The following is a 72,089-nucleotide window of genomic DNA, read 5'->3' on the forward strand; positions in this document are numbered from 1 at the left end:
CTGCTGAATCAGTCTGAAATTCATACCAGACGAAGATGTCAGTAGGGATGCCAGGCATATCAAAAGCTGACTAGGCGAAGATGTCAATGTTCGTCCATAGAAACTTGATTATTTTATCCTTCAAATCAGATCTAAGGTTTACATCGATCTGAATTATTTTTCCTGGGTCATCTCCCAAAAAAATAATTTTAAGCTTTTCTATCGGTTCACCTCAGACTTTTTCAAGCTCATCTAGCAGATCTGGTACATCAATTGGCATGTTCTTTATAGGCTGCTTCATCTTAGAGGTAATCATAAACACTATCGAGCTACTATCTGGTCACCATGCATTTCACCAATTCCTTCCTTTGTCGGGAATCACACCAAAAGATGATAAGCAGAGACAATAGCTCTAAGAGCATTAAGAACAGATTGGCCAAAGATAGCATTGTAAGCAGATAGGACTTTAACCACTAGAAAGGTGAGCTGTATTATCGATTGTTTCGAGTCTTGTCCTGCTGTGACTGGTAGAGTGATTTTTCCTTTAACAGCCATCAGATCTCCTAAAAATCTAATGAGCAGAGTGCCGACCTGCCTCAACCGAGTTGTCGATTCATTTTTGAGAATGTATCGTAGAACAACATATCGGTAGAGCTTCCATTATAAACTAAAATTCTTTTTACATTATACTTTGCTATTGTCATAGAAACGATAATAGCATCATTACGAGGGGTTTGAATCTCCTTTACATCATTTTCAGAAAATAAAATAATATCTTCAGTCTTTTATCTCTTGGGAGATGAGTCATCAGTGCCATATAGGACGCTAGATATCATGTTGATAACACCGATCGTTGGTCGGTTGTGGTCCTCAGAACTTCCTTCCTTTGGAGGTCGGTACTCCACGACTTTGGTCGGCTTGACATATTTATCGAGGTAGCCTCGACGCACCAAATCTTCTATTTCATCTCGTAGTCGCTTGCATTCCTCGGTATCATAGCAATGGTCTCAATGGAAGCGACAGTATTTTTGCTTGTCTTTCTTCTTTAGAGGAGTCTTCATAGGACCAGATGATAAGTCATATATTTTTATATTTATTTTAGATATTTTTGATAATTAATGGTGCTAACATCTTTTAGAAAATCTAATTTCATAAATAAATTAGATCTTTTTTATAAAAATAAATAAGTTTAAAAAAAATATGAAATTAGAATGTATTTATGAAAAATAGATGTCAAGCTAATTGAGTAATTTAAGTACCAAAATAATTAAAAAAATAATAAAAAATTTAATTCAAATTTTTTTCTATTTTTTAAGTATAAAATACAAACAAAAATCAAGAAAAAATACTAAAAAATTAATTTTAAAAAGCCTTCGGTATATGGTGGACCAGCCTATCGATCCACAAAGTCAGCCACATGGTCCACAGCATAGTATCTCCGATCTTTGTCGTGGCTCATGACGGGCGGCTGAGTTTTGCACGATCCGACGGTTGAGATTGCATTGAACACCCGATCAGACGAATAAGAATGCACTTTACCATATCAAGTGATGGTGGCCCACATCCTTTGCATGATCTGATGGTTCCAAGCGATCTTGAGCATGATCGGATGGCTGTGGTTGGTTGTCGGTGAGAAAACTAAATTAAGAAGGATTTTTTGAGTGCCATCCAATAGATGAAATCAAATCTGAAGCTCGATCCGACAGCTGACATTGAATCTGATTGAGAACTGAAGATCTTTTGCACTGATCAATGGCTAAAATTCAATCCATCATGCGATTTGACGGTCAATATTGATCCCAATTGTGATAAGGAGCTAAGCGGTGATTTTTGATGAAATCTAAATGGTCCAAACACAATCCGACAGCCAAAAATATTGTACGTCGGTTGGACACATTTTGAGAGGTTTTAGGACTCCATTTTCTATCAGAAAAAGATAAAAAATACATCTATAAATAAGAGAGTTCGAGAACAAGAGTAAACCAGAGAAAAATAGTAAAAAAAATTAAAAAAAAATTAAAAAAATTTAGAGATCCAAGTAGAAGAAGGAGAGAAGCTAGTTCACTCTATGGAGTATGAAGAAAGAAGGAGAGGTCATCAACCATCTTTTCGACGAGACTGCATCGATCAACTTCAAATCTTTATTATAATTTTATTTTATTTTATTATTTTTTTAAAATTTTTTATAATTTAATTATATTTTTAATTAATATAAAATTTATTTTTTTATACTTTAAATTTTTTGTTATTTATTTTTATTGTAAGTAGATGCTAAGATCTAGTTAGTAGATCTTAGTATCAATTTATTTTTATGTACTTTAATTCTTATTTTTTATTTTTATTGCAAGTAGTAACTAGGATCTAGATAGTAGATCTTAATATCTAATTTATTTTTTATACTTTTAATTTTTATTTTTTGATTTAAATTACTTTCCTCAAAATTTTATTTTTTTAATAAAATCATGAATTTGGAATCAAAACACTACCTTCTCTGTAGATTCGATCTGACTCACTACTTTCTATGTATTTTTAATTTTTATTGAAGTTGGATTTAATTTGATAATCATGATATTCTAACGATGATATTGCGAGCTATCAATTTTTGGCATCGTTGTCGGAAAAGGTATCAATTTTAATATTTAATTTCTTTGATTTTCTTATGAATATAGCTTATTAACTTTTTGATCTTTTATTTTTTATAAAAAAATTAAAAGAAAAGAGAAAAAAAAGGTGAAATGCTTCAAGTTGGTGAGATCAATCCTAACCCTAACCTTAAACTATTTTTTTTAGTATTAATTACTATTTTTTTTCAAATTAACCTAAAATTCACTCACATAAATCTAATAAAAATTATATGACATGAGTAGAAATTTAATTATTTAGAAGCATTCATCATCTTAGATTTATTTTTGGTGATCGCTGGAGACAAGATAAATTTTTAAGTTGGATTAATTTCATGCATATAATTTAGTTGCATAAAATTCTTTATTTGAAATTGATTGTGCATATTTATCTCAAATCAACTTAAGGGCAACATCCATTAACAAGATAAGATAGAGATTTCACCATCCTTTCTTAGTCCAAAAATAACCAATCTGCATTCTAGATAAAATCAAGCCTAATTAAAATTAAGTAGACGTTGGCCCCTAGGATCAATTGAGTTCAGTTTGAGTATTATGGTGAAGTCAAGTACTAAGTAAGTTTGGACTCACCTCTGAAACTAGTGTCTAAGGAAAGAGGTTACAAAGACTAAGCCTAAGTGGACTCATGGTTATTTAACTAGTTCCGTTAGCTTACCTGGCCTATCCAATTAGTGTCTAAGATAAGCAACGTGGGGACCCCCATGACCCCACCTCTTATCTGGCTAGTTGAAGGAAGTGAGAATAGACTCAACTTGCATCTAAGTTGAGCTACTCTGCATCGAATTGTTAGGTCTAAAAAATCTGTAGGTGTCTTAGATTTAATTGCTTGCTAACTTGATTGTAATTAACACTTAACTATAACTAATTTTTCTCATCTATCATCTCTAGGTCTAAGGTTTTTTTAAGATTCTCACCTTTAGAACTTCTCTCTTTCTTCCTCTTCTCTTTTCTTTCTCTCTCTTCTTAAAAAAAAAAATCTAAACCACACATATTAGGATTTGCACTGGTACATGTATGGTAGGAGATGTTTTTACCCTGACTTAGTTGAACCTAATCCTGAATTTGAATAGCTGATTCACGATAAATCTAAAAATCAAATAGCTAAAAATTTTGGAGAACCATTTAAACAGATGAAGGAATATTTTATTCCTTCCACCTATAACCCATCAACTTATATCCACATACCTAATATTCTTATAAGTCATTATGAGATTAAGTCGATCACAATCTAGATGCTCCCATCTTTCTATAGGAACACCAATGAAGATCCTTACAAGCATCTAGATGAGTTCTTAGAAATCTGTTCCATGGTGAAGATTTAAAATTTTACTGATGATGCACTTAGACTGACCCTATTCTCCTTCTCACTTAAAGATAAAGTCAAGTACTGGCTTGGCACAATAGGGAGACCAATCCAAACTTGGACTGAAATACAGTATGAGTTTCTTAAAAAATTTTATCCCATAGGTCGAACCAACACCATGAGGTGAGCCATCACTGGATTTACTCAGCTTTCAAGAGAACAAATTTATGAATCATAGGAAAGACTTAAGGAACTTTTTAGAAAATGCCCACATCATGGTTTATCTAAGTGACAAATTATTCAAGCCTTTTATAAGGGTTTAGGTGACCAGTATAGACAGATAGTTGATGCATCTTGTGGAGGTACATTCATGAGTAAGAATAAGGATGAAGCCTATACCTTGTTTGAAATCTTGAGTGAAAACTCGATCAACCATGCTTCATTATCTTCCTATAAAAGATCGATCCCTCATCAAAAGCCGATAGAAATTTTTGAGATCAAATAAACAGACTCTAGTTTTAAGGCTGACTTGAACCTAATAGCTCAAAAATTAGATAAAATCAACCTTCTTATCCGAAAGTTAGATTAGATCCTAACCATAGGTCAATAATCTCCTGCGTAATACATACCACCTCTGAATTATCAAGAGATTTATTCTATCTATATTAGCCTAACCCATCACGTAAGTGAATGTCCTACGACTGCACAGTTTTCACCTTTTATCCAAAAATAAGTTCAAGCTGCCCAAGATTACTCTAAGCCTGTCAATAACCCATTCTTAAATATATACAATTCAGGTTGGAAGAACCACCCTAATTTTTTTTTGGAGACCGCAGCAAACGCAGGCTTAGACCTAAATTTTTTTTTGTGTAAAACTTTCAAAATAGGCCCCAATACCAGAATTATACCTATAATAGAGGTCAGCTTAGTTAGCCTACCCAACTACCATATCACAATCAGCCATCATACCCACCTCCTCAACAGATCAATTTAGCCGATGATAGATTTAATCAACTCCAACAATTGATTATGACCTAACAGCCATCTATTGCTAAATTAGAAGCATAAATAGGACAGATAGCTGAGTCTACCATGAGGAGAGAATCAGATCAATTACTAAGCCAACCTATCACAAATCTCAGAAACAACCCACCCACTGTCCACCAACCACCTAGATCTAATCATTAATTCAATGTCTCCCCTAAGAATCCTTAATTTGAGAATGCCAATAGAATTACTGAACTTAGAAGTGGTAGAATTCTTAAGGATCCATATCAAGATCAGGTAAGAGAGGCTAGTACTAATGCTAGCCAAAATGAGAATATAAAGGTTAGTACTGAGACTAACCACATAGAAGAACCTGAGCTTGGAACTGATACTCATACTGATTCCAATTTAAGTAAGAAAGATAAATGAAAGAAGAGAGCAGATGAGTTATCTGAGATATATAAACCAAGAGTCCCATTCCCTATAGCCCTAGAAGCTAGTTCTTCTCACAAAAAGCAAGGAGCATGCAATGAGGAGTTAATAAAATTGTTTAAGCAAGTTCACATTAATCTATCCCTTCTCGATGTGATTCAGTATGTTCTGACTTATGCAAAATTTCTTAAAGAACTCTGCACACAAAAATGTAAGTTGAGAATAATAGAGAGAATTATGCTGTCTGAGGATGTAAGTATAGTCCTACTGAACCCATTGCCTCAAAAAATGAAAGATCCTGATGCTTCTTTGATTTTATGTGTTATAAGAGGTATCACCTTTGACTGAGCTCTGTTAGACTTAGGAGCTAGTGTCAACCTACTTCCAACCTCGATCTATAAAAAATTTGGGATAGGAGAATTGAAATCAACATCGATTATTTTGTAACTAGTTGATAGATCTGTAACGATGCCACGTGGTCTGATTGAGGATGTCTTAGTTAGAGTGAATCAATATTATTTTTCAATAGACTTCCTCCTACTTGATATGGAACCATTCCAAAAGTTAAATCAGAATCTCATAATTTGAGGTCTTCCATTCCTGACCACTGCCAATGCCAATATCAATTATAAAACAAGAGACATGGATATTTTTTTTGGAGATCAAAAGGTAAAAATTAATATTTTTAATGGCTCAAAGTGTACTCTGAAGGAGAAAAACTATTTGATAGTTGAATTAATAAATGAAATAGTTGAATCTGATTTCTCCTTAAAATTAATAAAAGATGATTTTCTGGATAAGCCCATTGAAGAAACTCAAGTCCAGGAGCTGAATGCCCTGCTTGATTCACCTTACCCATCTTATCCACTAGAATTTGTCAATCTAATATTTGGCATGGGGTAGGTGAGGTAGAATCTGTATTGGTCTGGCTGAAGACAGTAAACTTAGCACTTTTTGGGAGGCAACCCAGCTTCTGCTTTTTAATATATTTTGTATTTTATTTAGGTTGGTCGAGTCTTGCTTAGTGTCTTTTGTAGAGATTTGAAGACAATGTCGGTTAAGTTGGGGAGAAAAATAATTTTGAAAAGACTTTTAGATCAAGTGACATCTCTCCTTTTCTTTCTCTTTGTATGTTCCATTTATTTTTCTTACTCCATTAAGAATAATATCGATTAAGTTGGAGGGAGAGAATAATAATAATAATAATATTTTAAGTCTTCGAGTAAGTTAGTATTAAGCATTTTAGCACCTAATTACACTTAAGAATCGAGTTAAACCAAATATTTTTAAGAAAAAATTGATGCACAAAGTGGAGAGTTTGTGAGATATTGAGGGATCAAATATTAAGAAAATCAATAAAGAGTTAAATTTAAAATTTAAATAGTTTTTTTTTAGTATTTCTAAATTTTTCTACCAGCATCAAAGAAGAGTTTGCTTCCTATGGGCTTATGTAAGGTAACTATATGTTTCTTCATATATATAAAAAAAAGAGAGAGAAAAAAAATTTTCAAGTATTTTATGCTGAGTAATCGAGCCTCTTTGCCTAAGCAAGTATTGAGTTTCACATCAAAAGATATGAAGAATAAAGAAGCTCTATTGTGAAACTAGTTTTAACTTGTAGCCTGTTTGATTCAAAAAAATAAGTCCGAGGGATATTCTATACCTAGTACCTTAAAGCCATCTGATTCAGGAGTCATTGACTGAAAACTCACTACATGGGTCAGATAGAAAGCTTAAAAGATTAATATACTCAATAGTGGTACAATATTAAAAATAATAATAATAATAAATGAAGGATGGAAGTAACAATATACTTGCCCATATGATGGTTAATGATTTGAAGATAAAGGTAGGAGTAATTTAGAAAAAATTCAAAAAAAATTTAGTATTCTTAGCTTAACTTCCATATTGATTAATATTAATACCCCAATGACATACCTTACTCACATTTTACTGAACATCGATGGTCTTTTTAAAAATTACCTGATGAAATTCAAAACTCTAAGTTAAATGGTACTTAACTCAAGATTCTTTCTTTACTCGAGGATGAGCAAAGCTCAAGTTGAAAGATGTGATAAGTCATATATTTTTATATTTATTTTAGATATTTTTGATAATTAATGGTGCTAACATCTTCTAAAAAATCTAATTTCATAAATAAATTAAATTTTCTTACAAAAGTAAATAATTTTGAAAAAAATATAAAATTAGTGTATATTTATGAAAAATAGATGTCAAGCTAATTAAGTAATTTAAGCATCAAAATAATTAAAAAATTAATAAAAAAATTAATTCATATTTTTTTTCTATTTTTCAGGCACAAAATCCAAGTAAAAATCATGCAAAAATATCAAAAATCAATCTAAAAAAGCCTTCGGTGCATGGTGGACTGGCCGCTCGATCCACAGAGTAAGCCATGCAGTTCACAGCACAGTATCTCTGGTCCTTATCGTGGCTCATGGCGGGTGACTGAGTTTTGTGTGATCTGACTGCTGAGATTGCATTGAACACCAAATCGAATGGTTGAGGACGTGCTTTACCATATCAAGCATTTTGAAAAATATATCCTAAAGTCAATCGTTTGATGATTATTTTAATTATAAATAAATATGAATTGATAAATAATAAAAATTATTTGCTCTTTTTTATCATAAGATGATATCTTTTAATGAACTCCTATATTGTGATGAAGTTTTTAGGACTACTTTGATCGATAAAGGAGGATTTATCGCATAGTCCTTAAACTGATTCGTGACCAAACGATATGCTATTACTAGGATGATATCGATATTAAGTGTAGGTCGTTGTGTGCCATATGAGTTGGTTGTCCTCGTAGTCAAATGGTGTGAAGATACTGATATGGCATGCAAGTGAGATATAGGAGTACATCTCATTGAACGTGACCAATTACAAAGCACTCTACTGTCGAGGATAGCTCGCGAAGGGTATGGATATAAGTATCCTTCTGACCTGAGATCATCACAGTGACTTGCAAGCAACTCACTGTACTTTGGTATCGGACAACTGAGTTTTAAATTTAGTGACGGAGATTTTTGGGTGCAGTCAAGTACTTATTAAATCGGTGCATGAGTCAAGATGGGATTGACCCCTCTAAATTAGTAGGAGTTAATATATCAATGTATTTCAATTTAGCAAAACCTAGACCCAGATAATCCATGTGATAGATTTGAAAGATTAGAATACAATGTGGATGACTTATCTAGGATTGACAGTTAAATCCTAGGTCGTGCTCGGGCAGTAGGGTCAAAGAGATAAATTATATAGTAACCATATGCCCGTAGGTTCTTGAATGTTGCTTTGCCATCATTCGACCTATTCGAATGTCGAATCATTTTTGCTAGATTGTTACATCGATTGGTTCAACAATTTATTTCTATACTATCAGCTTAAGTTCGAACCTATGGGGTCATACTCAAAAGAAGTTTCTGACTGACCATGAGGTTGATCAACGATTGAGAATCATTCAAAGGCTTAATCGTCAATTCGATTAATAATTAACCTTATGTAAAAATTGTAATAAATTTATTCACCAAGTGTTAGTAAATTAATGAAAGATTAATTAGTAATTAGATTACTGATTAGCTCAATTTGATTGAGTAAAGAGGATTAAATAAAATCTAATTGAATTAGATTCAATTAGATTTGACCTGAGTAGGTTATGAGATGACCTACACCACTTCCTTTTATTCCATTATTTTGTGAGACAAAATAAGAGTTCTTCACTGTGAAAAATTAGATAGGATCTAGTTTCACCATGAAAAAATAAAAGAAGGGGCGTCACATATTTCTTTTGGATCATCGGAATTAAGAGGCGACAAAAGGCAAGGAAGAGTCCAAAAACCCTAGGACTCTTCACCTAACTCATTACATACCTAAATAAAAGGGGTTTTATTTTGGTTTTGTGTGTGTTAGAAAGAAGAGAGAGTGCTCTTCACGTTTGGGGTCTTGGGCATGAGTTCTTATCATGAAGAAAGGAGAGGAGGTCTTCTCTCTTGGGGTGTGTACAAAACTTAGTCTTCTAGGATTTTATTCCTATGGATTTGGTAAGAGAGAAAATAGTTTCTTCTCCATCTTTCTTTCACCTCTTCATCTCCTCCAAAAGTCCATATTCAATCTCTAAAAAGATTTTAGATATTTGAAGAAATGATCCAGATCAACCAAGAACAAGGTCTTCATGCGAGCTAACACTTTCGAGAAGATCGATCAGATCAGAGCTTCGAGTGGATCTTTCATAGAGACTAGACGTATGTGTGAATGCAAGCAACCAGCAAAGATCATCTTTACCATGTCTATCAGTAGTGGTGATAATCAACCTACACTCAGATATCGAGTTCTGAACTCAGATAGGTGTAGATTTGATCTACCGCTTACATCCATGCATGCAGATTTTATCATGTGATTATTTTAGATTTTATATGCAACATATCATGTCATAGATTCTAGAGTAGATTGATTTGATGATTAGATCATATTCATGTTAAGTTAATATAATTAATCTAATTATCTTCTGCTGTATTTTATTTCAAAAAATTTTGAAATATATGCATAAAATCATCTAAATTTTTCAACAGTAATATCAGAGCCTAGGTTCGTTATGATATATTATATGTGCATATTAAATCTAAATTTTAATTTTATTTAGATCTAATATGTGATATCTTAGATCTGAATTTAATTAATGATAGATCACACAAACTGATATAAGGTTGTCCAACCGTAGGATTTATCCCTTACAGTGAACAAGTTGTCCTAGTTTATGCTGATTATTGATAAAATCTGATTTTGTATCATACATGTGATGTTTATAATCTGATTTAGATATGATCTAAGGTTATAATCAAATCTGATGTAATTTAGATTAGATCTAAATTCATACATATATGATATATGATTAGATTAGATGATCCGATTAGCAAATACTTGGATTGAGTTGATCATCAGACCGTCCGGTCATAGGAGCAAGAAGGATTTGAAGACCTCTTTTCATTTGATGGAGTGCTCTTATGGCGTGTAGGGGTGCCATATGATTAAATTCCATAAATAAGTATAAGAAAGGAAGAACTTATTTTTCTACCTGATGCGTAGTCGTTGATAGCACCAAAAATAACTCTACTCACTACGTAGGTAGGATGAGTCGAGATCGTATCCTCAGGGACCTTGGGCTAAGTTGAGATTGCAAGATAAAAGAAAGAAGCGTTGTTTTTGATTTAGAAAATAAATTATCGTAAAATTGAGGTAATAAAAAGAGCTCGGGAGTTTTGAATTAATTTGCACTAGCAGAGTTGTATCTCTTTTTTTACTAAATAGATGTGATTAATCTTAGGAGAAATATCTGTCTTTCCTCGGCACGCTCCGTACCCGTAGATCACGGTGCGTCTCCGAAAAAACTAGGTATACAACTTTTCTTTCCTCGGCACGCCCCGTATCCGTAGATCACGACGCATCTCCGGAAAGTAAAAGTTGTTCCTAATATTAATCTAACAAGAAAGCATAAATAAAAGCATATGATAGGGAGCAAATAAAGAACTCATGACAATTTAAATAAAAAGCATAATCTTTATTGCATATAAAGAAATACAGAAAAGTTTAGAACAATAAACCATCTCTGTGTCGTTACAAAATTTCTTCTTCTCCACTCCCGAGACTGCTAGCCTAGCTGCTCATGAAGTAGTCCCTTTCTGTTCCTCTATGCAAGGCTTTAGAAGAATTTCTGGGCTCCCCCCTCTAATGGGAGTACAAAAGCCTTTTTATAGATATTAGGGGGGAGGAGTTTTACATGGTTTTCCGATGTGGGACTAAAAAAAAATACAAATCTTTCCACTTGAAATATTTCCAAATAAAATTTTTTTCTTTAATTTGCTCACCACTGTGTCTGCGATGCGCGCCTGCCCGCGTCCGTGCCGCGTCCCGCGTCCGTCCCCGCGTCCAAACCGCGTCCTGCATCCCGCATCCAAACCGCGTCCACACGCGCCTGGTTCTTCTTTTGAATTCACGCGCGCCATATTTTTTTCTTTTGAATTCATATCACGCGCGCCAGACTTCATGCGCCCAGCATTTATTCACGTGAACCTTTATTTGTATATTCCAAAAGGATACAAAAGTTCATTAATAATGACTTCTATATCCTTTTTAGATTCCTTGCATAGTATCTTCATTTTCTATAATACCAGATGTGTCTTTCTTTTATTTTAATTTTATTTTAAGTCCAATTTTCTTCAAACTTGAATCTTTTTGATCTATGAATCGGACTCTTTGTATCAGCGATCACCTTTCCTGTAAAACATCGAAAGAAACATCAAATTCTTAATAAATAAGATAAATTAAATATAATTTTTTAATTTAAAATACTTAAATTAAGTGTTTATCACACCCCCCAACTTGAATTTTGCTCGTCCTCGAGTAAAATATATATATCAACATTGTATACCGACTTGATTTTGAATAAAAAGTAGATTAGGCATCCCAAAAGGTAGATGTTACTTGGTCAGACCATTAAAGAGATATTTCATTGGATTATCAATTTGACCCAATTAGTGGCTGAGTTTTAACTAAAAAAAATTTCAGAGCTTTTCTTTCACCAACTCCCCACTTTACTCTTTAAATCCTCTAACTTAATGGAAAAGAGGTTTATTATCTTCTTGCAATTTAGTCTTCTTTTTTTTTATATATATATATATACATATAACATTGCCTACCTTTTTACGCGAACCACAACACTTACTTAGGCGAAAGGGCCCGGTTACTCAGTAGGAGACCAATGTTGTTTTTCTCTCTTTTCTTCTTTTTTTTTTTTTTTTAATTTTTTAATTTTTTAATTTTTTTTTTTTTGCATACCTCGATCTTTCCACCTAATTTTTCATGAAGCAGATTCTTTATTGAGATCAGTAAGAAGAGGGTTGTAGAATCACTCCTAAAATTTGGTCTAGTTCAAACCCTACCATTCATTGGGTTTTCTTAATAATTTATTCCTCAGTATCTCTAAAATTATCTTGACCGTTAATCATTCATTTATTAGGATGCCTAATTGACTCTTGATCAAAATAAAATTTGAATACACAAAACTAATTATTTCTGACCATACTCGAGGATTTGATTAATTCCCCCCCAACTTAATCTACATTGTCCTCAATGGAGTAGAAAAGCAAAGAAAATAAAAGGAGAGAGTGCACCTGAGATAATTTTGCTTCGGAAGTTGAAGATAGCTTCATTGATTAATAGGCTCTTGTTCTAAATTCCTGCAGCTGCGATAAAGTAAAAAAAATATGAAATCGTTGGGTTGCCTCCCAACAAGCGCTAAGTTTTATGTCTTCAGCCAGACGTCAAGTTTATTAACAGACTCTTCCATACAGAGTGGTCCTTTATTCTTTAAAAAAAATGATGATCAGTTAAAACAAAATAGACGAAATTTGGGTTGCCTCCCAAAAAGCGCTAAGTTTTACGTCTTCAGCCAGACGTCATATGCAATAAAACCAACAAAAGATGGGTAATGGCTCATACTTGATTGTCCATGGAGGAGTGTTTTTATCATGTGGTGTATCCAACAATATGTTAACTTCTTTCATATATCCCTTAAAGTCATACACTCCAAAGTGAGCCAAGCAAGTATCTAAGGGTTCAGGTGCTAGAATTGTGGGTGTTGCATCTTCTATAATATCTTCTAGTGTATCTACTTTGAAGCAACTATCCATTGATGGTCCTTGGGAAGCACCAAACACATTCAGTCTCAGTTTCTTATTCCTAAACGATACGTCCATGACTCCTGTCCTACAATTGATGCATGCATTCACCGTAGCTAGGAAAGGTCGTCCTAAGATAATGGGAATTTGTCTGGGGTTGCCACTTAATTCCATATCGAGAACCAGAAAATCAACTGGAAAGTAAAACTCATCTACCTTGACCAAGACATCCTCAAGCATTCCACGTGGTTCTTTAATTGATCTGTCGGCTAACTGTAATGTGACTGATGTGGGTTTCAGTTCTCCGAATCCAAAAAGTTCATACACCGAACTAGGTAAAAGATTCACACTTGCCCCTAAATCTAGAAGAGCTTTTTCAATGTGATAATCTCCTATAACACAGGAAATGATGGGGGCTCCTGGGTCTTTAAGCTTTGGAGGAGTGGCATGCTGGACGACAGAACTAGCCTGTTCAGTGAGACGTACTTTCTTTGGGATTTGTGATCTAGATTTACGTTTTTGGGTGCACAAATCCTTCAAAAATTTGGCATAAGCAGGGACCTGTTTGATTGCATCTAAAAGGGGAAGATTAATTTGGACTTGCTTAAATAATTCCAACATCTCATCGAGTTTTCCTCCCTTCTTATCTGCAGGAATAGGGGCTTTCAGGGCATCCGGAAATGGGGCTTTAGGCAAGTAAGATGATTTCGGTGCAGTTGGTTCCTTCTCTATTTTCAGGTCCTCCTTATTCTTGGGTGATTTGGATTCGGTTAGAGGTTTAGGGTCAGTCTCATTGGTTTTACTAGTGTGTTCAATGACCTTCCCATTTCTCAGAGTAATGATTGATTTGGCATGTTCAGAAAAAGCTTCTGGGGTATTATAACTCTCAATCACAAATTGCCCTCTTGGGTTGCTCTCGGGTTGGCTAGGTAATTTTCCTTCTTCCCTCCTACTGAATGCAGTCGCTAGTTGACCTATTTGGGTCTCTAGCTTAGCAATGGATTGTGTGTGGGAGTTAAGGATTTGAGTGTTGACTTCTAATCTTTCTAGTGCTTTCAGGACTTTTTCCTCAAAAGCTGAGCTGTGACCAGTAGTAGACGGTTGAGGAACATTTTGGAATTGATGGTATGGTCCATGCCTATATGTTGGGTCTTGATATTGAGGTCGAGGTGTGGCAGGACCAACCACTGGTTGTGGTCTCCAGGAAAAATTTGGATGGTTTCTCCAGCCGGGGTTATAAGTGTTCGAATATGGATCGTTTCCTGGTCTGCGAGCTTGTTGGACTTGCTGAACCTGTTCGTGCACAAACTCAGGAAATTGGGGTGCGGCTGGGCATTCACTAACAAAATGGTTTGGACTTGCACACAATGCACAAACTTCTTGGATTGGATTAGGTGGAATCGGAGATTGTCCAGTGTTTAGAAGACGATCTAATTTTTGGGACAGTTCATCTACCTTTTGATGGATATCTATGGCATTTCCTACTTCATATATTCCACCTCTTTTTGAGTTTAACATGGGTTTATCTCTAATGGAAGCAGACATATGATGTAATGAATTTTCACTTAAAATTTCAAGCAGTTGCCATGCCTCATCCTCACTTTTCAGCATAAATGTCCCACCGCATGATGCATCGACCATTTGTCGATGTCTTTCAGAGAGCCCATCATAAAAATATTGGATTAACTGCCACTTGGGTACAGCATGGTGGGGACATTTTCTAATAAGGTCTTTTAATCTCTCCCATATTTTATGAAACATTTCTCCATCTAATTGGGAAAAACTAGTTATGGCTTTCCTTATTTGATTAGTTTTTCCTATGGGAAAATATTTCTTGAGAAACTCTCCTTGCAGCTGGTCCCAGGTTGATATAGTCATGAAATCCAAAGTATGTAGCCAGTATTTGGCTTTATCCTTAAGTGAGAAAGGGAATAATTTCAACCTAAGAGCATCATCGGAGAAGTTGTGAATTTTGACAGTTGAGCATATCTCAAGAAATTCTTCAAGATGTTTATAAGGGTCTTCATTACTAAGTCCATAAAATGAAGGTAACATTTGGATTATACTGGACTTAATTTCATATTGAGTGGCCTCCACAGGGGGTACTTGAATACAAGGAGAGTAAGTATATGTGGAAGGAGTAAAGTACTCCTTCAATCGCTTGGGTGGATCATTCTCCTGATTTCGGTCCATCTTTTTATGTCTGTTGGCTCTAAAAGTTCTTTCTATTTCTGGATCAAAAGGTTGAATTTCTGGTCATAACGATCTACGGCCAAGCATACACCTTACAATTATACTGTAGAGCACACACAGAAATTTTTTTTTTTTTTATATATATATTTATAATAAAGTGAGAAAAGAATGAAGAAAATCTAAAGAGAAGAACCTAAGAATCTTAAATCTATGAAAAGGGAAAAATTAATTAATGTTTAGATGTTAATTGCAATCAACTTAAACAATCATAGACTCTCTATCCTACGGTTAACTTAGATCTAGACAGCTCCTAACTTTCAAGATTGCTTTTGAGCACTCCAAGCTCAAGACTGACTAACTGACTCGGCCAGGTAAGCGTAAGATGTGGGAGGTTCCCTGCTCGTTGCTTTCCTTAGACACCAACTAAGTTGGCCAGGTCAGTCAACGGAACCAATTGAAAACCACTTTCTTTAACCACTTGCCTTAGACACCGAGCAATTAACCAATCCGCACTCGGTTCAACTCTAGAGCTTTCTTATCCTATTGAGCTCGAAATTCCGAGGGCTGACGTCTAGTTGATTTTAAATTAAGGTCTAGGTTATGCAAATGCAAGGGAGTGATTTGTGGGCCAAGGAAGGGTGATCAAATCCCCACCTTATCTGGTTAATGGGTTATTGCCCTTAAGATTAATTATGGAGATGCAATGCAAAGAAACAAGGTGTCCAATCAGGTTAGAAATTTTTATATTTGAGGTTACGCTATTTTAGTTAAGTGTTATGAAATGTCAGTGGTTTTTTTTTTTTTATATAATTTTATCTTGTTGTATATTTTTTTTTTAATTTTTTTTTTTAGTTTTGCAAGAAAATAAATTTAAGTGATTAAGTCTAAAAAGCAATAAATTACTGGGCTATGAAAAGTAGCAAATTATTCTAAGCAGCAAAATTCTAAATAGTAAATTAGTTATGCAAGGTAATTCTGTAATTATGCAAATAAGATTATTTAGCTAGAAAGCACTGAAAAAAAAATTTAAAACGAGAAATAAAAACTGAAAAGTATTTTTTTTTTTAAAAAAAATTTAAAAAAAAAAAATTTTCAAATTTTTTTTTTTAATTCAACCGTGCCAAAATCTCCGGCAATGGCGCCAAAATTTGATGCGTAGTCGTTGATAGCACCAAAAATAACTCTACTCACTACGTAGGTAGGATGAGTCGAGATCGTATCCTCAGGGACCTTGGGCTAAGTTGAGATTGCAAGATAAAAGAAAGAAGCGTTGTTTTTGATTTAGAAAATAAATTATCGTAAAATTGAGGTAATAAAAAGAGCTCGGGAGTTTTGAATTAATTTGCACTAGCAGAGTTGTATCTCTTTTTTTACTAAATAGATGTGATTAATCTTAGGAGAAATATCTGTCTTTCCTCGGCACGCTCCGTACCCGTAGATCACGGTGCGTCTCCGGAAAGACTAGGTACACCACTTTTCTTTCCTCGGCATGCCCCGTATCCGTAGATCACGACGCGTCTCCGGAAAGTAAAAGTTGTTCCTAATATTAATCTAACAAGAAAGCATAAATAAAAGCATATGATAGGGAGCAAATAAAGAACTCATGACAATTTAAATAAAAAGCATAATCTTTATTGCATATAAAGAAATACAGAAAAGTTTAGAACAATAAACCATCTCTGTGTCGTTACAAAATTTCTTCTTCTCCACTCCCGAGACTGCTAGCCTAGCTGCTCATGAAGTAGTCCCTTTCTGTTCCTCTATGCAAGGCTTTAGAAGAATTTCTGGGCTCCCCCCTCTAATGGGAGTACAAAAGCCTTTTTATAGATATTAGGGGGGAGGAGTTTTACATGGTTTTTCGATGTGGGACTAAAAAAAATACAAATCTTTCCACTTGAAATATTTCCAAATAAAATTTTTTTCTTTAATTTGCTCACCACTGTGTCTGCGGTGCGCGCCTGCCCGCGTCCTGCCCGCGTCCGTGCCGCGTCCCGCGTCCGTCCCCGCGTCCAAACCACGTCCTGCGTCCCGCGTCCAAACCGCGTCCACGCGCGCCTGGTTCTTCTTTTGAATTCACGCGCGCCATATTTTTTTCTTTTGAATTCATATCACGCGCGCCAGACTTCATGTGCCCAGCATTTATTCACGTGAACCTTTATTTGTATATTCCAAAAGGATACAAAAGTTCATTAATAATGACTTCTATATCCTTTTTAGATTCCTTGCATAGTATCTTCATTTTCTATAATACCAGATGTGTCTTTCTTTTATTTTAATTTTATTTTAAGTCCAATTTTCTTCAAACTTGAATCTTTTTGATCTATGAATCGGACTCTTTGTATCAGCGATCACCTTTCCTGTAAAACATCGAAAGAAACATCAAATTCTTAATAAATAAGATAAATTAAATATAATTTCTTAATTTAAAATACTTAAATTAAGTGTTTATCACTACCAAACCTTAGGTCTTGAAATCCTAGGTTTGTTGTATATGATACAAAGTTATATGAAAAATAAAATATCTAATCTATATGATTAAAATTATTTTAATTATGAAAAAATAAAATCTTGAATTATAAAAAATTTAGATATGATCTAAAAGGGTGTTTATGATTGATTTTATTTTAGGATTATGTAAAATTTTTAGATTCGAAACTCCTTGAATCGTGCTAGCACAATTACTGAGCCGACCTAGTTTTGAACTGAGTTGATTCAGTCTCCTTGTATAGTCGGCTCAATATTGATTGAGTCGACCTAGTTTTAGAATAAAAAATTTTTGCATAATATTTGTTGTAAATTATTTACAAAATAAAAAATTAAAATTATTTCAAATCTAATCCTAAACCCATGTTGATGCTGAACTTAATTATAAATTAAGTATAGAATCGATTAGATCTAGAATTATAATTTAAGATCTAATGACATTGCATAAAACATGAGGGATGGATTAGCTCAAATCAAATCCTCTTAATTAGGTTAGATCTAAGGTTAAAATCAAAGAATTAATTGACCATATAGAGAAATTGATTAAATCTAATTAAATGTTGCATTAGATTAATCAGGATTTTTTTAATACAATAGTTATAGATGGTAAAGTCCATATCTTTGATTAGACTAAATGGATCTTGATTGTGACTCAGTGGTTGAATCTAAATCATTAAGTTGGTCAAATTGAAACTAATTAACCAATTGATAACTAAGATAAGTTCAGCATTTCGATTGATGATTTTTAATTAGGAGCGACTTACCTGGCTATTTTGATGGTGTCTAAGGCAAGCTTAGTAGATCTTTCCATCGATTTTACTTATCTGACCAATTTGATGAATTAGATTTTGATTAGATTGCTCAGTGATTTGAGTTAATCCATGCATTAAGGTTGATCAGTGTAACTGATATAGGTGCCATTTCAATCAGCATGATCCTAATCCGATTCAATGACTTAGTGAAGTCAGTCGAAGGATTGTAGTCTACTGATTGATTTTTTTTTTCTAAATTAATTAAATTTTCTAAATTATTAAATCTTTAAAATGAGCTGGTTATGGTGATAACTAGATCATAGCCTTCCATTAAGGTGAATGGTAATGGGTCCATTATTTCTGATTAACATTGCAGGCACCATCTGTCTGGTGTACTCTTTAAATGATGGAGTTATCATTGATCATATGATGACTCTGTTGTACTATCTGATGAATGATTGGATTGATCGAGCCATCCTTGGGCCTAATCATTCTTTGACTAGAATCACTGAGTAAGTTTATGTTAATAGTTTGACCTAATCGAGACTTTCAGTGGAGGTCCATCATCTACTGAAATGAAACCTGGGGCAAAATTAATTACTAAAAATTATTTGAAGAAATAATTGGTTGAGAACCTATCCATATATGCATATAGGTTGATCGAGCTATCCTTGGGCTTGTATGCAGTCTATGTAGATTCTAGTACCCACTAAAAAATTAAGATAATTTTTCAGATTGGAGGTAGAGGCTATCAATTCGATTAAAATAGTGAGAGAACCTTTAGATGAAAGTTCAAGTCTTTAGGCTCAATCAATTCATAAATATAGAGGTCTTGTGTTTTTCTTTCAGTTATGGCTAGATGTACATTGCTCTATTCACTGTTTGATAGTGATTGATTTATAGGATCTAACTTCGATAGATGGTATTGAAAGTTGCAAATAGTTTTAGAGCATGAATGGATCCTAAATATGATTATGGATCTAGCACCTTAAGTTTTCTCATCCAACACATATAATGCGATCAAAGGCACTTATCAGAAGTGGCCAAATGATCATATCACCATGTGGTGTTTTTGAGAGCAGCGAAGAACATGAATTTAGTTGTAAATTCGATGATGCTCAGTGAGAGAAAATTTTTCAAATATTGAAGGAATTCTTTTGCACTTCTGAAACTGTCTTCAGTAGGGTAATAATTTTTTGAGAAAGAAAAGAGAAAAAAAGTATAAAAGAGTCGTGCTTGGGCTAAGAAGCCCGAACTGACAAAAGAGTCTAAAATTAACTTAGTCTATCAGAGTCCCTTGACCCGAACAAGCTAAGAAAGAGAAATCAGTAAAGGATTGCTGGATAAGGTACTTATATGATAATACCTTGAGTTTTTTCTATCTGTGACACTACTACCTAGGTATTAGATATCGAAAGTCCATACAATTTTTTATAGGGACTTCAGGTTAGTAGAAAGTTTGAAAACAGTAAGAGGTTCCTGAACGTTGGAGATAGAAGTTATGTTTCAATTCTAATTTTAAAAATCATCGAGCTTATTTTTAATTCTAATAATATTATTTTAATAATTATCACTATTATCTAATGATTTTTGTGATATCATTATAAATGATGTCAAAATCATGATGAACAACTAAAGAAATGACATTTATATAGCCTGTTAGTGTAATGTACACAACCAAACAAATCCTAAAGTAGATAATGTCATGGAAGCCTATCTTTGGCAATTAAGGCTCGATTATATAAACAAAAATAGGATCAATAGAAGATAATTTTTGAAGTTAATGATTGTGAATCATTGTCAACCTGTCAATCCTATCTCTTTAGTAAGATGATCGAATTATCTTTTGCTAGAAAAAATGAATAAGCCAATGATGTTCTGAGTCTGATACATATTGATGTATTGAATCTACGAATATGTTTACCATAAATTTAGATTATTTAAAATATTTAAATAATTTTTTAATAAGATAGAGAAATAAATTGGAAAGAACATTGAAACTCTTCGATTTGACCAAGAAAGAAAATGCCTTTCAGTGAGTTTTTTAACATATCTAAAAGAGAATAAGATTCTCTCTTATTGGAATCAACTTTATTAGATATAGTTCAATCCATAATAGAGTTCACAAGTCTGCCAGTCTTTTTTTAGGATTATGCTCTTGAGACTATTTGTCATGTTCTGAACTAGATTCTGAATTAATCAGTGCAAAGACTCCATATGAGATATGGATAAGGCATAAGCCGATACTCTCTTATCTTAAGGTTTGGCAATGTTTATTTTATATCAAGCATTTGCAGACTGATTAGCTTCAATCTCAATCCTATATGTATTATTTTGTAGGATAATTCCAAAGAATCTAGGAGATATAACTTCTACCTTGCTAAAGAACAAGAGTCGTTCGGTATTTCTTTCAGAAAAGGAGTACCTTGGTGAAAGAACTGATACTTTTAATATGAAACTTATAAAGTTTGACAGATAGAAGAACCGATATAATCTAGTAAACCCATAGAATCAGATTTGATTAGATCAAATTTGAAACCTATTATAAAAGCACCATTAAGGAGATCCGATAAAGTACCGAATCCATCAGATAGATACTTTGATTTCTAGTTCCGGGATGTGATCCTGTTGAACTCGATAAGAACAATAAGGATCTGATCATCTACCTAGATGCCATGCAGAGGTCCAACTCTGATTAGTGGCTTGGAGTCATTGAGTCCAAAATGGAGTCCATGAAAGTCAACAATGTATGGACACTCATTGATCCACTCGAAGAGGTAAAATCTATAGGGTAAGTGGATCTTCAATAGGATCAAAGAGCGCAAATGAGAAGGTGGAGACCTACAAAACTCATCTGATTGCCTAAGAATATCGTCAACATTATGGTATTGATCATAACGAGATATTTTCTTCTAAGATAATGTTGAAATATTTCGGAGTTGGAACATGTATTTTGAGAAGTAATCAAAATGTATGGCTTCATTGAGAACGCAGAAAAACTCTACAAATACAAATGGGTTAATAGTTCTATGAGTGTATTTCTTGTTTTGTATGAGAATAAAATTCTCTTAATCAAAAATAACATTCTTTATATTCAGAAAATAAAGATTTTACTGTTATCATTATTCTCCATAAAGGACTTGAAAAAAGTATTCCTTATCCTAGGGATGAAGATCCATAGAGATAGATCTAAGTGCCTGCTTGGGTTATCCTAGTCTATGTACATAGAGTGTTTATAAGTAGAATTTGTTCTATAATGTACATCATGTACGAGATCGGATACAGTATACTCACTACGGGTAGTGAGTTAGATATCTACAAGATCTGGATGAGAATCACTGGAAGATCATCCTTAAGTATTTGAGAAATACTAAGGATCAGTGACTCAGTTACGGAGAATCTGACTTAAAACTTGTGAAATTTGACTTTCATTTTTAGTTGGACATAATAATAGCAAGAATGTGTACCTTAAATAATGGAGCAATCTGCTAAAAAAATTTCAAGCAGAATAATATAGCCAGATAAATTTACGAGGCTGAATGTATTGCAGCATCCGATGTTTGCAAGAAAGCTATGTGATTGTATAGGTTCATTGGTAAACTAGGAGTGACACCCTCCAATGATGGTCCTACTATATTGTACAGCACTAAAGCCATAGCTCATGCTAAGGAGCTGAAGTCCCATTAGCTTATCAAGCATCTTGCATCGCTACCACCTTATTCAAAAAATCAGATCAAGGTGACATCAATCTTTAAAAGATCGATGGAAAGAAAAATCTGATCAACCCATTTACTAAAGCTTCGGTATGTAGGAGTTCTGAGATGATAAATCAAAGATGGATATATGATACTATACTGATTGACTTTAGTCCAAGTGAAAATTATTGAGAAATGTGTCCTAAAGCTAATCGTTTGACGATTGTGCTAATTGTAAATGAATATGAATGGATAAATAATAAAAGTTATTTGATCTTTTTCATCATAAGGTGACATCTTTTAACGAGCTTCTATATTATAATGAAGTCCTTAGGACTACTTTGATTGATAAAGAAAGATTTATCGTATAGTCCTTAAACTAGTTTGCGACCAAATGAATACACTATTACAACGACGATAGCAATATCAAGTGTAGGTCGTTGTGTGCCATATGCGTTGGTTGTCCTCATAATCAAATAATATGGAGATACTAGTATGACATGCAAGTGAGATGTAGAAGTACATCTCATTAAACGTGACCAACTGTGGAGCATTCTGCTATCAAGAGTAGCTTACGAAGGGTATGGGTATAGTATCCCTTTGACCTGAGATCACTACGATGACTTGCAAGCAACTCACTATACTTTGGTGCTGGATTAATTGAGTTTTCAATTTAGTGATGAAAGATTTTTGGATACATTTAGGTACTTGTTAAGTTGGTGTATGAGTCAAGATGAGATTGATCCCTCTGAATTGATAGGAGTTAATGTATCAATGTATTTTAATTTAAAAAAATCTGGACCCAGATAATCTATATGATGGATTTGAAAGATTGGAATACAATGTTGATGACTTATCTAGAATTGAAAGTTAAATCCTAGATCATCTTCGAGCATTAGAATCAAAGTGATGAATTATACGGTAACCATACACCAGTAGGTTCTTGAATATTGCTTCATCATCATTCGACCTATCCGAACGTCAGGTCACCATTGCTAGATGGTTACATCGATTGGTTCAAAAATTTATTTTTATTGCTACTGACTTAGATTCAAACTTATGGGGTCATACTCAAAAGAAATATCTGACTGGTCATGTGGTTGATCAATGATTGAGAATCGTTCAAAGACTTAATCATTAATTTGATTGATAATTAATCTTATGCAAAAATTATGATAAATTTATTCACCAAGTGTTAATGGATTAATGAAGAATTAATTAATAATTAAATTATTGATTAGATTAATTTAATTGAGTAAAAAAAATTAAATAAAATCTAATTGAATTAGATTCAATTAGGTTTGATCCGATTAAGTTATGGGATGACTTAATCGCTAAGAAAGAATTATCCCTGAATTGATCAGAATTTTATTTCAATCAATTCTTAATTTGATTAAAAATTGATTAAAAATTTATGAGTTTAATTAGATTGAGTTTCATCTATTTTATTTGGGCTAAACTAGATGAGATTTGGTTAAGATTCAAATAAGAAAATTAAGAGCCCATATTGGAATGGACTCTTCTGCCTTATGCCACCAATTTTCAATGCCCACCTTTCTCCATGCCATAAAGCTTTTGCATGAGATATTTTCATGCCAAAGAGTCCTTTCACTTCTCTATCTCACATCCAAATTTGGCTAAAATCTAGTTTTAAATGGTATATTTAAATCTGATTTGAAATAGGATACCTTGTAGATAATGTTTGACATTATCTACAACCTCTCCACGCCACTTCCTTTTATTCCATTATTTTATGTGATAAAATAAGAGTTCTTCACTATGGGAAATTAGATAGGATCTGGTTTCACTGTGGAAAAATAAAAGAAGGGGCATCACATATTTTTTTTGGGTGTGGGAATTGAGAGGAGGCGACAAAAGGCAAGTAAGAGTCCAAAAACCCTAGGACTCTTCACCTAACTCATTACATGCCTAAATAAAAGGGGTTTTATTTTGGTTTTGTGTGTGTAAGAAAGAAGAGAGATTGCTCTTCACATTTTTTTGGGCGTGAGTTCTTAGCATGAAAAAAGGAGAGGAGAGTCCTCTCTTTTGGGGTGTGTGCAAAACCTAGTCTTCTAGGATTTTATTCCTATGGATTTGGGAAGCGAGAAAAATAAGAGAAAAAATAGTTTATTCTCCATATTTTTTCTACCTCTCCATCTCCTCTAGAAGTCAATCTTCAACCTTTGAAAAGATTTTAAAAATTTGAAAAAAGAATCCAGATTAGCCAAGAAGAAGGTCTTCGTGTGGCTAGCACTCTCGAGGAGATCGATCAGATCGGAGCTTCAAATAGATTTTTCGTAGAGACCGGACATATATGCGGCTGCAAGCAACCAACAAGGATCATCTTTACCATATTTATCAATAGTAGCGACCATCGACCCACACTCAAGTATTGAGTTCTGAACTCAGATAGGTGTAGATTTAATCTATCGCTTACATCCATGCATGTAAATTTTATCATGTAATTATTTTAGATTTTATATACAATATATCTTGTTATAGATATTAGAGTAAGTTGATTTGATAATTAGATCATATATATGTTAGGTTAATATGATTAATCTAATTATCTTTCACTATATTTTATTTTAAAAAAATTTAAAATATATGCATAAAATCGCCTATGTTTTCCAACAAAGTGGTGGTAGCCCATATCCTTTGCGTGATCCGATGGTTCCAAGTGATCCTGAGTACGATCGGATGGCTGTGATTGGTTGCCGATGGGAAAACTAAATAGAGAAGAATTTTTTGAGCACCATCCAACAGTTGAAATCAAATCTGAAGCCCAATCTGATGGCTGATATTGAATCTGACTGAGAACTGAAGATCTTTTACACTGACCAATGGCTAAAATTCAATCCATCATGTGGTCCAACAGTCAGTATCGATCCCGACTGTGATAAGGAGATAAGTGATGATTTTTTATGAAATCTGGGTGGTCCAAACACAATCCAATAGTCAGAAATATTGTATGCAAGTTGGATATGTTTTGAGGGATTTTATGTTGGGAAATATGTCCCAAAAGTCAATCGTCAAGCTGTTGACAGTTGAGCAACTAAGTATTGTAATTGATTTATTAATAAATAAAATATATTTGATATTTTTATCATAAGCTTTCATCTTCTAATGAATTCCATTGTTATGATGAAGTCCTTAGGACTATTCAGATTCGATAAAGAGAGGATTTATCGATTAGTCCTTAAAACTGTTCACGATCAAATGATAGGCTTGATGGTCACTTCAATTGGTATAAAAATTTATTTCTATGCTACCGGCTTAGATTCGAACCTATGAGGTCATACACATTAGAGTTCATGATTGATTGGATGGTTGATCAATGATTAAGAATCGTTCTAGGGTTAAATGATCAATACGATTGATATTTAACCTAGTGCAAGTGTTGTAGGAGGATCGATTAGCAATGCGATTGCTAATTGGCTTAATTTGATTAAGTCAATAGACTGAGATTAAGTCTAATTGAATATGATTTAATTAGATTTAGTTTGGGCTTGATTGGATCAAGTTCAATTGATTTATTGGATAAGCCAAGTGCAAGAAAAAAACTAGTCCTAGTTCAATTAGGACTTGGATCAACCTAATATCTAATTTGATTAAAAAATTAAATCAGATTTAAATCTAATTTAATTGGATTAAATTAAGTTTTTAATTGAGTTAAGATCTATTTTAATTAGATTAATCTAATTTTGGTTTGATTTTATTTGAAAAATCAAATTAAAACAAGTCATAAGATAGAATCCTAGTAAGACTAGGATTCCACCTTGTGCCACATAAGCCCCCCCCCACACCCTCTCTCTTATTCCATACCAATCCCCTCTTATTTTGTGCGACAAAAGCCCTCTCTCAGGTCCCTCCCACATCCAAAAGATTTTCTCTCTTCTTTCATACATGAAAAGTGGTTGTGGATCAAATCAAAGTAGGAATAAGTTTGGATTTCAAATTCTATGAGATAGAGTTTTAGAAATCCAAAACTCTTTTCTTTTTGCACCAAATTTATTCAAATTTTTTTTAAGATTTTCATGGATTTTAGGGCACATATTGTGCACCCTTTGCTAGTGGTCCATGTTAGATGTGTGCCCTAGATGCTAGATCGGCTGACACATTTCTGTACAGATCTAAGGATAAATTTTTAATTTTGACTATAAATGAATAAAAGGGTTATTCTTCTATCACATTATGTACATTGTGTCTGTGATACATCCTTTGAATTAGTAGGAATGTAAATTCATGTTTTCAAGACTTAAAAATTTAAGGTATGAATTTACATAACTAACTCATAAACAGCTCCTAACCATAGGATCATCACGAGGATGGTGATCGATCTGGAAGGTTGGTGTACGATCGCTTTCTTAAGATTGATGTGTCTTGAGTCTATAGTGTGGAGACACCAGAGTGAGAGTACAGATATTTGTTGAGAATGAGAGTACTGAGCGTGACCACTTCGGGCAGTCATAAGGAAGTCTACCTTCTCGTCAATGACTAGCTCGATGCTGCAGTTGTGTGTCTAGTTCTTTGACCTAAGATGCATCGACAGTTCACTTTGAGTATGTTATAGTTTGACTACACTATAACTCGATCTCCTAGCCATTCAAAACCCTGAGGTGTATGTTGGCTGTAGCATATTCATTGTAGGAACTAGGTCGCACCAAGATGGGATCTATCAACCTCGGTAGATGAGAGAAGTAGTCCTATGATAATTGAAAGATCAAGTCCTTAAGCCCATGGCCATGGCAGAGTGAAATAATAGAAAAGAGTTTTTCATTAAGGTTTCACATCAAACTCGGATCGATCGATTAACTCATATGACTGATGTTGGGTTTGACAAGTTCACCTTAATCCTAATTCAGTCGGGACTCATGATAGAGGAACTCAATTACAAAGGTAGTTGCACCGAGAGATTCATCTTCAGTTCTGATGGGTTGCCACCACATACTGCTAAATGTCACTGGTGGATTTTGGGAGCATTTAGAATGATATTGATGATCGATCATTCTAATTGTCTGAATCAGAAGAGTTCAGGTCCATCGAAAGGAGTTTCGATGATGTCGATGATGAGATTATGACATGTCTTATTACCATACAGAATTGAACCTAACTGGGTCACACAAATAAAGGTTAAGATCTGGATGTCATCAATTAGGCTAACCCAATTGATTTGGATAAGATCCAATTAGGTTCAAGGAAATCATGCTAGCACATGATTGAGCCTAACTTTTTCCTTGTGTAATCTTTTCTATCTTTACTGAGCCAAATATGATTTGACTCATCTAGAGAATCTTAGAAAGATTTTTTTCAGTCTAAATGAAGCTTGTCCAGCTCAAAAAAGACTTGTCTTAATTTATGAGATGAATTTAAGATAACATCTGCTAATTCCTAGCACCTGCCAATTTCATTTTAGGACATCTGTCAAAAGTTAACATATGGGTCTTAAACTGAAGAGGGCTCATTGGAGAATTTTTGTGAAATGTCCACAAGCCAAGCCACATCAAATTGGGTGCCATAATCAGATTATGGTGTGAGCCCAATTGGATTAAAGTGGGCGCCCCAAGTGGATAAGGATTGGAGAGTCTTGATCAATTTAAACTCTTGGGCACCACCTCTATTTGTGCTTATCCAATGTTGGTGCCATCTTTTGGAGATAAGGTGGGATTCTCATCTGATATGATCAGATGACATCACTCTACCAATCAAAATTTTTCTAAAATTTATTAGAATTTTTTGATTGGTTGAATGATGTGGCACTGTGCAGCATACAGGGTCTATATAAACCCTGCTGCGCTTAGGGTTTCGAAGTAGAAGTTGTTTTATGCACAAAATCCAATAGCTGCCACCCTCTCCCCTCTTCTCTATATCCTCCCTGCTCTCCTTCCTCCCCTCTTCATGTCCAAAGAGTTGGACATCCATCTGGCAAAGATCCAAGGTGTGGTGACACCTGGAACAGAAGGCTGCAGGACTTCTTCGACAGACTGCTGCTCCAACTTCAGGAAGACTTTTGAAGATCTTTCTAATCATATTTAGATTTGACTTTTGGAGCATAGATTTGTGAGGAGAAGATATTCCAGGTCGTACCTGAGTGGATACTGGTAGAGGCCAGACGCTTGTGTGGCTACATCAGAACCTCGGGCTGTGTAGAGATCATCTACAGGGTAATCAGATTACCCTTGAGGTATTACTTGTTTTCAAATCTCTTTAGATTTATTTTAGATTTAATATCAGATATGAAGATTAGATCTAGAGATCTAGATCTGAAATATATGTAGGATAATTTTTTTTTTAAATTATTCCACCTCAGATTTGATAAAATCTGGAAGATCCTATGAGAAAAAATGATTTTCCTCCTTCAACTGGTATCAGAGCCAGGTTGTTGGCTCTATTTCAGATCTAATTTAGATCTGATTTTAATTTTTATTTATTTGATATTAAAAATTTTAAATATCACATCAGATATGATAGGATCTAAAATTAAAATATTTAAAAATTAAATCTAAGAAGATCTAACATGCATAAGATGCATGACTAGACTAGGATTAGTTGAATCTATGAACTATCTTAAGTCTTATGTTTTAATGAGATTAAAATATAAATTAAATTCAATTTATTTTTAATTTTTTAATATTATAAGTATTATAATTAGATCAGATAATAGAAAATAAAATTTTAGTTTTTTAATAAAATTGATCTGCTGTATGCCTAGACTAATTGTAGAATTATTCTAGTAACTTGTCTAGAATAGATTTAATTTTGAATAGTTCAATTTAAATCTTATTTTTTAGATATTACATATGATGTATCAGATCTGAAAGCATATTAATTAGATTAATTTTTGATACATGAGATGTATGCAAAGCATGTATTAGTTAGATCTTAAATTGTATATGTGATATGTTAATTTAGATCTAACTAGTTTTGTAGTTAAATTTATATTTCTGATTAAGGTGTTCCTCATGGCCGTCTGATCATAAGAATGAAGTAAGATTTTAAAACCCTCTCTTTTCATTCAATGGGGTGTTCATATGACGTGTAGGGGTGCCGTGCGTTCATCCTTAATCAGAAATCAAAACTTACTTTTCTGCAAAACTCTAGATCCTGAAATCCTAAAATTTATTTTACATGCTTTATTTATGAACCCAAACTTAATTAATGAATGAAGCTTATGAAATTAAGTTAGGTCTAAAAATAAGAATTTCAGATCTAAGATATTTTCATAAAATTGGGTTCGGGCTTGGGTAGCTCAATTAGGTCTAGCGGTTGATCAAACCAAATCAAGAGTTGGTTAGGTGGGGTCATTAAAGCTAATAATTGACCAGTCTAATAGGATTAAGTTTGGGTCAAGGTTGAATCACATTTAGATGTGACTCGATCAAGTTAAGACCTAATTTGGCTCAGTGGTTAGAGCCTGGATTGTAGACTAACCCAATTAGTTCTGGTTCGATAATTTGGTGTCTAAGGTAAGTTGGGCAGATGCGACTGACTGATTTTTAATTGGGAGCTACTCGACTCGAATGCATTCTTGTCGAGTTAATGGCATATCCCTCCCATCGATCTCACTTATCTGGCCATATGTATCGACTCAGTTCTGATTAGAGGTGGCTAACAATTCGAGCTAACCCATGCCACTAGGTTAGTCATAATTGTTATGACTATGTTAAGTCAAGTTTAATGAGACCTAAATCAAATCTTTCTAAGAAAATATTAAGTCTAGGTCTTCCACCATTGTGGATGTGTGGGCCCTTCCCGGGGTTGATTGTTCTCGATTGGTTACAGTGGCTCAGTTGCATCGGAAAGATGCAACCATGTCCATTAGGCATTGGATGCTATGAATTAGAGGATGGGTTGGGCTCAATATTTCGGATATGGTGAGGGACCCAATCAGAAATCTAGTTCGTGCAAATGGTGGGTCTGGCTTAACTAAGGATTGGAGCAATATCTCAGACATGATGAGCTTCATAAATTAGAGACCAAATTTTGGGTGCACCATGATTAGAGAATCATTGGATAATAGTTATCCACTCATCGGTTGACCCATCATCAATAATTATTAGGTGAGGTGGTGAGCCAGTCGGTGAGACCGCACTGCCCATAAAAATCACTGATCACGAAGATTTTCACATCTCTACCAAGGGATTAAAGGGATCTGAGAAAATAGTGGGAGCCTAATTTATTTTAAAAATGAAACCTCTAAATAAATTGGTTAAGTCTGATTATAAAATCTAACTAGAAACTTTTGACTCTCTACAGAAAACATGTCTGCCTCAAACCTCCTGACCAAAATACTAGACACCCACAGATTGACTGAACCCAATTTCAAGGACTGGTTGAGAAACTACAGAATTATTTTAGGTTTCAAAAAATTGACTCATGTCTTGGACTAAGATCCACCTGCCATGCCAGCATGTCCGACTGCTGAACAAAGAGTGTCTCTGAAAAAATGGATGTTTGATGATAACAAAGCAAGGTACTACGTATTGGGTGCAATGTCTGATGACTTGCAGCGCCAACATGAGAATATTTTGACTACCCACCAAATGTTGGCTCACCGATAAGAGTTGTTTGGTGAACAAAGTCGTACAACCAAGTATCAAGTCTGTCAAAAGCTTTTTAAGGCCAAGATGCGTGATGGGCAGTCAGTCCAAGATCATTGTTTGACAATGATCAAGGATCTTGAGGAGATTGAGAAGCTTGATATCATCTTAGATAAAAATTTTCAGATTGATGTGATTCTTCAGTCCTTGTCCGACGCATATGGTCAGTTCATCATGAACTTTCATATGCATAAGATGTAATGTACTTTGACTGAGTTAATGAACATACTGGTTACGGCTGAGCTTTCTATGAAGGGTTCAAAAGGCTCAGTTCTTACTGTGGAGCAGACTTCTTCCAAGAGAAAGTCTTTTGGAAAGAAAAAGAAGTCTGCGAAGAAGTAGAAGGTGGATGGCAAGAAGAAGAAGACAGAACCGAAGAAGAAGGCTGCTGATAAGAAAAAATATTTTCACTGCCAATCAGACGGCCATTGAAAGTGGAACTATCCTCAGTACCTGGCCACCCTAAAGAACAAGAAGGATGGTCCTTCTAGAGGTATGCTCATTTTAGAGTCTAATCTTACAGTTTCTTCTGCATCTAGTTGGGTACTTGACTCTAGTTCTAGTGCTCATGTGTGCACTTCTATGCAGGATCTTGAGGAGAGCAGAAGGTTGAGGGATGGGGAGATGATCCAACGTGTCGGAAATGGAGCAAGAGTTGCTACTGTGGCCGTGAGAACCTACCCTCTGCGATTACTGTTAGGATTAGATTTATTTCTTAGAGATTGTTATTATGTGCCTACAGCAAGTAGGAATTTGATTTCTATTTCATGTTTAGTACAAGAAGGCTATGTGATTAGCTTTCACAAGGATCATTATAATATTTTTTTATGAAAATAATAAAGTTGCAGATGGTTTTCTTATTAACGGTCTCTATCAGCTACATATTGATGTATCTGTATTTAATATTGAGCAAAATGTGAATGCCATAGGAATTAAAAGGCCTAGAGATAGTCTAAATGATAAGTATCTGTGGTACCTAAGGCTAGGTCATATAGCGGAAGATAGGGTTAACAAATTGGAGAAATCTGGGCTATTGAGTCTATTGACTTTCGAGTCATATCCAGTTTGTGAATCATACCTTCAAGGCAAAATGACCAAGCTTCCTTTTGTGGGACATGGGGAAAGGGCTACAGACCTACTTGCCCTAGTACATACAGATGTGTGCGACCCATTTGATGTGCCGACAAGAGGCAACTACATCTACTTCATTACCTTTACCGATGATATATCTAGATACGGATATGTGTTTCTAATGAAACACAAGTCTGAAGCTTTTGAAAGGTTCAAAGAATTCAGACATGAGGTAGAAAAACAAACAGGAAAGCCCATTAAGGTTCTTCGATCAAATCGAGGAGGTGAATACCTTAGTCGAAAGTTTCTAGACTATCTTAAGGACAATGACATAGTCTCTCAATGGACTCCACCTGGAACGTCTCAACTCAATAGAGTTTCAGAACGGAGAAATCGGACCCTATTAGATATGGTCCATTCCATGATGAGCTTCACGGACCTTCCCGAATTTCTTTGGGGGCATTGTATCATGACAGTAATTTATGTATTGAATAGGGTTTCCTCTAAAATCATTCCTACCACACCATATGAGATATAGCATGGTAAGAAGTCAAGTCTGAATCATCTCAGAATTTGGGGTTGTCCGGCTCATGTCAAGAGATAGCAGGCGGACAAGTTAGAGTTCAGGTCTTTTAGAGCTCGATTCATAGGATATCCTAAAGAGTCATTAAGATACTATTTCTATATTCTGAAAGACTACAATGTGATTGTGAGTCGAAATGCTATTTTTCTTGAAAAATAGTTTATTCAAGATGGTGGCATCGGAAGAATAATTAAGCTCAAGGAGAATGTCTCCCAAGAGCAACAAGCTTAAGAACCTGAGGAACTTAATCAATCAGAACCAGTCTTAACACAACCTCTTCCATCTCGTAGATCGATATAAGAGGATGTAGAAGATGTATTCCTCACGGGAAATGGGGCTCATGGTGATGACCCCAAGACCTATGACAAGGCGATATCAGATATCGACTCTGAGAAATGGTTAGAGACAATGAGATCAGAAATTGACTCGATGCACTCAAACCAAGTCTGGACCTTGGTAGATCCACCTGAAGGTATTGTACCTATTGGATATAAATGGATCTTCAAGAAAAAGATAGGTGCAGATGAGAATGTAGAGACATTCAAGGCTAGGCTCCTAGCAAAAGGTTATAGTTAGCGCGAAGGCATTGACTATCAGGATGCCTTCTCGTCCGTAGCCATGCTAAAATCCATCCATACATTGCTTGCTGTTGTAGCCTATTTCGATTATGAAATATGACAGATGGATGTGAAAATGATGTTCTTAAATAGATATTTTGAGGAAGACATCTATATGGAACAGTCGTTTGGTTTCACATCCAGTGATGATGAACTCAAGATCTACAAGCTGCAAAGGTCCATTTATGGACTTAAGCAAGCATCTCGGAGTTGGAATACTCATTTCAATGATGTGATCAAAATATTTGGTTTCATCAAGAATGAGGAGGAACCATGTATGTTCAAAAAGGTCAGTGGGAGCGCAGTTGTCTTCCTCGTATTGTACGTAGATGATATTCTCCTAATTGGAAATGACATTCCCATGTTGACCTCAGTCAAAGTATGGTTGTCTAAGGAGTTCTTTATGAAAGATCTAAGAGAGGCATCCTTTATACTGGGTATTAAGGTCTATAGAGATAGACCAAATAGGATGTTGGGACTTTCACAGAAGATGTACATAGAGAAGGTGCTAAAGAGGTTTAGCATGAAAAACTTCAAAAGAGATTTATTGCCTTTTAGACATGGCATTCATCTCTCCAAGAAGATGTGCCCTAGCACACCTGAGGAGATTGAACGCATGAGCAAGATCCCTTATGCTTCGGCAATAGGGAGCCTCATATATGTCATGCTATATACACGATCTGATATAGCCCATGCTGTGAGTGTCACACGCAGATATCAGTCGAATCCAGGCGAAGAGCACTGGACTTCTGTGAAATGTATCCTTAAGTACTTGAGAAGGACTAAGGATATGTTTCTAGTCTTTGGGAATGGAGAACTCCAGATTCAGAGATATATAGACTCAGACTTTATGTCTGATATAGATGATCAAAAGTTGACATCTAAAAGTTTGTTTAATTGCAATGGTGGTGCAGTTAGCTGGAAGAGTTTCAAGCAGACGGTGATTGCTGATTCCACCATGGAGGCAGAGTACATTGCTACATCAAAAGCTGCGAAAAAGATATTCTGGTATAAAAAGTTTGCCGCAGAGCTTGGAGTGATGTCATCGGATGCCATACCTTTTTACTGCGATAATAATGGTGCCATAGCCCTAGCTAAGGAGCCAAAGTCTCACCAGAAGTCCAAGCACATCGAGCGATGATTCTCTTTGATCCGTGATTACCTCGAAAAGGATTATGTCGAGGTCAAGAGAGTCGACTCCACAGATAATGTGACAGATCCGCTGACTAAGCCATTGGGCCAACAGAAGATCGAAGCCCACCTTGAGAAGATGGGACTTAGATATGTAGCCAATTGGCATTAGGTCAAGTGGGAGTTTGTTAGATGTGTGCCCTAGATGCCAGATTGGCTGACACATTCCTGTACATATCTAAGGACAAATTTATAATTTTGACTATAAATGAATAAAAGGGTTATTGTTCTATCACATTGTGTACATTGTGTCTGTGATACATCTTTTGAGTTAATAGGAATGTAAATTCATATTTTCAAGAGTTAAAAATTTAAGGCATGAATTTACATAACTAACTCATAAATAGCTCCTGACCATAGGATCATCACGAGGATGGTGATCGATCCAAAAGATTGGTGTATGATCACTTCCTTAGGATAGATGTGTCTTGAGTCTATGGTGTGGAGACACCGGAGCGAGAGTACAGGTATTCATTGAGAATGAGAGCACTGAGCGTGACTACTTCAAGCAATCATAAGGAAGTTTACCTTCTTGTCAATGACTAGCTCGATGCTGCAGTTGTGTGTCTAATTCTTTGATCTGAGGTGCATTGACAGTTCACCTTGAGTGTATTATAGTTTGACTACACCATAACTCGATCTCCTAGTCATTCAAAATCCTGAGGTGTATGTTGGCTGTAGCATATTCATTGTAGGAACTAGGTCGCACCAAAATGGGATCTATCAATCTCGGTAGATGAGAGGAGTAGTCCTATGATAATTGAAAGATTGAGTTCTTAAGCCCATGGCCATGGCAGAGTGAAATAATGAAAAAGAGTTTTCCATTAAGGTTTCATATCAGACTCGAATCGATCGATTAACTCATATGACTGATGTTGGGTTTGACGAGTTCACCTTAATCCTAATTCAGTCGAGACTCATGATAGAGAAACTCAATCACACAGTTAGCTGCACTGAGAGGTTCATCTTCAGTTCTGATGGGTTGCCACCACATACTGCTAGATGTCACTGGTAGATTTTGAGAGAAATTAGAATGATATTGATGATTGATCATTCTAATTATCTGAATCAGAAGAGTTTTGGTCCATCGAAAAGAGTTTCGATGATGTCGATAATAAGATCACGACATATCTCATTACCATACAGAATTAAACCTAACTGGATCACACAAACAAGGGTTAGGATCTGAATGTCATCAATTGGGCTAACCCAATTGATTTGGATAAGATCCAATTAGATTCAAGGAAATCGTGCTAGCACACGATTGAGCTTAACTTTCTCCTCGTGTAATCTTTTCTGTCTCTACTGAGTCAAATGTGATTTGACTCATCTAAAGAACCTTAGAAAGATTTTTCTCAATCTAAATGAAGCTTGTCTAGTTCAAAAAAGGCTTGTCTTAATTTATGAGATGAATTTAAGACAACACCTGCTAATTCCTAGCACCTGCCAATTTTATTTTAGGACATCTGTCAAAAGTTGACATATGGGTCTTAAATTGAAGAGGGCTCATTGAAAGATTTTTGTGGAGTGTCCATAAGCCAAGCCACATCAAATTGGGTGCCATAATCAGATTATGATGTGAGCCCAATTGGATTAAAGTGGGCACCCCAAGTGGATAAGGATTGGAGAGTCTTGATCAATTTAAACTCTTGGGCACCACCTCTATTTGTGCTTATCCAATGTTGGCACCATCTTTTGGAGATAAGGTGGGGTTCTTATCTGATATGATCAGATGATATCACTCCACCAATTTTTTCAGAATTTATTGAAATTTTTTTATTAGTTGAATGATGTGGCACTGCGCAGCATACAGGGTCTATATAAACCTTGCTGCACCTAGGGTTTCGAGGTAGAAGTTATTTTATGCACAAAACCTAATAGCTGCTGCCCCATACCCTCTTCTCAATGTCCTCCCTACTCTCCTTCCTCCCCTCTTCACATCTAAAGAGTTGGACATCCATCTGGTAAAGATCCAAGGCGTGGTGATGCCAGGAATGGAAGGCTGTAGGACTTCTTCGACAGGCTGCTGCTCCAACTTTAGGAAGACTTTTGAAGATCTTCCTAATCAGATTTAGATCTGATTTTTGGAGCATAAATTATGAGAAGAAGACATTCTAGATCCTACCCAAGTGGATACCAGTAGAGGCCAGGCACTTGCGTGGCTACATCAGAACCTCGAGCTGTACAGAGATCATCTACAGGGTAATCAGATTACCCTTGAGGTATTACTTATTTTCTCATCCCTTTAGATTTATTTTAGATTTAATATTAGATATGAAGATTAGATTTAAAGACTTAGATCTAAAATATATGTAGAATAAATTTTTTTTTAAATTATTCCATCTCAAATTTGATGAAATCTGAAAGATCCTACGAGGAAAAGCGGTTTTCCTCCTTCAACTTGTATCAGAGTCAAGTTGTTGGCTCTATTTCAGATCTAAGATTTGATTTTAATTTTTATTTATCTGATATTAAAGATTTTAGATATCATATCAAATATGATAGGATCTAAAATCAAAATATTTAAAAATTAAATCTAAGAAGATCTAACATGCATAAGATGCATGACTAGACTAGGATTAGTTGAATCCATGAATAGACTTAAGTCTTATATTTTAATGAGATTAAAATATGAATTAAATCTAATTTATTTTTTATTTTTTTAATATTATAAGTGTTATAATCAAATCAAAAAATTTAAAAAAAAAATAGTTTTTTCATAAAATTGATCTGCTGCATGCCTAGACTAGTTGCAGAATTGTTCTAGTAACTTGTCTAGAATAGATTTAATTTTGAATAGTTTAATTTAAATCTTACTTTTTAGATATTACATATGATGTATCAGATCTGAAAGTATGTTAATTAGATTGATTTTTGATACATGAGATGTATGCAAAGCATGTATTAGTTAGATCTTAAATTGTATATGTGATATGTTAATTTAGATCTAACTAATTTTGTAGTTAAATTTATATTTTTGATTAAGGTGTTCTTCATGGCCATCCGGTCATAAGAACGAAGTAGGATTTTAAGACTCTCTCTTTCCATTCAATGGGGTGTTCATATAATGTGTAGGGGTGCCGCGCGTTCATCTTTAATCAGAAATCAAAACTTATTTTTCTGTAAAATTCTAGATCCTGAAACCCTAGAATTCATTTTACATGCTTTGTTTATGAACCCAAACTTAATTAATGAATTAAGCTTATAAAATTAAGTTAGGTCTAAAATTGAGAATTTCAGATCTAAGATATTTTCATAAAATTGGGTTCAGGCTTGGGTAGCTCAATTAGGTCTAGCAGTTGATCAAACTGAATCAAGAGTTGGTTAGGTGGGATCATGAAAGCTAATAATTGACCGGCCTAATAGGATTAAGTCTAGGTCAAGGTTGAATCACATTTAGATATGACTCGATCAAGTTTAGACCTAATTTGGCTCAATGATTAGAGCCTGGATTGTAGGTTAACCTAATTAGTTCTGATTTGACAATTTGGTGTCTAAGGTAAGTTGGGCGATGCGACCGACTGATTTTTAATTGGATGCTACTCGACTCAAATACGTTCTTGTCGAGTTAATGGCATATCCCTCCCACCGGTCTCACTTACCTGGCCATATGTGTCGACTCAGTTCTGATTAGAGGTGGCTAACAATTCGAGCTAACCCATGCCATTAGGTTAGTCATAATTATTATGACTATGTTAAGTCAAGTTTAATGAGACCTAAATCAAATCTTCCTAAGAAAATATTAAGTCTAGATCTTCCACCATTGTCGATGTGCGGGCCCTTTCCGGGGTTGATTATTCTCGACTGGTTACAGTGGCTCAGTTGCATCGGGAAGATGCAACCATGTCCATTAGGCATTGGATGCTACGAATTAGAGGATGGGTTGGGCTCAATATTTCAGATACGGTGAGGGACCCAATCAGAAATCTAGTTCGTGCAAATGGTGGGTTTGACTTAACTAAGAATTGGAGAAATATCCCAGACATGGTGAGCTTCATGAATTAGAGATCAAGTTTTGGGTGCATCATGATTAGAGAACCATTGGACAAGAGTTGTCCACTCATTGGTTGACCCATCACCAATAACTGTTAGGTGAGGTGGTGAGCCAGTAGGTGAGACCGCACCATCCACTAGAATCACTGATCATGAAGATTTTCAAATCTCTACCAAGGAAGTGTAGGGATCTGAAAAAATAGTGGGAGCCTAATTTGTTTAAAAATAAAAATCCTAAATAAATTGGTTGACTCTGATTACAAAATCTAACTAAAAACTTTTGACTCTCTACAGGAAACATGTCTGCCTCAAACCCCTGACCAAAATTCTAGACACCCATAGACTGACTGGATCCAATTTCAAGGACTGGTTGAGGAACTACAGAATTATTTTGGGTTTCAAAAAATTGACTCATGTCTTAGACCAGGATCCACCTGCCATGCCAGCACGTCCGACTGCTGAACAGAGAGCGCCTCTAAAAAAGTAGACAGATGATGATAACAAAGCAAAGTACTACATGTTGGGTGCAATATCTGATGACTTACAGTGACAACATGAGAATATTTTGACTACCCGCCAAATGTTGGCTCACCTGCAAGAGTTGTTTGGTGAACAGAGTCGCACGACCAAGTATCAAGTCTGTCAAAGACTTTTTAAGGCCAAGATGCGTGATGGGCAGTCAGTCCAAGATCATTGTTTGACAATGATCAAGAATCTTGAGGAACTTGAGAAGCTCGGTATCATCTTAGATAAAGATTTTCAGATTGATGTGATCCTTCAGTCCTTGCCCGATGCATATGATTAGTTCATCATGAACTTTCATATGCATAAGATGCAATATACCTTGGCCGAGTTAATGAACATGCTGGTTATGGCTGAGCTTTCTATAAAGGGTTCAAAAAGCTTAGTTCTTACTGTGGAGCGAACTTCTTCCAAGAGAAAATCTTTTGGAAAGAAAAAGAAGTCTGTGAAGAAGTAGAAGGTGGATAGCAAGAAGAAGAAGATAGAACTGAAGAAGAAGGCTGCTAATAAGGAAAAATATTTTCATGGTCAATCAGACGGCCATTGAAAGCGGAACTATCCTCAGTACCTGGCCACCCTGAAGAACAAGAAGGATGGTCCTTCTGAAGGTATGCTCATTTTAGAATCTAATCTTATGGTTTCTTCTGCATCCAATTGGGTGCTTGACTCTGGTTCTAGTGCTCATCTGTGCACTTCTATGCAGGATCTTGAGGAGAGCAGGAGGCTAAGAGATGGAGAGATGATCCTACGCATCGAAAATGGAATAAGAGTTGCTGCTGTGGCCGTGGGAACCTATCCTCTGTGATTACCGTTAGGATTAGATTTATTTCTTAGAGATTGTTATTATGTGCCTGCAGCAAGCAAAAATTTGATTTCTGTTTCATGTTTAGCACAAGAAGGCGATGTGATTAGCTTTCATAAGGACCATTGTAACATTTTTTATAAAAATAATAAAGTTGCAGATGGTTTTCTTATTAACGATCTTTATCAGCTACATATTGACGTATATGTATTTAATATTGAGCAAAATGTGAATGTTATAAGAATTAAAAGACCTAGAGATAGTCTAAATGATAAGTATCTGTGGCGCCTGAGGCTAGGTCATATAGCGGAAGACAAAGTTAACAAATTAGAGAAATTCAGGCTATTGAGTCTGTTGACTTTCGAGTCATATCCAGTTTGTGAATCATACCTTTAAGGCAAAATGACCAAGCTTCCTTTTGTGGGACATAGGGAAAGGGCCACAGACCTACTTGCTCTAGTACATACGGATGTGTGCGGCCCATTTGATGTACCGGCTAGAGGCAACTACATCTACTTCATTATCTTTATCGATGATATGTCTAGGTACGGGTATGTATTTCTAATGAAACATAAGTCTGAAGCTTTTGAAAGGTTCAAAGAATTCAAACATGAGGTAGAAAAACAAACAGGAAAGCCCATTAAGGTTCTTCGATCAGATCGAAGAGGTGAATACCTTAGTCGAGAGTTCCTAGACTATCTTAAGGATAATGACATAGTCTCTCAATGGACTCCACCTGGAACGTCTCAGCTCAATAGAGTTTCAGAATGGAGAAATCGGATCCTATTAGATATGGTCCGTTCCATGATGAGCTTCACGGACCTCTCCGAATTTCTTTGGAGATATTGTATCTTGACAGCAATTTATGTATTAAATAGGGTTTCCTCTAAAATCATTCCTACCACACCATATGAGATATGGCATGGTAAGAAGCCAAGTCTGAATCATCTCAGAATTTAGGGTTGTATGGCTCATGTCAAGAGATAGCAGGCGGACAAGTTAGAGTTCAGATCTTTTAGAGCTCGATTCATAGGATATCCTAAAGAGTCATTAAGATACTATTTCTATATTCTGGAAAATCACAATGTGATTGTGAGTCGAAATGCTATTTTTCTTGAAAAATAGTTTATTCAAGATGGTGGCATCGGAAGAATAATTAAGCTCAAGGAGAATGTCTCCCAAGAGCAATGAGCTAAAGAACCTAAGGAACCTAATCAATCAGAACCAATTTTAACACAACCTCTTCCACCTCGTAGATCGACTAGGGTTTCTCATCCTCCTGAAAGGTACTTAGGTACCATACAAGAGGATGTAGAGGAAATATTTCTCACGTAAAATGGAGCTCATGGTGATGACCCCAAGACCTATGACGAGGCAATATCAGATATCGACTTCGAGAAATGGTTAGAGGCAATGAGATCAGAAATTGATTCGATGCACTCAAACCAAGTCTGGACCTTGTTAGATCCACCTGAAGGTATTGTACCTATTGGATGTAAATGGATCTTCAAGAAAAAGATAGGTGCAGATAGGAATGTAGAGATATTCAAGGCTAGGCTCGTAGCAAAAGGTTATAGTTAACGCGAAGGCATTGACTATTAGGATGCTTTCTCGCCCGTAGCCATGCTAAAATCCATTCGCACATTGCTTGCTGTTGCAGCCTATTTCGATTATGAAATATGGCAGATGAACGTGAAAATGATGTTCTTAAATGGACATCTTGAGAAAAATATCTATATGGAACAGTCACTTAATTTCACATCCAGTGATGATGATCACAAGATCTGCAAGCTGCAAAGGTCCATTTATGGACTTAAGCAAGCATCTCGTAGTTGGAATTCTCGTTTCAATGATGTGATCAAAATATTTGGTTTCATCAAGAACGAGGAGGAATCTTGTGTGTTCAAAAAGGTCAGTGGGAGCACAGTTATCTTCCTCGTATTGTACGTAGATGACATCCTCCTAATTGGGAATAACATTCCCATGTTGACCTCAGTCAAAGTATGGTTGTCTAAGGAGTTCTCTATGAAAGATCTAGGAGAGGCATCCTTTATACTGGGTATTAAGGTCTATAGAGATAGACCAAATAGGATGCTGGAACTTTCATAGAAGATATACATAGAGGAGGTGCTAAAGAGGTTTAGCATGGAAAACTCCAAAAGAGGTTTATTGCCTTTTAGACATGGCATTCATCTCTCCAAGAAGATGTGCCCTAGCACACTTGAGGAGATTGAACGCATGAGCAAGATCCCTTATGCTTCGGCAATAGGGAGCCTCATATATGCCATACTATGTACACAACCTGATATAGCCCATGCTGTGAGTGTCACAAGCAGATATCAGTCGAATCGAGGTGAAGAGCACTGGACTTCTGTGAAATATATCCTTAAGTACTTGAAAAGGACTAAGGATATGTTTCTAGTCTTTGAAAATGGAGAACTCCAGATTCAGGGATATACAGACTCCTAGTAAGTTCTTAATTAAGTTAAGATCTATTTTAATTGGTTTAATCTAATTTTGGTTTGATTTGGTTTGAGAAACCAAATTAATACAAGTCATAAGATAGAATCCTAGTAAGACTAGGATTCCACCTTGTGCCACATAAGCCCCCCCCCCCACCCTCTCTCTTATTCCACGCCAATCCTCTCTTATTTTGTGCGACAAAAGCCCTCTCCCAGGTCCCTCCTACATCCAAAAGATTTCCTCTCTTCTTTCATACAAGGAAAGTGGTTGTGGATCAAATCAAAGTAGGAATAAGTTTGGATTTCAAATTCTATGAGATAGAGTTTTAGAAATCCAAAACTCTTTCTTTTTTGCATCGAATTTATTCAGATTTCTTCTAAGATTTTCATGACTTTTAGGGCACATATTGTGCACCCTTTTCTGGTGTTCCATGCATGAAAATAAGGAGGAGGTGCCCAAGAGTTGGGCGCCCCTTATCTTGCCATGTTTGGATAAGTCTTGACTAGGTATTTGATCTAGACAAGGATTACCATATCTCTTTCTATAAAACGAGTTTCTTCATAAAATTTTTGGAGAATATATAGATTTGAGAGACCTTTGGAGCATCCAAAAATCAAAAAGAAATACCTTTGGGTCATGAGATATGATAGACACAAGACAGGGTGTCTAGGAGAGAGTAAAGAGAAGAAGAAGAGGATCTTCTTCTAGGGTTGTTAGTTTCATCTCTTTCCTTCCACAATCTTGAGTTTTCTGAGAGTGTCTCAGATTTGAAACTCTTCCTTCTACTTCTTATTTTTAAAAAAATCTAAATCAAGAAGAAGGAGGCATTTGATCACCATCGAAGAAGGATCAGCACAGTACTAGCATACTGTATTGATTTTTTGAAGTAGGACTTCTGATCGAGATTCGTGAGCTCATGTGGATGACTCCTAGAGACCGGATGTATGTGTGGCTTGCAACATCATCCTCAAGCCCGGATCAGCAAGGTTAGAACATATAACTTGCAAGAGAATAGATCTGATCTATTGTTTAATGCATACATTAGATGTAGTATAGAAACATGTTGATATAATCAACATGTAGTTCATGCTCTATATATTTTAATTTTTGATTTAATGCTATGTAATAATTATATAATAGGATCTTAGATCTAAGAATTTTCTAATTTTAAAAAATAAATTTTAATTTATTTTAGTCTTCCGCTGTCTGATCTTGAAAAAATTTCAAGATCTAACCCTGAAACCCTAGATCTGGTTCCCTTCAATTGGTATCAGAGCCTAGGTTGTTTATTACATGATTATTTATACATGCTTATGTTATCTTTTAAATTAGATCTAATTTATAATCTAATTATTAAATCTAAAATTAAAATTTTAGATCAATCACGAACTGTAAGGTTGTCCTGCTGTAAGTTTTACCCCTTATAGTACAAAGGTTGTCCTAGTTCGTATAGATCTATCTTTAATCATAAATTTATTAGATATGATCTAAATTAAATTTATAATTTATTAGATTTAAAAGTGTTTAAATCTGAAATAAAATCTTTTTGTTAATAATTTTTATGCAAAAAAATTATTTAAAGTTGAAATTATTTCAATTACATGAACCTGTTTAGATTAGATCTAAAGTAGTTTCATGTTTATTTTATTTGCATCTTGATTATGAATTAAACATGCAATATGATTGGTAAAACTATATTATAAAATTATTTTATAAATATAAAAATTATTTTTGAAAAGTCGAACCCAACCCTCAGCCCAAAACTCAATTAAGAATTAAGAAGTTATTTGATTAGGTTCTAGGATTGTGAATTGAAGAACCTAAGATACAAACCATAACACATTGGGTTAATGAGTTAGTAGAAATTAGGTCCATTAATTGGGTTAGACCTATGGTTAGATTAAAGATGGACTTAATTAGAGAATTGACTAAATCTAATCAATTGTTGTCTTAGATTAGATCAAGGATTCTCTAGATCAATTACAATAGTTGTAGTTGGTCAAGTCCGTGTCTTTAACGAGAACCAAATGGACTTGATTCTTGGCTAAGCGGTCTAGCACGAACTGTTAGGTTGATCTAATCGAAACTAATTAAACCAGTTGGTGTCTAAGGTAAACCAGATCGGTGGTTTTTAATTGGGAGCCCGCTTACCTGACAATTTTTTATGGTGTCTAAGGCAAGCTTTGACCGACCCTCCTACTGATCGAACTTACCTAGCCTCTTGGTGAAATTATGTTTTGATCGGATCACTTGACTATTCGAGCTGACCCATGTCAGCTAGGTAAATCAGTGTGACTAATTTAGGTGCTCCTAGACCAACCCTTTTAATGGTCTCCCTTAAGCTGACTTGGTGAAGCCAGTGGACGGATCATGATAAGTTAGTTCATCTGACCTCATCCTCTAAATCATTTAAATTCTCTAAAATTATTAGGTCCTTAAAATGATAAAGTTATGGAGAGTCATAGCCTCCCATTAAGGTATTTGATAATGAGTCCATTAACTCAATAATCATTGCAGACCCAAAGGCCTGGTGCTTGTTGACTAATAGAATTATCACTCATCATATGATGACTTGAAAGTGTCTCTCTAATGGTGGTTAGGTGAACCAACCAAAGTTGGGCATAATCATTCGTTGGTTAGATGCACCAAGTATGGTCATGTTAATGGTTGGACCTAACCGGATCCTTACAGTGGAGGCCAAAGCCTACTGATTAGGTTTCTGGGATAAAATTAAAATTACTAAAAATTATTTAGAAAAATAATTGGTTATGAACCTACCCTTAGATATACATGGGTTGGCCAACTAAAGTTGGGCTTGTGTGCAGTCTAAGTAGATTCTAGTATCCACTAAGAAATTAGGATAATTCCTCGAATTGGAGGTAGAGGCTATCAATTCGAATAAAATAGTGAGAGAAACCTTTTGATTAAAGTCCAAATCTTTAGGTTTAATGAATCAATTACTAATTAGGTTATGATTTTTCTTGGAGCAGATATGGCCACTTCCTTATCACTTCGATCATTGTTGGACAATGATAAATTGGTGGGACCTAACTTCGGTAGCTGGTACCGAAAGTTGAAGATAGTCCTGGAGCATGAACGGATCCTATATGTGATAATGGATCCTGCACCTGAGGCGTCAGCTGCCAATGCATATGGAACAATCAGAGATACTTACCAGAAGTGGCTCAGTATCGGACCATGGTGCGCTGTATCATGCTGGCTGCCATGAGCGATGAGTTCAGTCGCAGATTCGAGACGGCTCAGCCAAAAGATATGCTTCAAGTGTTGGAGGATGCCTTTGGCACACCTGATGATGTGGAGGGGCACAAGACTAGTTGTGCCATCTTCAACGCCAAAATGTGGGATGGTGCCTCTGTCACTGATCATGTATTATACATGATCGAGCTGATGGAACGATTAAGCAAGCTCGACTTTTCCTTACATAAGCAGCTTGGGAAAGATGCAATACTAAACTTGCTACCCAAGTCTTATCTCCCATTCCTCACTCATTATAGAATGACAAAGCCTGAAGTGAACTACCACGGGTGACTGGGGTTGCTTCAGAACTTTAAGAAAAATCACCAACTCCACAAGCAGTCGATGAACTTAGTGGGAGGTTCGTCTTCTGGTTCTCGATCTTTTAAAAACAGAAAAAAGAACAAGAAGAAGAAAGTAAAAAAGGTGCAAGTTCAGGCTGGGACATCAGTGTAGGGCTAGACCAAAAAGATCAAGCCCGATAAGAGTCAAGCTGAATGCTTCTTTTGCAAGAAGCAGGGGCACTGGAAGAGGAACTGTCCTCAATACATTGCCTCTCTGGACCCGAATAGGCAGAGAAAGCAGCAAGTTATTGCTGGGCAAGGTATTTATATGATAACTCTTTGTAATTTCTCTATTTGTGATATAACTGACTGAGTATTGGATACCGGTAGCCCTTACCATATTTATAATTCATTGCAGGGGTTGCAGGTCAGTAAGAGATTCGAGCAAGGCGAGAGGTTCCTGAACGTTGGAGATGGAAGACCAGTTCCAGTTCTAGCATTAGGAATCTTGAAACTTGTATTTGAATCTCATATCGTTGTTCTTAATGATTGTCATTTCTGTCTCAGTTTCTTTTTAAATATCATTTCTGTAGGCCTTCTGACCAAAAATGATTATGAAATTTCAATAAAAAAATAAGTTGGTAATATCATTATGAATGGTATTACTATTTTTTATGGATATTTGAACAATGGTGTGTATATGTTATCACAACCTGTTAATGTAGTCTATTCAACTGGCAAGCACCCTAGATTAGATAGTGTGTCAGATATCTACTTATGGCATTGTAGGCTAGGTCATATAAACAAGAACAGAATAAATAGGTTGACTCAAGAGGAAATCCTCGAAGTCAGTGATTGTGAATCACTTCCAACCTGTGAGTCCTGTCTTCTTGGTAAAATGACTAAGTTACCTTTTACTGAAAAAGGTGAGAGAGCTACTAAGCTCTTGGGCCTAGTACATACTGATGTATGCGGGCCCATGAGCACAAGTACTAGAGGTGGATATTTCTACTTCATAACTTTCACGGATGATCTATCCAGATATGGATATGTCTATCTGATGAAACATAAGTCAGATTCATTTAAAATATTCAAACGATTTCGAAGTGAAGTAGAAAAATAAACTGAGAAGAGTATTAAAACTCTTCGATCTGATCAAGGAGGAGAATATCTTTCTAGTGAGTTTCTCACATATCTAGGAGAAAATAAAATTCTCTCCCAATGGACTCTCCCAGAAACACCACAGCATAATGGTATGTCTGAAAGGAGAAATCAGACTCTGTTAGGCATGGTCCGATCCATGATGGATTTTGCTAGCTTGTCGATATCCTTCTGGGGATATACACTCGAATTGGACTGTAATTTGTTAAATAAGGTTTCAAGTAAATCTGTAATTAAGACTCTATATGAGATATGGACAGGGCGTAAGCCAGCACTTTCACACCTTAGGGTCTGGAGGTGCCCGACCTATGTCAAACGATTAGTCACAGACAAACTTGGATCTAGGACTGACAAATGTACATTCATCGGGTACCCCAAAGAGACCAAAGGATATTTTTTCTACCATGCTGATGAACAAAAGATGTTCGTCAGTCATAAGATAATCTTTTTAGAAAAGGAGTTCCTTGGTGAAGGAACCGTTGCCTCTAAGGTTGAACTTGATGAAGTTCAACAGGTAGAAGGACCGACACCAATGGCTGAACCTGAGTCGGATTTGATTAGATCAGATCCGGAGCCCAATGTACCTACACCATTAAGGCGATCCGATAGAGTACCACATCAGTCGGACAGATACTATGGTTTCTTAGTCTGGGACAGTGATCCCATCGAATTCGATGAGAACGATGAGGATCCGATCACCTATATGGATGCAATGCAGAGACCTGATTTCGAGAAATGGCGTAAAGCCATGAAATTTGAAATGGAGTCCATGAAGGTCAACGATATTTAGACATTGGTTGACCCACCTGAAGGGGTTAAACCCATTGGGTGTAAATGGTTGTTCAAAAGAAAAAGGGGTGCAGACGGAAAGGTGGAGACCTATAAAGTCCATCTGGTTGTTAAAAAGTATCGTCAATGTTATAGTATTGACTATGACGAGATATTTTTTTCTGTGACAATGCTCAAATCCATTCGGATAATGCTTGCAATAGCTGCCCATCTGGATTATGAGATCGGACAAATGGATGTAAAGACAGCTTTCCTGAATGGAGAGCTGACCGAAGAGGTGTATATGATACAACCTGAGGGGTTTACATCCACAGATGAGTCCAAAGTGTGCAAGCTTCAGAGATCCATTTATGGATTGAAGCAAGCTTCTCAGAGTTGGAACATGCATTTTGATAAGGTGATCAAAATGTATGGCTTCGTTAAGAATGGAGAAGAGCTCTGTATCTATAAATGGGCAAATGGTCTAGTTGTAGTATTCCTTATTTTGTACGTGGATGACATTCTCTTAATCGAGAATGACATCCCTGCACTACAGGGAATAAAAGTTTGGTTGTCATTGCAGTTCTCCATGAAGGACTTGGGTGAAGCATCCTACATCCTAGGGATGAAGATCTATAGGGATAGATCTAAAAAGATACTTGGGTTATCCCAGTCCACGTACATAGACACTGTGCTGAAGAGGTTCAGTATGGAGAATTTCAAGAAGGGCTATCTACCGATAGGCCATGGAATTTTTTTCTTCAAGAAGGATTGTCCGACAACTCCTGAAGAGAGAGAGCATATGAGTAGAGTCCCATATGCTTTGGCTGTGGGATCTATCATGTATGCCATGACATGTACAAGACCAGATGTGACATACTCACTAGGAGTAGTAAGTAGATACCAATCTGATCCTGGAGAAAATCACTGAAAAGTGGTTAAAGCCATCATTAAGTATTTGAGAAATACTAAGAACCAATGGTTGGTTTATGACGAGTCAGATCTGAAACTTGGGGGGTTCACAGACTCCAGCTTTCAATCTAACCATGATGACAGCAGAAGCGTGTCGGGTTATATCTTTACTCTGAATGGTGGAGCTATCTGCTGGAAGAATTTCAAGCAGTATACTGTGGCAGACTCTATTTGTGAAGCAGAGTACATCGCAGCATCGGATGCCACGAAGAAAGCTGTGTGGCTGAGAAAATTCATCACCGAGCTCGGAGTAGCACCCTCCCTCGATGGTCCGATCTTGCTCTACTGCAACAGCACTGGAGCCATAACTCAAGAGAAGGAACCCAAAGCACACCAGTGGATGAAGCACATTTTGTGCCGCTTCCACCTAGTCTGGGAGATCGTGGATCGAGATGACGTCGACCTTAAGAAGATCGACGAAAAAAAGAACCTGGCTGACCCCTTCACTAAAGCCCTGACAATAAAGGAGTTCGACAACCACAAGTCGAAGATGGGTATTAGATACTGTGCCAAGTGGCTTTAGGACAAGTGGGAGTTATTGAAAAATATATCCCAAAAGCCAATCGTCAAGCTGTTGATGGTTGAGCAACCAAGCATTGTAATTGATTTGTTAATAAATAAAATATATTTGACATTTTCATCATAAGCTTTCATCTTTTAATGAACTCCATTGTTATGATGAAGTCCTTAGGACTATTCAGATTTGATAAAGAGAGAATTTATCGATTAGTCATTAAAATTATTCACGACCAAATGATAGGTTGTTAATAAGGACGACAGCTTCTATCGAGTATAGGTCGCTGTAAGCCATATGGGTTGGTTGTCCTCTTAACCAAAGAGTGTGGAGACACTGATATGGCATACAGGTGAGATGTAAGGGTACATCATCATGGAACGTGACCAACTCCAGAGCATTCTGCTGTCGAGAATGTCTCTGATGGGATATAAGTATAAGTGTCCCTTAGACCTGAGATCACCTCAGTGACTTGCAAGCAACTCACTGTGCTTTGGTACTGGACTAACTGAATTTCTAATTCAGTGACGGAAGGCTGGGCAGAGTCAAGTACTTGTGAAGTCAGAGTGTGATCGAGATGGGATTGACCACTCCAAGAGTTGGAGAAGAATGAGTCACTGTATTTCAATTTAGCAAAACCTTGGCCAGGATAATTCATCAGATGGATTTGATATTTTGAAATGCAATGTGGACAACTTGATCAGAGTTGATAGTTGAACTCTAAGGTGTCCTATGATCATTTTGGTCAAGGAGATGAATTATATGAAAACTATATCTGCATAGATTCTAAGGATGTTGTTCTACACATTTGACCTATCCGATCGTCGGGTACCATTGCTAGATGGTCACTTCGATTGATACAAGAATTTATTCCTATACTACCGGCTTAGGTTCAGACCTATGAGGTCATACACATTAGAGTTCATGATCCGATCGGATGGTTGATCAACGATTAAGAATCATTCTAGGATTAAATGATCAATACGATTGACATTTAACCTAGTGCAAGTGTTGCAGGAGAATCGATTAGAAATTTGATTGCTAATTGGCTTAATTTGATTAAACCAATGGGCTGAGATTAAGTCTAATTGAATATGATTTAATTAGATTTGGTTTGGGCTTGATTTGATCAAGTCCAATTGATTTATTGGATAAGCCAAGTGCAAGGAAAAAACTAGTCCTAGTTCAATTAAGACTTAGGTCAACCTAATTTCTAATTTGATTAAAAAATTAAATCAGATTTAAATCTAATTTAATCTGATTAAATTAGGTTCTTAATTAAGTTAAGACCTATTTTAATTGGGTTGATCTAATTTTAGTTTGATTTGATTTGAGAAATCAAATTAAAACAAGTCATAAGATAGAATCCTAGTAAGACTAGGATTCCACCTTGCGCCACATAAGCCCCCCCATGCCCTCTCTCTTATTCCACGCCAATCCCCTCTTATTTTGTGTGACAAAAGCCCTCTCCTAGGTCCCTCCCATGTCCAAAAGGTTTCCTCTCTTTTTTCATACATGGAAAGTGTTGGGAATAGTATCCCAAAGCCAATCGTCAACCTGTTGATGGTTGTGCTCTTTCCTGTATCAGTATATGATTTATAAATAAATAAAAGTTATTTTGATATTTTTTATCATAAATTATTTTATCTTCTAATGAACTCCTGTGTTGTAGTGAAGTCCTTAGGACTATTTAGACTCGACAAAGGAGGATTTGTCGTTTAGTCCTTAAACCTGTTCGCGACCAAATGATACGTTGTTACCAAGGACAACAACGTCTATCAAGAATAGGTCATTGTGTGCCATATGGGTTGGTTGTCCTCTTAACCAAGGAGTGTGGAGACACTGATATGGCATACAGGTGAGATGTAAGGGTATATCTGCACTGAACGTGACCGACTCCGGAGCTTTTTTTGCTGTCAAAATTTGCTCCGATGGGATATGGGTATAACTGTCCCTCCGACCTGAGACTGCCACAGTGACTTGTAAGCAACTCACTGCACTTAGGCACTAGACTATCAGAATTCTAATTCAGTGACGGAAGGCTGCTGGGTGTAGTCAAGTACTTGACTTGTCGGTGCGTGTGTCAAGATGGGATTGACCACTCCAGTTCAGGAGCTGTGTACAGTCATGTTTTAATTTAGCAAAATCTTGGCCAGGGTAGTCTTAGTGAGGAGTCATAGGACTGATTGAGTTGAGCACGATTCGGATGATCTAATCTGGTTTGACAGTTTAATCCTGAGTCATCCTAAATACAGGGGTTAAAAGGGATGAATTATACAGTAACCATATTTGCGTAGGTTCTGAGTGTTGCAATTGTGACTATTCGACCTATCCGAACGTCCGATACCATTGCTAGATGGTCACTTCAATTAGTATAGAAATTGATTCCTGTGCTACCGGCTTAGGTTCGAACCTGCAGGGTCACACACATTAGAGGTTTTCATCTGATCTGATGGCTAGTGAAGAGTCCTAATGCTTGTGAACTTTGAGTCTACGTGTCTGGAACTCTGTGATCAAGAATCAAGATTCTCTAATCATGAGTTCCACACATTTTGGGTATCGGGGTCAAGAGTCCCACTGGTTTGGGACTTTTTGATCAGGGTTTCATATCGATGGACTCTGATGCCCGATTGCCCATCGAATTTGGATTCAGTATTTATGAGAGATTTAATTATGATTTGATTGCTAATTAACTCAATTTGATTAAGTAATTATTTTTGATCAAGTCCAATTGAATTAGATTCAGTTAGGTTTGACCCGATTAGGTTAAGTGTTGACCTAGTCGTCAAGGTGGTTTGGTCCCTGATCTGATTAGGGGTTGGGCTTAGTCAATTCTTAATTTGATTAAAATTTTATTGAGTCTAATTAATTCTAATTAAGTTAGGTTTAACTTAGTCTAATTGTGCCTAACCTATTTTGATTAGGTTGGCTCAATTAGGTTGAAACCACTTTGACCTCATCTCCCTGCGCCACCTCACTTATCTGCGCCCATTTGAATTCACGAGAAATAACTTCTCATGAATTTTCTCCCATGCAGAAGCCTTTCCATGCCCTCCCTTGTGCACCATTTATCTAGATAAAGATTGGTTTGTTGGCCATTCAAATTCAAAGGATGTTTGAATTTGAATGGGCAACTAATCCATGCGCCACCCACCTTATCTTGTGCGCCATTTAATTTACACGAGAAAGAGTTTCTCGTGTAAATTGACCACGCACAAAGAACCCACGCCTCCTCTCTTCTCTCACCCAGAGTGGATAAGGATGGGTTGGTTTGCATTTGAATTCAAATTCGATTTGAATTCAAGTGAGCAACCACCTATCTTTATCCTCTCACGTGAATAAGACTCATCTTGCACTGTTTTAAAAGAGAAGAGAAGGTGGGGCGTGTGTAGAATTTTTTTGTGAGAGAATAGTTGGCATGAGAAAGCCTTGTGCATGAGTTGGAAGTTCAAAAACTTCCAAGAGAAAAGAAAAAAAAAGAAACAAAAGTGGGCGCACGGTTTTCAGTGAATACCCTAGGGTTTTTGCCTAGGGTTCGAGAAATGAGAAGGTAAGCTACGAGTGTCGTGAGCCCATCAAATTTTAGAGAGAGCTTCATCAACCTTTTAAGAATATCTGCTGATGATCTAGAGTATCTAAGGAGTCGGCAGATCAAGATCGAAGGAGTTCGATCAGCATCAGTCGTCGAAAGGGTTCTGCGATGAACTAGCATTTGTGAGGAGCCGATCAGATCGAGAGCTTTGTGTGGATGATCCATGGAGGCTAGACACACTGTGTGACTGTATTGCAATGATCAGACCTTCCCGACGATGACCAGACTGCAGCAATCGACTACCTACACGAAGGTAATATATTCTGAACACATAACAGTAAAATATTTACCGTAGAGAATTCAAAATTTTAAATTTAAATGCATGCTATATATATCATATTTAGATCTTTGTGTAGAGTTAATATATGTTAATTAATTAGATTAATTAATATTTTTTGCTGTAAAATAGTAATTTTGAAAAAAATTTAAAATTACCCTTTTACCCCTGCACTGAATTCACTTCAAATTGTATCAGAGCGGGTTTTAAAATATGATATACATTTGCATGGATAGATTAAGTATTAATCTAAAAGTTTAAATTTAAAATTTAAAATTCAAAATTTGAATTTTGAAATTTGTTCGAAATTCAAAAATTTGAAATTCAAAATTTAAAATTTGAATCTTAAAATTCAAAATTCAAAATTCAAAAATTTAAAATTTAAAATTTGAAATTTAAAATTTAAAATTTATTTGAAATTTCAAATTTAAAATTCAAAATTTAAAATTCAAAATTTAAAATTCAAAAATTTGAAATTTGAAATTTGTTTGAAATTTAAAATTTGAAATTTGAAATTTAAAATTTAAAATTTAAATTTTGAAATTAGTATATTTAGATATACTTGATCCAAGTAGAAAGTAGTCTAATTGGGTTGGTTGTCATGGTCGTCCGGTCATAGGAGAAAAGTAGGGTTTAAAGGCCCTCTCCTCCCATTCGATGGGGTTCTTCTATGGCGGTAGGGGTGCCGATGCGATTATATCCCATGCAGACTGTTGGTGCAGAATTTTGCCGAAGCTGAAGAAGCTGGAGTTGGGATGACCGCGGCCACCGTCGGGACTTGCAAGGAAAGTCTAAACCGGAGTTGGGGGTGCTCCGGCAAGACCCTCCGATGCTCAAGTCAGTACTCTGCTTTAATAGAAATGGAGTACTCGAGTGAGAATTTTAGCAGAGTTTCGAGATAGAGTTTTGAGCTTCGAGAAGAACATATCTAGGGGTCCCTTTTTATAGACGAAGAGTATAGCTGATTGACAGCGACGTCTGTAACCGCCTAGTAGTGGGCTGTTCGTGGCCGCGTAGAGTTTGTTGCGGAGAGTAGTGGCGTTAGGAGCCGTTCAGGACCACATGGAGTTTGTTACGGAGAGTGGAGTGGTGTCCGTTGTCGTGACTTGCTAGAGAGTGGTGGAGCCACGTGAAATCTATTGTAGAGAGTGGAGTAGGGTAGTGGCCATTGTCGTGACTTGCCAGAGAGTTCGAGCCTGTCGGCTGAAGCTCGGTTGGGATGTCTGATGGAGTGGAATGGCTCTCTATCTCATTGATCCAGGAGAAGCTCGGATGTTTTCGAGGTTGCTGATGGATCTACTGTTGTTGGGTGCCTAGAGCGCTGATGTTGCAGGTGGGAGTCATCTGTTGTAGAAGCCCGGATGGAGACTTTCTGTTGGAGAAGTCTGATTTTATGAGGAATCTGGCAGAGGGTCAGCCGGCGGTGGACTTCGGATGGTGTTGGGGAGGTTCGTCTATTGGAGGAGTCTGGGGGATCTTGTGGAAGTCCGGATGACGTTGTTGAAGCCCGACTGATGCTATTGAAGATTGATGGCTGGGGAGGTTCGGCAGACACCGAAGGCGATCGGCCGTTGTAGAAATCCAGCTGCTAGAGCCCGTCCGTTGTAGAAGTTCATCCGATATCCATCCTCTATGGAAGTTCGAACGGAGTCCAGTTCTTGTAGAAGGCTAAAGGAGACCGCTTATTGTAGAAGCTTGATCGAAGATCGATTGTCGTGGGAGCTCGGAGTAGTGACCTTACCGGTAGAGCCTATCCCGTTGTAGAAGCTCGTCTGGGATCCATCCACTGTAGGAGCTCGGCTGAAGTCTGCCTGTAACAGAAGTTCGAAAGAAATTTGTTTACAGTAGAAGCTCGGATGGAATTCGCTTACAGTAGAGATCCGGAGTAGACTGCTCATAGTAGAAGTTCGGAGTAGACCACTCGTAGTAGGAGTTTGGCTGAAATTCGATTCTCGTAGGAGATCGGATGAAATTCGAAAGGTGATCGACCACCGTAGAAACTTGGATGGAATCTGGTTACTGTAGAAATCTCATCGTCGGAGAAGCTCTGATATTGATAAAGTTCGAAAGAAGTTCGGAGTAGGGTCGTTCACGGCCGGAAGAAGTCTGGAAGGGATTCAGAGAATAGTTGATCACTGTAGAAGGTCGGCTGATAGTGAAGCCTAGAGAGCCTTTAGAGCGGCCCGATAGATGAATGGAGAAGCTCATTGTCGAAGAAGTTTGGATGGTCAAGGGAGTTCAGAAAGACGTCGCACAAGGTCAGAGCCGGTAAAGCCCTGGAAGGATCAGCCTTTTGCAAACTTCGGCTGGGGGTATTTTATACCCAACACTAGTCTCCCTACTTCTTAGTTCAAGTTTCGAATGAAAGAAGTACAGAGAAATTCTCACAGCTGAAGTTGCCTCCCTCAATTTTTGCACTCGATGGTTGCCAGATATTTTGGTATTCGGTGTGCTGGTGCCAGAGTCTTTTCAAATCAAAGCGATCCAAAAAGATTTTTTCAAAATTTTTGCTAGGGCGTAGCTCTAGGTACGGTGCAATAATGATTTTGTCAGCTGTCAGCCATTTTCAGCTGCCTGCCATGGTGAGTGGGCCACGAGACGGTTATAGATCGGCCAGAGGAGACCTGCAGCCATTATTGCATCAGACCCCATCGCCTATTTAAACCCGCCTCCCCCCTTCGGGGATCTCACTTTGCATGAGAGTTCCTTCGGTCCCTCTTTTCTGAGAGTTCCGCCCTTCCTCAGCGTCCTTCTCGACCTTCGACATTCTTCGAGTCGTCCCCATCTCTGCCTCTCTGCATCCCTCAGACCAGCCTAGGTTAGCTCAAGAACTTTCTCTATTTTCGTGGCTTTATTTTTAGACGGTGCCGATCCTCCTTCGTTGCAGATATGGATGCGAATGCGGCTTGGATGTCAGCCAAGAGTCTCAAAGCCCACAAGAGGGAAAGCGCTGCAACTTCCGGGTCGGCGAAGAAGGCGAGGGTAGAAGAGACAAATCTGGTCGTGTTTCACCTTGATCGCCCAGAGCCCACACTTGTGGCACATCTTCGACCGTGAGTATTTCCTAATTTTGCGGAAGGGGGAAGCCGAAGGGGGACCGAAAGAAGAAGTCAGAAAGAAGGGGAAACCCAATCTCAGAAAAAAGGTCATGCCTGCCGTCATTGTGAGGTAGCGGAAGCCATGGCACAAAAAGGATGGCATCTACATGTACTTTGAAGATAATACTGGAGTAATTGTTAATCCAAAGGGGGACTGGAAGAAGAAGTTGGGTACTTAAAGCGATCCTCAAAGATGGCTGAAATCGAGAGTTTGAAATCTGATGGTACCGAGCTTCCATGGAGCTCTTTTGCCTTGTATTCCTTTCCTTTCTTGTTGTTTCTCTTTTTTGGCCTTCAAGATTTTGTAATGTACACTTCACTAATGAAATGAAAAGAAAATTTTTTATTACCTTGTCCATTCTTGTATTAAGTTGTTGTTTACCGAACTTCTTTTATCTTCTGTCTTGTTTGACGTCGGCGTTGTTTGTAATTCTTCATCTATTCTTGCTTTAAGTTATTGTTTACCGAACTTCTTTTATTTTTTGTCTTGTTCGATGCCGACGTTGTTTGAAAGTTTTTGATCGTCACCGTGTTGATTTGCCTTTTTTGTTCATGACCGTAGGTCTTTTCGAGGCCATTTGAGTTTGATGCTTTCTCCCGGTGCTCGAGCTTGGAGACCCGAACTTCTTGTTACTTTGAGGAAGTCGATTTCTTCTCAGCTTGTGTTGAGTTTTCTCTTAGCGACTGGGGTTTTTAATAGGAGTATCCTTCCTCGTTGAGATGAGGTCCCTTGTGTCTTTGATGTAGTTTGTTTTTCACTTATCGCTGGTATAGTTCGTCGCTTTTCCTTTTCATCTCCTCTTTTTTTTTTGTGTTCGAGTGAGGATTTTCCCTCTGCTCTTAACGGGATCATGAGAGCGTAGAGGAGCCATTGAGGAGGCTTTCCTCCTCGTCCGGTCTTGATCGATCAGGTCTTTATTTGTGTCAGGATGAGGTTCTCCTCTTGTTTCCGACAGTCAATTTCGGCTCATGTTAGGACGAGGTTCTCCTTCTGTTCTTAACAGGGCTGTGGGGGCATGTAAGGGCCGCTACAAGTGCCTCTCCCCCCATCTGATCTTTAAGTAACCGGGCCTTCGACTTTGTTCATGTTAGGATGAGGTTCTCCTCCTGTTCCTAATAAGGCTGTGGAGGCATATAAGGGTCGTTGCGAGGGCCTCTCCCCCTATCCGATCTTTAAGTAACTGGACCTTCGACTTTGCTCATGTTAGGATGAGGTTCTCCTCCTATTCCTAACAAGGCTGTGGAGGCACATAAGGGCCATTGTGAGGGCCTCTCCCTCCATCCGGTCTTTAAGTAACCGGGCCTTCGACTTTGCTCATGTTAGGATGAGGTTCTCCTCCTGTTCCTAACAAGGTTGTGGGGGCACATAAGGGCCGTTGCGAGGGCCTCTCCCTCCATCTGGTCTTTAAGTAACCGGGCCTTTGACTTTGCTCATGTTAGGATGAGGTTCTCCTCCTATTCCTATCAAGACTGTGGGGGCACATAAGGGCCGTTGCGAGGGCCTCTCCCCCCATTCGATCTTTAAGTAACCGGACCTTCGACTTTGCTCATGTTAGGATGAGGTTCTCCTCTGTTTCTAACATGCTTAATTTCGATTGAATGAGGGAGTTACTTTCTGTCGTTATAAGTCCATGCTAAAAGAAAAAATATGCAAATATGAATCTTTTATTTAAGGTAAAGCTATTGGTAATACATTCGTAGATTTTTCGAATTCCATGGTCGCAGAAGGTCTGCTCCTTCGAGCTCTTTTAGATAGTACGTTTTGGGCCGGACAACCTCCTTAACTTCATATGGGCCTTCCCAATTCGGAGTAAGTTTTCCTTGATTCTGAGGTTGTGAGACAGTGGCTCGTCGAAGTACCAGATCCTCCGCTCTGAAGGCTTTGCTTTTGACCCGAGAATTGTAGTAGCGGGCTACTTTCTGCTTGTAAGCCGCCATCCGAACTTGAGCTGTCTCCCATTTTTCTTCTAACAAGTCAAGGTTGGCCTTGAGATCCTGTGGGTTGTGCTGCTCGTCGAATGCCACGACTCGCACCGACGGAAGCTTGAGTTCAATCGGGATCACGGCTTCTGTCCTGAAGGTCAAGGCAAAGGGGGTCTCCCCTGTGGGCAATCTCTGAGTAGTTCGGTATGGCCACAGTACATGATAAAGCTCATCTGCCCAAGTTTCCTTTGCTTTTTCAAGTCTCGTCTTGATTCTTTGCAACAGAGTCCTGTTAGTCACCTCGGCCTCATCGTTTGCCTGCGGATGGACTACCAAAGTGAAGTTATGGGAGATATTTAGGTCCTCACAAAATTTAGCAAACTTTGCTCCAGTAAATTATCGCCCATTATCAGTAATGAGGGTTCTGGGTAAGCCGAACCTACAAACAATTGACTTCCAGACGAAGTCCTGCACTTTAGCTTCTGTGATTTTTGCCAAAGGTTCAGCTTCGACCCACTTGGTGAAATAGTCTATTGCCACCAGGAGGAACTTCCGCTGCCCGAATGCCATGGGAAAGGGTCTGAGGATATCCATCCCCCATTGCGCAAACGGCCATGGGGCACTCAATGGTGTAAGTTCGGAGGCAGGTTGCCTTTGGATATTAGCATATCTCTGACATCGATCACACCTTTTGACATATTCGATGGAGTCGTGGTACATGGTAGGCCAGTAATAGCCTTGTCGGAGCAATTTGTGGGATAAAGATCTGGCCCCCAGGTGACTTCTACAGACTCTCTCATGTAGTCCCTCAAGGCGAAGTTGGCTTCAGAAGGCCGGAGATATTTCAAGAGGGGCAAAGAGTACGACCTCTTGTATAGCTTGCCTTCGTAAAGGATATATCGGGAGACCTGGTTCCAAAGCTTTCGAGCTTCTTTTGCATCAGGAGGAAGAACCCCATCCTTGAGGTATGTAACCAGTGGGTCGATCCAACTGGGTTCATGGCTGATCTCCATCACAAGCTGTGATTCTTCCGTACTTGGGTGCTTCAGAACTTCGAAGAAGACTTCTTTAGGCAGTTCAACCGGAGCCAGTGTAGCCAACTTGGAGAGAAGGTCGGCCCTGGTATTTTTCGCTCTTGGGATCTGCCTGATGTCGAAGCTGCCAAAGGTAGGGATGATCTCCTTTACCTTTTCTAGATACTTGGCCATACTGTCCTCCCGAGCTTCATAATTTTTGCTGACCTGTCCCATTACTAATTGAGAGTCACTGTAGGCTTGAAGCCGATCTACTTCTAACTCTTTGGTGATCCTTAGTCCTACAATCAAAGCTTCATATTCTGCTCTGTTATTTATCGCAGAGAATCCGAAGCACAGCGCATACTCCGTGATAATTCCATCTGGATTGATCAAGATTAGGCCCGCACCTGCGCCTGACATGTTGGAGGAACCGTCCATGTAGAGGGCCCAAAAACCATCAGGGACATCTGTTCTTTCTTCAGGGGAGTTCGGATGGAGCCCTGGGTTGTCGGCTTCATCTCATCCAAGTTCGGCCTCTTCCGGGATAGTGCATTCCACCATGAAGTCTGCTAATATCTGAGCTTTTATCACCGACCGAGGTCGATAGTCGATGTCGAACTCCATGAGCTCGACTGCCCATTTCGCCATCCTCCCAGAGGCATCTGCTCAATACAGAACCGTCTTGATCAGTTGGTCGGTGAGCAGTATTATGGTGTGTCCTTGAAAGTAAGGTCGGAGCCTTCGAGCTGCAATCAATAAGGCGTAAGTTAGTTTCTCTAACTTAGTATACCTGGTTTCGACGTCTCTCAATATTCGGCTTATGTAGTAGATCGACCGTTGAATTTTTGCTTCTTCTTTAATCAGAACTGCTGCGAGGGCCACAGGGGAGACCGCTAGGTATAGGAACAGCTCCTCTCCAGGCTCGGGCTTTGCCAATAGTGAAGATGAGCTGAGGTAGTTCTTCAGCTCTTCAAACGTTTGCTGACATCCAGTGGTCCAGCAGAAGTTCTTCGGCTGCTTGAGAGTCTGAAAGAAAGGAGGCACCGCTCGGTCGATCTTGAGACGAAGCGATTTAGAGCCGCTACTCTCCCAGTAAGGTGCTGAACTTTCTTTATTGACTTCGGGGCGATCATTTTCTGGATGGTGCGAATCTTTTCTGGATTTGCTTCGATCCCGCGCTCTGATACCATAAAGCCCATAAATTTTTTCGAGGTTACTCCAAAAGCGTACTTGGCTGGGTTTAGCTTCATCTTATATTTTTGGAGGGCGCTGAAGGTCTCCTCAAGGTCGGCAATATGGTTCATCGAGGATTTGCTTTTCATAAGCATATCGTCCACATAGACCTCCATGTTGCGGTCGATCTGCTCTTTGAAGATCTTGTTTACCAGCCGTTGATAGGTCACCCTCGTATTTTTGAGGCCAAAAGGCATGATCCTGTAACAGTAAAGGCCATGGTTAGTAATAAAAATAGTTTTTTCTTCATCCTTTGGTGCCATCCTGATTTGATTGTAGTCAGAGAATGTATCCATGAAAGTGAGAAGCTCGTGGCCTGAGGTTGCATCTACTAATTGATCGATTCTGGGCAGAGGGTAGCTGTCCTTCGGGCAGACTTTATTCAGCTTTTTGAAGTCTATACACATCCTCCATTTATCGTTCGCCTTCTTAACCAGGATCACATTGGAAACCCAGCTCGATAGTTGACCTCTCTGATGAACCCGACTTTCAGGAGTTTATCAACTTCCTCAGCTATCACCATTTATCTTTCCGGTGTATGACTTCGAACTTTTTCCTTCATCGATCGGTGTTTGGGATCAACAGCCAAACGGTGTTTCATAACTTCGGCATCGATCCCTGGCATGTCCATCAGAGCCCAAGCGAAAATATCTGCATTCTTTTGTAGAAAATTGATAAGCTGTGTCTGCACATCTTTCCCCAAGTTGGAGCCGATCTTCACCACGTGCTCTTCATTCCCATCATTCAAAGAATTGAGACAAGGTCTTCTACTAGCCCACCCCGCTCTTCAACCAGGTCGTCGCGGGTGTCCAGTCCATCAACCGGACAGGGGTCAGGCTAACCACTTCTTTGTAGGGCGATGTTATAGCAATGTCTTGCCAAGGTTGATCTCCTCTGACTTCTCTGACCCCCTGGCTAGTAGAAAATTTTAATTTCAAATGGTAGGTCGATACTACAGCTCGGAGGGCGTTGAGGCCAGGTCGATCGAGTATTGCGTTGTAAGTGGATGGCGCCCTCACTACCAGAAAATCTACTAGTGCTCTAGATTGCTTCGGATACCGACCTGCAACTACAGTCAAAGTTATTACTCCCTCCACTGGCACTGCATCGCCAATAAACCCTACCAACGGGGAGCTAATCGGCCCTAACCGACCATCAGGGATGGACACTTTTGAGAATGCATCGTAAAATAAAATATCGATCGAGCTTTCACTATCAACAAGAATGCGGCGTACATCATAATCAACAATATTTAAAGAAACTACAACCGCATCATTATGAGAGAATTGGATCTCCTGGGCATCTTCTTCAGTGAAGGTTATAGATCCTTCAGTTCTTTGCCGCTTGAGCGGTCTGGCCGATCCATTGGCTGCTCCCCTTCGGGGCCCTCCAGAGATGGTGTTAATGATCATTTGAGAGAAAAGAGGGTCAGTACAGATGTCCTCACCATAAGCAGGGGGAGTGTGGCGGAGCTCTTCAATCTGTCAGTTCATCTCCTGGAGCCTTTGATCTAGGAGGTCCTCTTGACTGCGAGTCTCGAGGATCTTCTTGCAGAATAGAGGTAGAAATCCTCCGGGGATGGAATCATGATTAGACTGAGGGCTCTCCACCCTCGGATTCCCCTTTTCGGAGAAGACAGGGTGACTGGCCCAAGTGGTCTGCCCTACTATCGAATTTTAGAACTCCGGTGATGCTCTTTCCAACCGCACTGATGCCTGCGGCTGTTGCTGCTGCTGCTGCTGCATGGCCTACACTGCTTCGGTGAGGCCTCTGACCTGCTGAATCAGTAGGTCAAACTGCTCCATGCCGACTGCTGTCGTCGGAGGAGGAGGAGGCTAGAAAATTGGAGATGAGGTCAGAACTTGCGGAGCTCTCTGAGATCTGACCGCGGAGGTTATGGATCGCCTGGTGGATGCCTTTCGGGGAGGCATTAGGTGGAGATCTAGAAGGAGAAGAGGATGTCGGAGAAGATGACCGGAGACAGTCCCGTTGAGCACTCCTTTAAGAATAAGGGTACTGCGAAGACACAAGATCCTTCCTCTAGCATCAATTCTGTTGGTGCATAATTCTGTCGAAGCCAAAGAAGCTGGAGTTGGGATGACCGCGGTCGCCGTCGGGACCTGCAAGGGAAGTCTAAATCAGAGTTGGGGGTGCTCCGGCAAGACCCTCCGATGCTCAAGTCAGTACTCTACTTCAACAGAAATGGAGTGCTCGAGTGGAAATTTTAGCAGAATTTCGAGATAGAGTTTTGAGCTTAGAGAAGAACGTATCTGAGGGTCCCTTTTTATAGACGAAGAGCATAACTGATTGACAGCGACGTCTGTAACCGTCTGGTAGTGGGCTGTTCGTGGCCGCACAGAGTTTGTTGCGGAGAGTAGTGGCGTCAGGGGCCGATCAGGGCCACGTGGAGTTTGTTACGGAGAGTGGAGTGGTGTCCGTTGTTGCGACTTGCCAGAGAGTGGTGGAGCCACATGGAATTCGTTGTAGAGAGTGGAGTAGGGTAGTGGCCATTGTCGTGACTTGCCAGAGAGTTCGAGCCTGTCGGCTGAAGCTTGGCTGGGATGTCTGATGGAGCGGAATGGCTCTCTGTCTCATTGATCCAGGAGAAGCTCGAATATTTTTGAGGTTGCTGACGGATCTACTATTGTTGGGTGCCTAGAGCGCTGATGCTGCAGGCGGGAGTCATCTGTTGTAGAAGCCCGGATGGAGACTTTCTATTGGAAAAGTCTGGTTTCATGAGGAATCTGGCAGAGGGTCGGCCGGTGGTGGACTTCGGATGGCGTTGGGAAGGTTCGTCTACTGGAGGAGTCTGGGGGATCCTGTGGAAGTCCGGATGGCGTTGTTGAAGCCCGACTGATGCTATTGAAGGTTGATGGCTGGGGAGGTTCGACAAACATCGGAGGTGGTCAGCTGTTGTAGAAATCCAGCTACTGGAGCCCGTCCGTCGTAGAAGTTCATCCGATATCCATCCGCTATGGAAGTTCGGACGGAGTCTGATTCTTATAGAAGGCTGAAAGGTGATCGCTTATTGTAGAAGCTCGATCGAAGATCGATTGTCGTGGGAGCTCGGAGTAGTGACCTGGCTGGTGGAGCCTATCCCGTTGTAGAAGCTCATCTGGGATCCGTCCACTGTAGGAGCTCGGCTAAAGTCTACCTGTAATAGAAGTTCGAAAGAAATTTATTTACAATAGAAGCTCGGATAAAATTCACTTACAGTAGAGATCCGGAGTAGACCGCTCGTAGTAGAAGTTCGGAGTAGACCGCTTGTAGTAGGAGTTTGGCTGAAATCTGGTTCTCGTAGGAGCTCGGATGAAATCCGAAAGGTGGTCGACCACCGTAGAAACTTGGATGGAATCTGATTACTATAGAAATTTCATCATCGGAGAAGCTCGGATATTGACGAAGTTCGGAAGAAGTTCAGAGTAGGGTCGTCCACGGTCGGAAGAAGTCTGGAAGGGATTCGGAGAATAGTTGATTACTGTAGAAGGTCGGCTGATAGTGAAGCCCAGAGAGCCTTTGGAGTGGCCCGATAGATGAATGGAGAAGCTCATTGTCGGAGAAGTCCGGATGGTCAAGGGAGTTCAGAAAGACATCGTACAAGGTCGGAAGCCGGTAAAGCCCTGGAAGGGTCAGCCTTTTGCAAACTTCGGTTGGGGGTATTTTATACCTAACACAGACGAAGCAGCGAAAGGACTTAATTTGTAAAAGTTCAATTATGAAATTTATCATGAATGTGTTAGATTAGATCTAAAGAAATATTCATGATTTATTTTGATTGAGTTATTTTTTGTTAAGTAATTAGCAATAGGATTGCTATTTATGAAATATGCTGATCCATTTGTGAAATGAGTCAACACATTTAGTGAACAGAAAATAAAACTTTTCAAATTTAAAAATTATTTTCGAAATGCCAAATCCTGATCCATCAGTCCAAATACTTAATTAAAAGAATTAAATATTGTCTAGTTGGTCTAGAATTGTGAATTAAGACCTAAGACAATTGCATAAACTTGTGGATCAATGGGTTAGATGGATTAGGTCCATAATTGGGTTAGACCTAAGGTTAGCTTAAAGAAATGGACTAAATTAGAGTAATTGGTCAAATCTAATCAAAAGTTGAATTAGATTAGGTCAAGGACATTCTAGACTCAACTCCAATAGTTGTAGTTGAATGGGTCCATGTCTTTAACTAGACCAAGATGGACTTAATTCATGGCTATGCGGTGGAACCCTATTTACTAAGTTGATCAAATTAAAACTAATGAACCGGTTGGTGTCTAAGGTAAGTTCGACAGTCTGACCAGTGGTTTTTAAGTAGGAGTGTTGCCCAGCTATGCAACCCAAGAGGGGGGTGAATTGGGTTTTAAAAATTTTAGGCTTAACTAATTACTTGTAAAAAATTATATATCAAAAGCTTGATGAATGAGGAGAGAGACTTTAGTTTGAGATTAATTACTTAAAACAAGAATGCAAGGATATAATGGAGAATTAAAGAGAAACAATAAAGCATGCCACAAACACAATGATTTATAGTGGTTCGGTGCCAACCTTGCACCTACATCCACTCCCCAAGCTCCTACTTGGGAATTCCAATCCACTATACTTTGTATTCAACCCGAATACAACCGTCGAAAACTCCGACACTAGCTATCCCAAGCTAGTCCACTTGTTTCCCGGGTACAAGTCGACCCAATACACTCCGATTTCAGGTTCGGATCAACCTTTCCTTGTTTTGGAAACCCTCCAAAACAAAAATAATTACTCACAAGATAAAATCAGTTTAGAGCACAAATAAGTACAAGAATAGCTCCTTAAGTGAGCGAATATAATAATAAATACGCTTTACTCAAATGAAGAAGCCCCTCTTGGATTTCCTCAAAGTGGATGAGAGATGAAGTAAATGCTTGAGGAGTTGGTGAGCTTGATTGATGGCTTCTTGAAGGCTTTTAAATGAGCTCTTGTATGATGTTGAGTAGTTGGCTTGAAAAACTTTCTCTTGAATGCACTTGAATGCCCTCTTGAATGCTCTTGATTTTCTCTTTTCAAATCACTTGAATGCCTCTTGGATATTTGGATCTCTCTCCTTTTTGTTTTCCACCTTTTGAAACCTTTTATAGCCTTAAGAGACAAGGGAAAACAAACTAGGCAGAAAAAGAGCCGTTAGAGCACAAAAAGCAGCATTAAAAAGCAACCAAATCTGGCCAAAAACTAGCCGTTACAGGCAAATCCCGTCATATGAGTCGACTCATGAGTCGACTCATGCCTCAGGGGTCGACTCATGAGTCGACCTCTGTTGCAAAGTCCAGAGATTTGGTTTCTGGATTTTCTTGGCCCAAAACAGTAGAAGTCGACTCATGAGTCGACTCATGCCTTGTGGGTCGACTCATGAGTCGACTCACAGGTCGTGCCAAGCCAGAAAACCAGCGTGCCATGGCTAATCTTTGCGTGCCAATCAGCTCATAGTTTCATGAGTTGACTCATGAGTCGACTCATGAACTTCAAACCTTCATAACTCCAAAAATATAAGTCCAAAAACCATGAAACTTTCACCAATAGATTACATATCATTTGTTCTACACGATGATGCTATCAAATCAGAGTTTTGATGAAATTACGATTTTGCCCCTGTAGAGCATAAGGTCTTTTTCAAATAAAAAATATTTGTATCCCTTCAAAGTGTTTTGTAGTCATCAAAATCAATCTAGGAGCAACAATCTCCCCCTTTTTGATGATGACAAAACATTTGAACAAAAGCATTTTTCTGAAACATGAATTTCAACAGATTGTATTTTAGGTGCATATGCTTGAAAAGAGTATGATTCTTTTGGCATGTGATACAAATGGTTGTATGCATAAATGGTTTGTCTATTTGCTTAAAGATTGGAAGATATGCTCATTGGATTATTGTTTTGGTGTTAGAGCAGAAAATTTGATTTAATTATCAGAGCAAGAAAAAAAAATTTTCTCAATTCTCAAAACTAGTCATGTGTGCCAAAGCATATTTAATAGTTGATTTGGAAAGAGTATTAGATCATTTAAGTTTAAGATGTATCAGAGCAAGAGAAATGAAAATCCTGCAATGTATCAGTGTAGGGAAAACAATTTTACAAAGTATCAGAGAAAAATTTTGCAAAGTATCAGAGTAATAAAAACAGTTTTTCAATGTATCAGAGTAAAATTGAGTAATGTATCGGAGTAGTAAAAAAAATTGTCAAAGTATTAGAGCAATGTATTCAATATATCAGAGTAGGTTTAGAATTTGAAAGCCTATCAAAGCATATTCAATGGTTTACAGCAAATCAGAGTATGAGTAATTTTAAAAGGTACTTATTTGCGGTATATTTAGCATTTGTACTTAAAATTGTCAATGTATTAATTTCTCATAATTTGTAGTGTTTGCTTTTGATGGATTTCTTTGTGTTTAATTTCTCCCCCTTTTTGACATCATCAAACAAGGTTAAGTCCTTTTTCTGAAGCATTCTTTAATTTCTCCTCTTGTAGGGTTTGCTCCCCCTTAATGAAGCAACTATTAACAGCAATCATAAAATGATAATACCATAAAGAGAAGACAATATTTCACAAAAGAGAATATATAACCAAAGTAAGATAATCATCATTCCAAAGGTAAAGCCATAATTGTTTCAGTACATAGATTGTAACATAAAAAGTATCATACAAAGTCAACTAGCTCATGTCAATACATGACCCCAAAAATACAGATCCTAGAGAGGACTAAACACTAAGACCTAGGATCTAGAAATGATCAATGATCAGAATCATCAGAAATGTGATAAGGAGCAGATGGATCTGGATCTGAGATGCGTCCTCGACCCCGTCTGCCTCTGGCACGAGAGGAAGAACTGGCACGAGCAGGCGAACGGGAGGAACTGGGTGGCTGAGAACGCTGAGAAGCTCGGGACTGAACTGAAAGGGTAAGTCTGATGGAGTCAAGTACAGTCAGTGCCCTGGAGACAGCCTGGAGAAGTGCAGTGAACTGAGTAGTAGCTTGCTCACTTGATCCTCTGATCTCCTTCCTTAGTAACTCATAACCGCCCTCAAGAGCTCCTCTGAGTCTGCCGGCCTCTGCAGTGAGATCAGTGACCTCAATCGTAGACTCCTGAGGCTGAGGGTGTGCCAAATCGAAGACCTGCCCCTGTAACTCGAGAACTCTGCCAGTCAGTCTCAGTACAGTGTCCTCAAGCTGCTGAATCCTCATGGACTGATCTGCCATCATCTGATATACTGTGGAGATGTGGGGAGTCAAAGTCTGATCAGTAGAAGTAGCCCCTGGTACAAATGAAGTACTGCTCATCTGACTCGACATCAAAGAGACCATACGCTGTGCAATCCGCTCAATCTGATAATCGGACAGTGTGAACTCTGGCGGAGGTGCTCTGCTCTCTGGCTGATGCACAGGTGTGGGTATCCTGGTAAACTCAGAAGGGCCAGCCTCTGGATCCGGAAAGAACTGTATATCTGGTGAAGCTGCCCTGAAGTCATGAACAGGAGATGATGGACCTTCTTCTTCTTCAGCTCTGACTCCTGCTGTATCCTCAGCTCTTTCTTCTGCTCTCTCTTCTGCTCTTTCTTCTGTTCTTTCCTCAGCTCCCCTGATCCAACCACCACCACTTTTTGTGAACCCCATTCGATGCAAGGTGTGTAGGTTGAAGGTATCAACATGAGACAGTTTGGTGGGAGCCTCCCCCTCACAACTAACTCCAAACCTCCTGAAAACTCTAGTCAGGGCCATACCATAAGGCAAATGTGCCTTAGATCTGTTCAGAGTCTCTCTCATGGCCTCAATCATAAGTGCTGGGAGGTTTAGGGGGGTTTCTGTGATAATGTGAAACATATGTCCCTGCCTGACAGAAGATCGTGCCTACCACTCCTAGGGAAGAAAAGTTTTGTGACCATTTGATGTAAGATTCTCATTTCTATAGGTAAAATCTTGGCCTCTAGTTTATTCAAATTCCCTTGGTAGGTTCCTCCAAGTATAACACTTATACCTTCTTCTTTCACGGGGAGTTCCATGTATGCATAACCTTCACTAGGTAAGTGTAAAATCTCCCCTAAAATGACAGGATCCAGACAGATATCAATCCCTTTCACAGTTGAAGTTACTGACCCATTTCCATAAATAAGATTCTGATAAAACTCCCTAACAAGGTCAACAAAGGTGACTTCTTTGAGTGAACAGTAAAAGCTCCATCCCTGATTTTTGATCTTACTTGCTAAAGAAAATCCCTCACTTTCAAAGAACCGGAAGTCAATGTTTTTCCCGGTTTCTACTTTTCTATCTGAGAGAGGGTTCTTACTGGGGGTTTGAGAAGACTGTGAAGGACCTTGAACTGAAGCTGGAACGGGAGCAGAGGAGGACTGTGCCGCTTGCCTTTTTCTTCTGACACTTTCTTCAAGTTCCCGGACAGACTTTCTCCTTTGGGGAAGTTTCATTTTTGGTGCCATACCCTCTTCAATACCAGGCGAGGAGACTTGAGGAGCAAGTGAGAGAGTGGAGGAAGGATCACAAGAGAGTGATTTGAGGTTTTGGAGGAGAGAAAGAGTGGATTTGAGAGGGATGGTGGAGTGCTAGGGCACGCTCCAACCGTGAAGAACAAGGGAAGAGGTCACAAAAGAACCTTTCCCCGAGTGGCGATTTGCGGTGGAGAGGAGGCGGGAGGAGTTCCACAAGCTTAAGCCTTGGAAATGGAGCAAATGGGAGAAGGGAGAATGGATTTCGGAAGGAGGAAGACGAGCGTGAGGGTCGGCTCACGAACAGTAAATCAAAATATAAACCCTTCAGCCCGTTGGAAGTTGCTGGGAATTACAAGTTTGCCATTGAGTCGACTCATGGGGGTCGACTCATGAAGTTCAGAAAATCAGGAAAAATGTGAATAAATTCCAGAAAAATTTAAAATTTGGGGAGAAGGAGTTTAGCTCTAAGATGAGTTTTTAGAATGAAAAACTTGAGCTTTTGGGACCAAGAAAGGTGTTGGAAATTGAGCTCTTAGGAAATTTTGACCATAAATCATTGGAATTTGAAAATTAATTCAGGCAAATGGATCAAGAATTCCTAGATTTCTCCTAATTTCACAGAATCTATCCTCACTAAGGGCCTTTGTAAAGATATCAACTAATTGATTTTCGGTGCAAACATATTCAAGAATTATATTTTTGTTTTGAACATGTTCTCTTATGAAGTGATGTCTTATTTCAATATGTTTGGATCTTGAGTGTTGAATAGGATTTTTAGATAGATTTATGGCACTTGTGTTGTCACATCTTATTGGTGTTTCATTAAGTTTAATTCCAAAGTCTTCGAGTTGTTGCTTAATCCACAAGATTTGAGCACAACAACTTCCGGCTGCAATGTATTCGGCCTCAGCCGTAGACAGTGCTACCGAATTTTATTTCTTGCTAAACCATGAGATTAGGTTAACTCCAAGAAATTGACAAGTTCCACTTGTGCTTTTTCTATCTAGTTTACATCCAGCAAAGTCAGCATCAGAATATCCTAATAAATCTATTTGTGAGTCCTTAGAGTACCATAACCCTAAAGTTTGAGTACCATTTAAGTATCTAAGGATTCTTTTAACAGCATTCAAATGAGATTCTTTAGGATTAGATTGATATCTAGCACATAAACAAACACTAAACATGATATCAGGCCTACTTGCAGTTAAATATAATAATGATCCAATCATACCTCTATAGTATTTTAAGTCTACACATTTACCTTCATCATCCTTGTCAAGCTTACATGAGGGACTCATTGGTGTGCCAATGGGTTTGGAGTTCTCCATTCCAAATCTTTTGAGTAGTTTCTTGGTGTACTTGCTTTGGGTGATGGAGATTCCCTCTTTTGATTGTTTGATCTGGAGTCCGAGGAAGAAGGTGAGTTCTCCCATCATGCTCATCTCGAACTCCCCCTGCATAAGCTTAGCAAAGTCTTGACAAAGGGATTCATTAGTAGACCCAAAAATTATGTCATCAACATAAATTTGTATAACTAACATATCATTTTGATTTCTTTTGATAAAGAGGGTTGTATCTACATTACCTCTTGAAAAACCATTATTTAGTAAAAATTTGCTTAGTCTATCATACCATGCTCTAGGTGCTTGTTTTAATCCATATAAAGCCTTATTTAATTTAAAAATATGATTAGGAAAGGCATGATTTTCAAATCCAGGGGGTTGTTCTACATAAACTTCTTCAGCAATAAATCCATTTAAAAATGCACTTTTAACATCCATTTGAAACAATTTGAATTTCATAAAGCAAGCATATGCAAGTAGAAGTCTAATGGCTTCTAATCTAGCTACTGGTGCAAAAGTTTCATCAAAATCAATCTCTTCTTCTTGATTATATCCTTTAGCAACCAATCTTGCTTTATTTCTAATTACATTACCATGCTCATCTAATTTGTTTCTAAAGACCCATTTTGTGCCAATTATTGAACAGTTTTTAGGTCTTGAAACCAAAGTCCAAACATTATTTCTTTCAAATTGATTAAGTTCCTCTTGCATTGCATTAATCCAATTATGATCTTTTTCAGCTTCTTCAATAGTTTTAGGTTCAAAATGAGATACAAAAGCACAATGATTAAACACATCTCTAAGTGAAGAGCGAGTTTTTACACCATGCATAGGATCACCAATAATTAACTCCTTAGGGTGGTTGTGAACATACCTCCATTCCTTGGGTAGGTCATTTGTACCTTGAGGTTGTTCTTGAATTTTCTCACCTATCTCATCTTGTTTGTCTTCTTGTTCCTTGTCCTCTGGAGTGGCTGAATCTTTCAGAGTGATCTCCTTCATACCTTCTATTAATGGATCTGCATCATCAACACCTTCATTCTTCCTTGAAGGAAGATCGTTAGATTCATCAAAGACAACATGAATGAACTCCTCAACTACTAAAGTTCTTTTATTAAAAACTCTAAAAGCTTTACTAGTAGAGGAGTAACCCAGAAAGATTGCTTCATCTGATTTTGCATCAAATTTACCAAGTCTTTCCTTGCTATTATTTAATACAAAATATCGGCAGCCAAAAACATGAAAATATGCAATATTTGGTTTTCTTCCTTTCCAAAGTTCATAGGGGATTTTCTTTAAAAATTGTCTGATCAAAGCACGATTTAAAATGTAACATGCTGTGTTAATAGCTTCCGCCCAAAAATATCTTGGAAGGTTGCTTTCACAAAGCATGGTACGGGCCATTTCTTCTAAGGTTCTGTTTTTCCTTTCAACTACCCCATTTTGTTGGGGTGTTCTAGGAGCAGAGAAGTTATGGCCGATTCCATTCTCATCACAAAATTTTTCAAAGTCTTGATTTTCAAATTCAGTTCCATGGTCACTTCTAATATTTTGAATTGAAAATCCTTTTTCATTAGTGACTTTTCGATGAAATTTAGTGAAAATATGAAAAGTTTCATCTTTGTGTGCCAAAAAGAAAACCCAAGTAAAACGTGAATAATCATCTATTATTACAAAACCATATCGTTTTCCTCCTAGACTTGTGGTTCTAGTTGGTCCAAATAAATCCATATGCAAAAGCTCTAATGGTCTAGAAGTTGAAACAATTTTTTGGATTTAAATGAAACTCTAGTTTGCTTACCTAGTTGACATGCATCACAAATCCTATCTTTTTCAAAATTCAGTTTAGGCAAGTCATGAACTAATTCTTTCTTAATTAATTTTGAAAGAGAATGCATGCTAATGTGAACAAGTCTACGATGCCAAAGCCAACTAGTCTCATTAACTTTAGCATTTAAGGATACTAGGCATTGCATGTCTAATTTGGCTAAATCATTTAGATCTACCATATAAATATTGCCATGTCTATGTCCTATAAATTTGATGCCATCATTAATAGGACTAGTCACAATACAAACAGATGATTCAAAAACTACTTTATACCCTTTATCACAAAATTGACTAATACTAAGTAAGTTATGCTTTAAACCTTTAACTAACAAAATATTTTCAATA

General features: G+C 37.7%; 2 non-coding genes across 2 annotated transcripts; one reads left to right on the top strand and one right to left on the bottom strand.

Annotated features, from left to right (window-relative positions):
* Positions 1 to 4,097: 4,097 nt before the first annotated feature.
* Positions 4,098 to 4,206, bottom strand: LOC114913076 (small nucleolar RNA R71). Its single transcript, XR_003799114.1, has one exon. It is a non-coding gene; the product is annotated as a small nucleolar RNA R71 (small nucleolar RNA).
* A 10,534-nt stretch (positions 4,207 to 14,740) lies between these two features.
* LOC140859547 (small nucleolar RNA R71) lies at positions 14,741 to 14,846 on the top strand. Its single transcript, XR_012143084.1, has one exon. It is a non-coding gene; the product is annotated as a small nucleolar RNA R71 (small nucleolar RNA).
* The last annotated feature ends 57,243 nt before the right edge of the window (positions 14,847 to 72,089 follow it).

The sequence above is a fragment of the Elaeis guineensis genome, chromosome 7, assembly GCF_000442705.2.
Source record: "Elaeis guineensis isolate ETL-2024a chromosome 7, EG11, whole genome shotgun sequence".
Taxonomy (NCBI): Eukaryota; Viridiplantae; Streptophyta; class Magnoliopsida; order Arecales; family Arecaceae; genus Elaeis; species Elaeis guineensis.